The sequence below is a fragment of the Vulpes vulpes genome, chromosome 8 (genome assembly GCF_048418805.1).
Source record: "Vulpes vulpes isolate BD-2025 chromosome 8, VulVul3, whole genome shotgun sequence".
Taxonomy (NCBI): Eukaryota; Metazoa; Chordata; class Mammalia; order Carnivora; family Canidae; genus Vulpes; species Vulpes vulpes.
In genome coordinates this window covers 3076833-3145497 of record NC_132787.1, presented here as the reverse complement: position 1 = coordinate 3145497, position 68665 = coordinate 3076833, and the positions used below count along the sequence as shown (strand labels likewise).

Here is a 68665-nt window from a genome sequence, read left to right as displayed (position 1 = left end):
GGCCACTCCTCTGTGCCTTGGGCCTCCAGGGCGGCCCCTCCGGGTCCCTGCGTGTGTGTGGCGGGGAGTGGGAGTGTTCCTGCCTTTTCAGAGTTTTGGTTCAGATCCAGACACAGAGCCGTTCCCACGACAACTCTTGCTGTCGCCCATTGTCCAAAAGGCCCTGCTGATGTTAAAGAACAAAAGGGAAATAAATAGAGAGAACACAAGTAGAAAAAGACTCAGGTGGCAAAGAACAGGTGTGCGGGTGACCTGCTTCGCCAGGGCCCCGGGTTTCCTGTCTGTTCCTTCTCAACGGCACGTGCCGATGGCCCATCTGCTAAGTTCTGAGAATAGAGATTGAATAGCCCCCCAGTGCTCCCTACACAGCCTGACCTGCGGCGGAGGACAGGGCCGGACAGACGCACTCGCTGGACAGGAGTGGGGGGCGGTGGGGCCACGTGACTGGAGAGCAGAGACTTGGGTTTGAATCCCAGCTCCCCACTTCCCTGCGGCTGCCCTTGGGGGGTCGCTCCTAACCTTCCCTCCGGAGACGGCCCCTCCCCTGTAAAAGCAGGATGATGCGACCTGAGAGGTTGTGGTGGGACTCAGAGAAGATGCGTGGGGGAGCGCCCGGGCAGGGCCAAGGGAGCAGGGCTGTCCCCGGAGGCTCACCGGGGCTGTTTGGTGCTCGGGCTCAGGCTGAGGCCTCAACAGCCCCTCTGCCTCCCCAGAGGGCAGGAGCCAAGCTGGAGAAACTTCTCTGGTGGGCAGTCATGGTACACACTCACACTCACACTCGTGCACGTGCGCACACACACACACACACTTCTGCTACCCAAATAAAACACCTTTTTACAAAAATCGGAACATATGGATAAGCACAACATTTTTTAAAAATCAAATACCCTTAAGGGGCACCTGGGTGGCTCAGTGGTTGAGCGTCTGCCTTGGGCTCAGGGCGTGACCCCGGGGTCCTGGGATCGAGTCCCGCATCGAGCTCCCCGCAGGGAGCCTGCTTCTCCCTCTGCCTGTGTCTCTGCCTCTCTCTCTGTCTCTCAGGAATAAATAAATAAAATCATGAATACATACATAAATACATACATAAAACACCTGAATCCTAGAACCCAGAGATAACCACTGGCAAGCCTCTGGAGTAGTCCAAATATTATTCTAGAGATCAGTATATATAGAGAGAGATCTCTACACTATTTTGTTATCTACTTTTTTTAATAGACAAACATTTTGAATGTCTGTTCCTGACTATAAATACATATATATCCCACATAACTTTTTAAAAATATTTTTTTTTAAGATTTTATTTCTTAGGGACGCCTGGGTAGCTCAGTGGTTGAGTGTCTGCCTTCGGCTCAGGTCATGATCCCGGGGTCTTGGGATCAAGTCCCACACTGGGCTCCCTGCATGGAGCCTGCTTCTCCCTCTGCCTGTGTCCCGGCCTCTCTCTGTCTCTCATGAATAAATAAATAAATCTTTTTTTAAAGAATATTTTCAAAAAATAAAGATTTTGTTTTTTATTTATTTGAGAGAGAGAGAGAGAGAGAGAGAGAGCGAGCACACACAAACAGGAGGAGGAGCAGAGGGAGGGGGATAAGCAAGTTCCTCGATGAGCAGGGTTCCCCTTGCGGGGCTTGATCCCAGTGTCCTGGGATCATGACCTGAGCCAAAGGCAGACACTTAACTAGCTGACCCACCCAGCACCCCTTGAAGTAATCCCTTTGCCCAATGTGGAGCTGAAACAACCCCAAGACACCCATTCCACCAATTGAGCCAGCCAGGTGCCCCTATAACATAAAATTTTTAATGACAGCTTAATATTCCATCATGTGAACATGCAAGAATTGATTTAACAAGTTTCTTTTGTTTTCAGATTGTTTTTCATCAATAAAAGCCAAATAAACAGGCCTGTAGCACCCACCATTGTGCACCTCTGATTAGGATAAACTCCTACTAATGGGAAGCTGGGAATGCATATGTTTAACTTTGAGGAGCCCAGGCCTCTGGGTGGTGCTCTCACACCTCCTCCAGGCAGCCCTCCCAGACTGGCCCTTCAGTGCACCTCACAAGGCCCGTGCCTTTCCTGGCAGCTTCATTCCTCAGTGACCCGGACTGGAAGCCCTGAAAAATGCTCAGAAGGCCTGGCTGGTGACGGCCGGAGGGGCCCCGGGTGGAGAGCACAAAGCAGGCTTGTCTGCGGCCCAGAAGGGGGCCCGCCCCTCGGGGCTGCGGGACGTACATTCCTTCCCCGGACAATGGCCATCTCGGGAATCCAGGGAATGAAGAAGGCCGGTGGTTTGCCCAACGCCTCCTCCAGCCTCCCCTCCCCAACGAGTTGTACCGGTGCCCAGAAAAAGAAGGGGCCCTTTGCATGGGGGCGGGGCCTCTGGGCCTGCAGGGGGGCTGCCTCTCCCTCCCCCCACCCCCCAGCTCCCTGCGGATCCTGGGCACATCCCCTCTCTCTGCAGCCCCTGCTTCCTCCACTGTGAAGTCAGGGGCTTGGGCTTCGCTGGTGGCCCACCGCCCCACACATCCATAAGGCGCCCCACAGATCCATAAGGCCTGGCTAAGGGGAGCACTGGCTTTGGAGCCGCACTGCCTGAGTTCAGATCCCGGTGAACCGAACACCCGGGCCTCGGCCTTTCCCACCTGTGACCAGGGCCCACAGGGGTGACTGAGGAAGGAGGGGAAGAGGCTCCTGACACCAGCGGCTGGCCTGTCCAAGGGCAGGGATCACCATTCAGGCGCAATTCTACCACCAGCTGGATCCCCAAGCCAGTCTAGATCTCAGTCCAGGCTAGATTTGGGCCTCAGGACATTTGCCCAGCAATCGGCCACACCTCTGGAAGGTGAGGTTGTCCCAAGGAAGTAGCCCTCTGGCTACTTCATTTTTCCATGTCTCCCCCACCACCACCGTTTTTTTTTTTTTTTTTAAGATTTTATTTATTTATTCATGAGAGACATAGAAAGAGAGAGAGGCAGAGACACAGGCAGAGGGAGAAGCAGGCTCCATGCAGGGAGCCCGACGTGGAATTCGATCCCGACACCCCGGGGTCACGCCCCAAGCTAAAGGCGAACACTGAACTCCTGAGCCACCCAGGTGCCCCTCCGTGTCCCCTTATATGAGCCCTAAAACTGTAAAACTGTAAAGGCTTTGGGGGGCAGACAAAATTTTAAATATAAGAGAACTCCTGTATCAGATCATATTTCTTCATTTTCATTTGGGAAATGCAGACATTTCCGATGTAGCCAGCAGCTGCCAGGTGCCACGGTGACGCTGGATTCCAGGCCCTTAATAACCCATTCGAGGTTCAGGACTAACACACTCACACAGTAAACAACAGGGGTGTCCTATACATATTTGTAAGCAGTTTGCCACCAACCCTGCTCGGCCTCCATCCAATTCAGATCCTCTGCTCCAAGTACCAGAAAACCCCCCTCACGACGGCTCATACAATAAGGAAAATGCATGAGCGGATCTCATCCCGTTTAGACACCACTGATGCTAACAAGCACTGTTGCTTTATGGACCGGTTGGAAGGAAAAACACGGCCGACTGAACTAACACAAGGATTTCTTATCACTTTGGAATTTTATATTTATGTAGGAAGCTCTTTTAGACTTCCACGAAACTATATATAGATTTTTAAAGATTTATTTATTTACTTACTTATTTATTTACTTATTTATTTATTTGAGAAAGTGAGCAAGAGAGAGAACCTGAGTCGGGGGTATGGTGGGGGGAGCAGAGGAGAAGCCGGCTCCTGCTTGGGATCTTGGGACTCCAGGATCATGACCCGAGCCAAAGGCAGATGCTTAACAACTGAACCACCCAGTCGCCCCAGAAGTATGTATACTATATATATATATGGGGTTTTTTTGCATAAATCACTTTGCACATACATAACAAGGAAAACAGGGGTGAAATACATTGGTGAAGGTTTTCTTTAAATGTCCTCACATTTGGAATCTGATTCTTGGAATCACTTTTCATCTTTGAGCTACCCGTGTCTGTGTTTTTCCACATAGATTCATCATCTGGGCCATTGCAAGTATTGGTGATACAGCATTTCTTCAAAACTGCTCTGCTGATTTAATTATCTCTTTGCTGTGTCAAAAAAAATTACCCCAAATCTTAGCAGCCTGAAGTAACAAGCATTTATCATCTTAGAGGGTCTATAGGCCAGGAACCCGAGAGAGCAGTTTAGCGGCAGGTTCTGGCTGGGTCTCTCCTGAGGGAGCACCCAAGCTGTTGGGGGGGGGGGGGGGTTGCAATCACGGGAGGCTGGAGAATCTACCTCTAAGCTCACTCACCTGACTATTGGCAGACCTGAGCTCCCACCTGAGCTTTGGCTGGATACCTCAGTTCTTCACCACGGAGGCCTCTCCACAGGCTGCCTGACTTCGCCACAGGGCAGCTGGCCTCCCTCACAACAAAGGATCCACGCGAGAGCACAATCAAGCATTCAAGACAGAAGTCACGGTCTTTAACAACCCAGTATCAGAGGAGATGTAGCATGATTCCTGCCCTGTGCTACTGGTCCTAAAGATCCACCCAGAACAACGCAGGGAGAGGCTAGACAAGAGTGTGGCCTGCAGGAGGGGAGGACCCTTGGGGGCCGTTTTGCAACTTGACTCCCACACATACTATCACCCCCTGGGATCTCCTTCCCAGCCCATCCATTCTGGAAGTATTTATTGCTGGCCAATGATCTTGTCAGGCAGCCAATAAGAGTTCCTAGGTCATCACTCAGTACTCAAGAGGCCTTGCGTGGTTCATGGACTGAAACATCATAGGGTGGTCATTGTCCCCTCAGGACACCAAGAAAGTCACCACAGTTTGCACATGTGCTGGAAGGGTTGCCAAGCACAACTGCTGTCTGGCCGAAAGCAGGTTGCGGGGCTATTGATTGTAAGACGTATAAATGGTTTCAGAAATGTTAAAACGTGGCCAAGTGTGCGCTTTAGAATTGATCAAATACGATATTTTACATAACAGTGGGAAATGGCGGCTGCAGAGTTGATTCATCCAGAGACCCGACACCTTCTTCGGGGAGCCAGGTCCTTTCCATGTGCACACGCAACACCTTCAGCATGTGTGCTGTGTCCCCGGACGGGTCCCCTCAAACCACAGAGTGGCCGATTACAGCTCCTCCGATCATCCCATGTGGGCCCAACTATTACCCTTGGGTGTCTCTTTTTAAGAGCAAAGAAACTTTTCTCAGAGGCATCCAGAAGATCTCCCCTCTCGTCTCGTTGACCTGAAATTGTTACCGCCCGTGCTTGGTCAGGAGTAGGTTCGGTTGCAGATGTCAGCGCAACGCAGAGTGATTTAAACAGGACCAAGGTGGGCGCCTGGGTGGCTCAGTAGGTTAAGCATTTGGCTCTTGATTTCAGCTCAGGTCATGGTCTCAGGAAGGTGAGCTCGAGCCCCTCGTTGGGCTCCATGCTCAGCAGGGAGTCTGAGAGTCTTTCTCTCCCACCCCTGTTCTCTCTCTCTTCAATAAATGAATAAATCTTTAAAAAAAAATAAACAAGGTTGACATTTATTCTTTCTCATAAAAGAAGTCTGAAGATAGGCAGTGCTATTGTGCTAGCGCCACAGTTTCGGTGTCCCCAGGAACTCAGGTGCCACCCATCTCGTGTGATTCCATGCTCAGATTTGCCCCGTGTTCCCAAAGGGCTGCTGGCGTGCCAGCCACATCGTAGGTCAGAAGGGGCAAAAGCAGAAGAACGGAAGGTCGTTCCTCAGCAGTGTCACCGCCTTTAGGCAACCGTCTCAGATGTCCCGCAGGACATTTCTACTTATGTCTTATTGGTCCGAAATTGGTCACATGGCCACATCGAGCTGCAAGAAAAGCTAGAAATATTTTTTTCAGCTGGGCACTTTGTCCTCCTAAATAAGATTTGTTATTTTTCGTTACTAAGGAAGTGACAGATTTGTTAAGGAATAAGTAAGGAATTTGTGTCTTTGTTACTAAGGAAGAAGAGAGGAGGATGCATGGTAGGTGGCCACCATCCGAGTCCTCCATGTCTTCATGCTTAAACCAACCTCTGGTCAGGGGGACAGGATTACTAGGATGGAAGTACATTGATGTAGGATTTACTCCCGCGGTGGGCATGGGGTTATATTCCTTGAGAGGTGGATCCCTGAACAAAATCCAAATTCTGTTAACAAGAAAGAAGCAGGTGGAAGCCATCAGTATTAGCTATTCACCAAGAACTATTGCCCTCCTTTCTCGATAACAGAATCTTGATTTTGCCCAAGGACCAGACCGTCCCATTCTTCAGGGGGGGCTGAGCCCCTCCCCAGCCTCAGGGGCCAACCCTCATTAGTCTTAGACACCTGTGGGAATTCCACTCTTTCTGCCAGAGTTTGGTTTAAGGACGGACAAGTAACGTGATTTTGGCCTCTGGCATGTGAGGGTATTTTCGTGGGGAGACTTCCGGAAAGATTTTTCAGAGGCTGAAGGAGAAAAACGGGTTTTCTTGGCCCTGGAATGTCATTGTCTGCATGTGATGTCTGGAACTGCAGCAACCATCTTGTGACTTTAAGAGAAGTCAGGGTACGAGGACAAAAACCAACAGAAGGATGGCACAGGAAAGCGAAAGCAATTCCGTGGGGTACGCACAGCACGGAATCCCACTTCAGCAACAACAATCAACTATTGATACAGACGACAAAATGGGTGAATTTCAAAAGCATTGTCCGAAGCAAAGGGGCCAGAAGACACAAAAGCACCTACCATATGATTCCACACACAGGAAAGTCTAAACATGCAAAACTCACCTGTGGAGGTAGACATCAGCGCCGTGGTTACCTGCGGCAGGTGGTGAGGGAGGGGCTGACCACGTACAGATGGTGGAGAACTTCCTGGCACAATGCCAGCGTTCTCTACCTTGATTGGAATGACAGCTACTGGGTGTCCCTTCATCAAAACTCACCAAGCTGGGGCACCTGGGTGGCTCAGCGGTTGGGCGTCTGCCTTTGGCTCAGGCCATGATCCTGGGGTCTCGGGATCGAGTCCCGCATTAGGCTCCTGGCTTGGAGCCTGCTTCTCCCTCTGCCTGTGTCTCTGCCTCTCTCTCATGCGTAAATAAATAAAATCTTAAAAAAAAAAAAAAACAAACTCATCAAGCTCAACTTCTAAAATGTGTGCTTTCTACCACACGTGAACTATATTTCGATAAAATTAATAAAAGAAGGCAAGAAAGGAAGAAGAAACCAACAGGAAGGAAGGAACCTAGATCTTTGATAACAGTGTTGAGTCACTGAATTAATCGACAGCCTCACCTTGGGACTTCTTGTTTGGCAACGTAATAAACAATCGTCCTTACTCTTTCGGGCATTTTATAGTTGGGTCTTCTGTAACTTGAAGCTCAGGCCTGCTTGTTAAAAGAAGGGAAAGGCACTCAGAGGTCAGGGCACAGATTCAGGCCTGGAAAGTGTGGGCTTCAAGGAACAGCTGAAAAGAGCAAGAGACCTTGATCCAGTGGAGCGTGCTCCCGGCCCCACTGTCAGAGGGAGCCCAGCGGCGGGCCAAGGGTTTCTCCCCACCTCCCCTTGGATGGATCCCCATCCAAGGGGATCTTCCCCACCCCATTTGCAAAATGGGAACCCTTGCCATCAAAGGGCCTACTCTCTGGTGAGGATTCGTTGAGAGAACCTTCAGGAAAGCTCTTGGCACAGTGCCCGGCCTACAGCAAGGGCCTCGGCGAGGCTCCCGTCTTATCTCACCTGGCCTGCACCGTGTGCAGGGGTCAGAGGAGGCGAGGGAGCAGAATTCAGAAACCTTTAGGAACCAGATCTTGAGACTGTAAATGATTGATGACACCAAGGACTCGGGCCTGGGTGACAATGTAGATGGGATTGCTTCTCGAGCTTCTGGCGGAGATTACGAGCAGAATCAGTTCTTAACACCAGGAAGATGCTGGCAAAGGCAGATAAGGCACGCGGGGGGAGGGGGGACTTGGAGAGCGAAATGAAGGGTGTAAGTTGAGTCTGAGGTGGAGTGTGGGCCCGAACAAGGTGCCACCAGCTAGCTGAGTGATCATGGGCAAGTTACTGCCTCGCTCCGAGCCTCAGTGTCCCCATCTGTGAAACGGGAAGTCTGAGAACACGTACCCCATTAGGTTGCTCTAAAGATGAAATGATATGTTTAAAGTGCTTAGCGTGGTGCTGGCGCCTAGTAGGTGCTCATTACCTAGTGCTTCTACTCCTCGTCCCCTGGCGCCCTGCCTCAACTGCCCAGGCAGGCAGCCGCGGGGGACTCCTGCGCTACGGTGCTAACCTCTTAGCCTAGTGTATGGAGCTCCCAGCGCCTAAACTTCACTTTCTCCTGCCCCCAGCAGGGCGTTCCCCACCCGCAGAGGATTTCCTCTCCTTTTCTGTGACCCTGTCCCTCCCTTCCTTCCAGTGTCTACTCTGACCTCCCTCTTCCAGGAAGCCTTCCTTGACTAATGCCTCCCCTTTCCCTGCCAACCTCTCCACTGGCCTCCCTGGAGGGGCCGCCGCCCAGCTGGGAGCTCTATCCAGCTCCCTTCCATCGCCCATCCCTCACCAAAGGCGGGTCCAGCTCAGATAAGGTCTAGCCCCAGGGGGCCGGATGCTTGTCCCCTAAGGGAAGGGTGCCCGCTCTGCACCACACCTCCAGTGGATGAGGGCTCTGAAAGCGGCGGCGCTGGTGAGGAGGCGGCCACCTGCCAGAGTGGCAGCAGACGGGCCAGCTAAATCCTTGACCTACGATTTAAGGGGTCGGGCCTAGTTCAATAGAGCACTCCAGGCTGAATCCCAGCTCATTCACATAGGTCAGGGGGATGAGGGGCAGGGCGGGGAGGGGGGCCCTCTCCTGCAAGAGCCCCTTGGATTCGTTCCCAGCCCTCTGAGGCATGAGGCAGCACCCTGAAAACCTGCCAGCCCCATCGGGTGGGTGCAGAACGCGCCTCCCAGAGGCACCGTGGGGCCGCGCTGGTTTGCATGGAACCCCCGCGCCCGGGGCACACCGCGAGGGCTCCGGAGGGGGGGCCCCCCCGGCTGGATTAACCGCAGAGGCGGAGCCCTATGTAGGTCCTGGGACCCAGCCGCATCGCCCAGGGGTCCCGGGCGGGCCCTAGTCTGCTCCCCTCCTCCTCCTTCGGAACTTCCCCGACCTGGGCTCCCCCGGGATTCGCGGGGAGGCCCTTTGAAGAGCTGGACGGGCCGGCGGACTCCCGCGTGCAAAGCGGGGGGTTTCGCAGCCAGGAACGCCCGGGTCGCGCCCCGAGCGCCCGGACCCACCCACGAGTCCCCTCCCGCCCCGGCCGCCGCCCACGGTTGCCCCTGGGGGGTGCTATGCAAATGAGATGCAAAACAGGCAGAGGCAGCCGTCGGGATTGGCTGGCGCGGGGACCCGTCCGCCCAATCCGGGGCGCTCGGGGCCCGGGCCCGCCCATAAATCAGCTCCGTCAGCGTTAATGGCTCCTGACTAATTGCCTGGACTCGGGCTCCGGGCTCGGGTCGCCCGCATTAAAATTCAATCAGGCCCAGCGCTGAGCTATTAAATATTCATCGGGAGAACTTCCCGAAACCGGGCTGGGGGATGGGGGTGGAGGGACTACCTGCAGCCCAGCCTCAGCCTCAGCCCCCTCTTGGCTCCTGCCCAGCACGCCCACCTCCTGCAGCCGCTGCCTGAGTTCCACTGGGCTGGGCCTGATTTCTCTGAAAGTCCCTCGCCCCCGCCCCCCCCCCCCCCCCCCAGGCTCAGGGGATGGCGCTGGCCCGCAGGCCTGCGGTGCTAAAGGATGCCCAGGGCCGCTCTAGCCCTCCGCCCTGCATCCCTTCTGCACCTGGTGGCCTCGCCCCAGCGACCTCTTCCCATGCCCACCCGGGGCCCCCAGTCAGTGCTGGAGCGGGAGAGCTCCAAGGCAGGGATGGCTTCATCCTCAAGAGAGGCCCCTAGGCCTCTGGCCTGGGCTTTGCCAGGGGTTTGCTGGCATTACTCTAGCCAACTACAGCAGGCTAGAGAGAGCTTGGGGCTGGGCAGCATGGGGTCTGTGCTGGAAGGGAGGAGGGGGGCTCTGTGCCGCCCTCCTCTTCTCTCCCCTTCCCCCAGGAATGCAGTCAGTCCAAGCTCCTGGGCCCCTGGCCTGATGCTGAGCAGGCTGCCTGGAAGTTCTCAAGAGGGGTACCCAGCGGGAGGGGGCTGGGCCTGAGGGCCTGGAGGGGGCCACTGGCAAGGCAAGTGTCTGGGACTTAAGCAGGAAGCACCCCCTCCCCATTCATACACAGTACAGTTGCAGGGCCATATGAAGAGGGGTTTGGCAGGTGTGAAGACAGCCATGGCCCAGAGGCTGGAGTGAACCAGCCAAATAAGGACTGGGACTTTTTGCAGGCCCTCCAGATTGTGCGGAGACATCTTGTAACACAGCTTCATCCCTGGGCCAGGGGGTGTTTGAAGGAGGAGAAGAGAAAATACCAGAAAATATGTTAGGAGAGACCTGTTCCCCTCCCGTGTTTTACAAACAGCAAATCTTCAGGAGCAAAGCACCTGCTCTCAGGGCTCTTCCCTGCCCTTTGGACTGCTCCCTGCTCCTCATGCCTGAGGTCCCGCAGGAAATTAACCCTGCAGGGTATGGATATGGAGGAGGCTCAGACGGTCAGAGCCACGCAGCACCCTACAGACGCTGCAGGGGAAGGACGGAGGCTAAGGGCACCAGGCTTTGCAAAGCCAGAAGCAGCCCGGGGCTCTAGCACCAGTTCAGAGGGTCCTGTTTGGGGAGACACTGGAAGGGACTTCTTGTTCTGCTTATTCTGAGAGGATCAAGCCTTGTAGAATTCTTGTCTGACCACCCCCCCTCCCTCAGAGCATAGGTGTTCTCCTAGCAAAAGATGGGGGACCCAGGCTGGCCCCGGAGCCGGGTACAGGGCAGAATGTGTCTGGCAGCAATTAGGAGGGGAGCTGAGCTGGGAGGCCTCAGACTTCAGCGGGTCAGGAGTGACCTGAGCCAAGTGTCCAATTCCAAAGCCAAACGTCACAGGCAATCCGGGATTCCAGCTCACCCCACGTGTGGTTCCCATTAGGGCTGGCTGGGGTCTTCCTGAAGGCCAGGCGGATTCCTGAGCCCCTCCCCCAGCACGGCCCCTCCCTCTTCAGGCTGTTTGGAATGTCTTACCCAGTCCTTCGGGGTGGCCTGCCACAGCGCAACCTTGGGGATTTTCAGGGGCATCCCACTCCAAATAGGCCTCCCCACCCACTAGATGATGTTTTTGCAATCTCTTAAGGGGGACAAAGGGATAGGAGACTTAAACCCTTAACCCCCCCAGGAAGGGCTAATCCCCGAAGACCCCTACACTGTGTCTGGGAGCCTTCCCTCCTCTCCAGGTCAGCCGCCTTTGTTCAGGCCTCGGCCCCTTTGGTCCAGACACTTGCAACTGTCCCACTTACCAGGCCATTCCTCCATACTGCCCCCGAGTGGGCATCCGAACACCCAAGCCTGTTATTCAGAGCACCTCCCTCTTGACGAAACTTCCAGTGGCTTTCCTGCAACTCTGCAGCAGTTGCACAGATATTCGTGTTTATGTGCGTTTTGGACACACACACACGGTTTTAAAATTTAAAAAATAGTTGCCAATATCTAAAAACCCAGGGGCAATCCATAAAAACCGACATTTCTAATTTTTCTTGTAAATATCTGACAACTCTAAGCTCACACAGCAGCATGACAATAACTGCTTGGAGCTCAGTAACAACTGTGGCCTTCCGAAGGGGTCCCTGGGGCTTACATGTGCACCATAGTCCCCAGAGGATGCGTGAATGGCCTTTTTATCACTGGGCTGGCACTGACCTTTTTATCTCACTTCCTGTCAGCTTTGCTCCTTCTAGCCGTTCATGTTCCTGTCTGTCTCTCTCCGGAGCGGAGCGGACACTTCGGCTTGCCTCGACAAACCCACGTCTAAATCCCTTGGCCTGGGGTATCTGTCATTTCAGCTACCCCTCACACCTCTTCCCTCCTTCAACCCCTCCCCTCCAGCACCCTTGGTCCAAGCCACTCAATCTGCTCGCTCCTCCAGACACATCACGGACTTTCACACCCCCACGTCTTTGTGCATGCTCTTCCTCCTGCCTGGAACAGCATCTCTTCTGCCCCCAGTGAACTTCTTCTTCTCCTTCTTATTTTTTTTTAAGATTTTATTTAGTTATTCATGAGAGACAGGGAGAGAGGCAGAGACACAGGCAGAGGGAGAAGCAGGCTCCATGCGGGACTCCATCCAGGACCCCAGGATCACGCCCTGAGCCGACCTGAGCCAAAGGCAGACGCTCAACCACTGAGCCACCCAGGTGCCCCCGGGCATGAACTTCTGTTGCTCCTTCAAGCCCCACCCCAGAAGCCACTGACTCTGTAGCATCATCCTGAACCCTCCCAAAGGCAGTACCCTGGGTTGTCGATGGTTTCTTAGTTCCTGTGATTCCAAAATGTCTCATGCCCGGTTCCCTGCCTGTAGGGAGAGCCTCTCCGGGGCTGGGAGTAGGCTGCTTGGCATCCCTGCGGCTCACCTGGGTGGAGGAATGGGCCAGCAGGTTGGTGGTGGGGATGTTTGGGTGGAGGAGTTGCATCTCATCCCCTCTGGAGCTGGCCTTTATGGCTAACACAGGTTTGTGAGCGTTGGCAAGGCAGGAGGAGGGGGAGGCAGCAGGCATTTCGTGACATAGGAGAAGTGTTGTGGCCCTGGCAGGAAGGAGGCCTCCCCACACTCAGGATCATCTGTGCTTCTGCACTCGGGGGACTGTTTAGACCCCTGGGGGAAGGGTGTGAAGATGTGGACGTGTTCAGTAAGGGTCTGGGCACCCAGGCAGAGGAGTAGTCTCCTGGGCCCTTTGAGCACCGCCGTGCCCCAGAGCTGCCATGAGTGCTGGATAAAGGGGTCAAAGGGACACCTTCACCTCCTGAGGCTGATGTTGAGAGATGCCAGGAGATGGGCTTGAAACCAGTGGGGCTGCTCCCACGCTCTGCCCCCTGGACCACCCGACCCCACCCCACCCCTCTTCCTGCCTCCTCTGGGTTCCCAGCTATTTCCGCACCTCCACCTCCAGAAGGACCCAGGGGCTCCTCCGGGCCGGGCACAGCACCCCCCACACCTCCCCAGGAAAAGCAACTGGCCTTCCGTGGCATCACCTGAGAGGTAGGTCCTGGGGATCCTGTTTTTATGGAGGAGGAAATCAACTCAGGCCTCTGAGGCTGAAGGCACCTCCGAGATGCCCCCAGAGCCCCAGAGCGTAGTAGCTGGGAGGCGGTTCAGCCCCGCCCCTGTGACCCAGGGCCAAGTTCTGGCCCCGCCGCCAGCCCCCCACCTCGCCCGCGGGCGCCAGGCTCTGGCCTCGGGTCCCCCCTCCCCGACCACAGTCACATCCGTCCTGTGCAGACAGATCGATGCGTCAATGTCCCAACGGCCGGCGACCGCCACAGACCCGTGGGGACCTTGTGCACTGAGTTGAGGCCGCCCGCCCCCCAGGGCCCTCCGGGGAGCCCGACCCCCAGGACCCTCCGGGGGGGCCCAACACCCCAGGACCCTCCGGGGAGCCCGACCCCCCAGGACCCTCCGCGGGGGGACCCCCAGGACTATCCAGGGAGCCCGACCCCCAGGGCCCTCCGGGGGAGCCCGACCCCCAGGACCCTCCGCGGGGGGACCCCCAGGACTATCCAGGGAGCCCGACCCCCAGGACCCTCCGGGGAGCCCGACCCCCAGGGCCCTCCGGGGGAGCCCGACCCCCAGGACCCTCCGCGGGGGGACCCCCAGGACTATCCAGGGAGCCCGACCCCCAGGGCCCTCCGGGGGAGCCCGACCCCCAGGACCCTCCGCGGGGGGACCCCCAGGACTATCCAGGGAGCCCGACCCCCAGGACCCTCCGGGGAGCCTGACCCCCCAGGACCCTCCGGGGAGCCCGACCCCCAGGACCCTCCGGGGGGGCCCAACACCCCAGGACCCTCCGGGGAGCCCGACCCCCCAGGACCCTCCGCGGGGGGACCCCCAGGACTATCCAGGGAGCCCGACCCCCAGGGCCCTCCGGGGGAGCCCGACCCCCAGGACCCTCCGCGGGGGGACCCCCAGGACTATCCAGGGAGCCCGACCCCCAGGACCCTCCGGGGAGCCCGACCCCCAGGGCCCTCCGGGGGAGCCCGACCCCCAGGACCCTCCGCGGGGGGACCCCCAGGACTATCCAGGGAGCCCGACCCCCAGGGCCCTCCGGGGGAGCCCGACCCCCAGGACCCTCCGCGGGGGGACCCCCAGGACTATCCAGGGAGCCCGACCCCCAGGACCCTCCGGGGAGCCCGACCCCCAGGGCCCTCCGGGGGAGCCCGACCCCCAGGACCCTCCGGGGAGCCCGACCCCCAGGGCCCTCCGGGGGAGCCCGACCCCCAGGACCCTCCGGGGGAGCCCGACCCCCAGGACCCTCCGCGGGGGGACCCCCAGGACTATCCAGGGAGCCCGACCCCCAGGACCCTCCGGGGAGCCTGACCCCCCAGGACCCTCCGGGGAGCCCGACCCCCAGGACCCTCCGGGGAGCCCGACCCCCAGGGCCCTCCGGGGGAGCCCGACCCCCAGGACCCTCCGCGGGGGGACCCCCAGGACCATCCAGGGAGCCCGACCCCCAGGACCATCCAGGGAGCCCGACCCCCAGGGCCCTCCGGGGAGCCCGACCCCCAGGGCCCTCCGGGGAGCCTGACCCCCAGGACCCTCCATGGAGGCCCGACCCCCGGGGCCAGGCCCTGACGCTGGGGCTCGCTGTCTGCTAAGGCGCCGCCTCCAGCTGCGGGCCCCTCGGCCCCCAAGGGTGGGGGCAGGCGCGCTCTCGGGGACCCCCGCCCTCGCCCCCACCCCGGGCGGGACGCGCGCGACTCCGGGGCGTGGGGCGCGCTCGGCCCCTCCCCCAGGCGGAGCAGATGGCAGCAATTAGGGCCCGAGCCTCCCCGCCCTGCCCCGGCCGGAAGGCCGACTGCGAGCGCTGTGGCTGCCGAGGGGGGGGGGCACTTCCTTCCCGCGGGAACCGGCCGGGAGATTCCCTCAGGAAAGGCCGAGCCCTACCTTCCCGCCCCCGCCCCCGTCCCCGAGTGCTTCCAGGCCCGCGTCCCAACAAGCCAGCAGCGCCTGCAGGTCTCAAGGCTCCGAGGATTTTCGGGTTGGGCCTGTGGTCCAGGCTGGGGAGAGGGGAGCTGTACGGTTGTGCAGGTTGCGACCTAAACAAGGCCGGGTTGGAGGGGTTAAAAGGGGCCTGAAGTCCGAGTCTTGGGCCTTGGCAGGTGCTGCTGTCCCTGGAGGAAGGCAGGGGCCACCTTTTCTCACAAAGGGCCCGAATGAACCAAAGTCGGGGACTGCCCCTGATTTAGGGCTGCTGAGTGTAGATGGATGGGGGGGGGGGGGGGGGGGGGGGGCGGTGCAAATGGCTGGAATGGCTTCTGTGGCTCAGAGGCAGGGCCAGAGCAGGAGGGCTCAGGACTCAGGACGGAGACAGTTCCACCGGTCGAGCTTCCCAGGTTCCTTCTTCCTGAATTCTTCTCCCAGCCTGACCCTACTGTCCAATCCATTAGCAAAGTTTGTCCCTCCCATCTCTAAGATATATCTGGGATCAGCCCCTGCCCCCCCCCCCGCCCCCCCCTCCAGCGTCCAACCCCCTCCTCCCTCCTTGCACAACTGCAAAGGCTCCTGTCGGCTCCCCTGGCTCCGGGGGAGTCAATTCACACAGCTTCCAGGGGGGCTGTTAAAATTACCCATCAGGAAAACAAGGCAAAAACCCCCGAGAGCATGTCCCTCCCCGTCTAACAACTTTGCATGGCTTCCCTGGAGGAAGGCCCCAATTTCTAACCCGGGCCCCTGCCTGTGCTGACGTCTTCTAGATCATTGTCCCTTCTGTCCAGCTGCCACTCACCCCGGCTGCCTTTCTGTTCCTTGAACTTGACAAGTTTTTCCCCACTTCTGGCTTTGGGCTTGCCCACCCCTTTGCCTGGAACACGCTGCCCGGATCCTTCACAGGGATGTCGCCTCCCCATCAATCCTGACCACAGCACCGCAGCAGCCTCACACCCAGTTGCCTGATCTATGGTGGCACTTAACCCTGTTTCTTCGGGACTTAACGGCTTTCTGCAATTATCTTCTTTATTCACGTGGTTTGCGGTCTGTCTCTCTTACCAGAATGCCAGGCTGATGAGTGCAGGTGTCTGCCTTGTTCTCTGCTAGAGGTGCCTGGTGCCTGGCACAAACCTGCAGGATGCCCAGCCTACTCTGTGCAGTTAAGGAATGCAGGAGTCCCGGGGAATGAACTGGATACGGGTCCGTTTGGTCATTTCTAAGGGGGCCACTCCTTGGGAGAAGCCAGCTGCAGACCCCTGTCCCCACCGGTGTTTCACTCGGATACCTCATATATGAGCAGGCCTGTGGTTTCCAAAATCAATAAACTTGGCAGCCAAGGCTTATTGAGCATTTACCACATGCCAGGCGTCATTCTGAGTGCTTTACAGGGCTTCACTAATTTAATCTGCACAACAAAGTATACACTGGTATCCTCAGTTTACCAGCAGAGACGCACTAGGACGCACCCAAGAATGCGTGGTCATTCAGCAAACACCTGCAGGCATCGCAGCGCTGCTGTTGGTTATCATCGCCCGACAGATGGGTGAATACAGAGGTGAGCCTGGGGTGTTTAATGACTGCAGGAAGGTGGACAGGACAGGAGGACAGGACATTGGGGAAGGATCAGCATGGGGGGCGCACAGGGCTACTCTGGGCAAGTGGGTAGAAGAGGAAGTGTAGGGCCACAGCCCAAGGCCCTGCTCTGGGCCCGCGGCACTCCGGGGTGCAGAGGTGAGGGCTCTCTGCCGCCCACCAGACGGGTGATCTTGGGCAACCCCTTAGCCACTTGGGGCCACGTTAGCAAAATGCTGGGGAAGGCTTACATCATGCCCAGCTGCCAGAGCCATCACCGGGATTGCATTTAGAAATGCCCATGAAGGGGATCCCTGGGTGGCTCAGCGGTTAAGCGCCTGCCTTCAGCCCAGGGTGTGATCCTGGAGTCCCAGGATCGAGTCCCAGGATCGAGTCCCAGGATAGAGTCCCACGTCGGGCTCCATGCATGGAGCCTGCTTCTTCCTCTGCCTGTCTCTGCCTCTCTCGCTCTCTCTCTCTCTGTGTCTCTCATGAATAAATAAATACAATCTTTAAAAAAAATAAACATTGACTTTAAAAAAAAGAAAAGAAATGCCTATGAAAGCACTTCATCGGCTGCAGAGGGTTGCTGAGGGAAGGAGGTAGGGCAAAGGTTCAGGCTGCCCCCCTGAAAGGCTGGGGTTAGAGCCACACTTTTATGGCCCCTCTTGGGTCCGTCCTCTGCCGCGTACCCTTCCAGGGTGGGCCAGGGTCTACCAGTTGTTCTCCGTTGAACCGGAGTCTACTCCTCGGGTGTTTGTTGAGTGAATATTGTGTGTTTGTTGAGTGAAGGCCCAAGTGAGGGAAGGGCCAGGGGGAGGGTAAGAGGGAGAATAAACACGTGGGTGAAAGATGGAGACGATGAGGAAGGGCCTGCCCCCGAGCCTCAGTTTCTTCATCTGTAAAAGACAGAGGTAAGGCTCTAGTGGGGACCCGATGAGATGTGGCAGGTCCATGGAGGCCACCCCTTGCTGTCTCTGCTGAGCCAAAGTGTCTGGCGCCCCCTCCCCCACATCCCTGTCCCCCGGAATTTATAGATTCCTCATTGTCCTGCACAAAGGCCCTCTTGGGGAGGAGGCGGGGTGGGTGAGGAGGCTGGGGAATTAAAAAGTCAGAGGCTGAGTAACAGCCAGCCACACCCGAGGCCCCATAAATCTTCCTGGGCTCCGGGTAAGAAGGCCTGGTCTGCCCTCACCCGGAGCGGCCTGCAGGGCTCCTGCTCAGTCCCCGGGGCACCCTGGTGGAGGTGTGGAGGCCCCAGGATGGGCCCTGAGGGCAGGGGAGGGGTGCACCCTATTGTTTTATCCCAATGACGTCAGGGAGTCCTTCCTCCCACCCCGCCCCCGCTGCTCCCTGACACAGCCCTGTCACTGCTTGTTGGGATAGAGCCGAAAAAGTAGCTCTCTGTGCACATTCTGAGACCCTGGGTGAGGGGGGCCCAGAGGTCCAGACTCCAGGAAAGCAGCCGCCTCCCCCACCCCCGCCTCTCCGGGAGAGGAGACCTGCCAGATGGTGCAGTGTTAACAGATGACAAGAAAACAGAATTACTCAGCTGCTCTGTCCCTCCTGTTCCTGGAAGGGGATGGCCTTCAAACTGGAAAGAGACAATGATGTCAACTGGGAGGGTTGGGGAGGAGAGGGAGGGAGAGAAGCTTTGGGGCACAGGGGCCTGCAAACCAGCCCATGGCAGACCTGGCTCCGCATCCCATCTCCCCATCTCGGCCGCTCACCAGCTGGGGGATCTCAAGCAGGTCCCTTAACCTCTCAGAGTCTGTGTTTCCTCCTCTATAAAATAGGTCGATGAAAACCCGGCCTTACCTTCTCACTGGCTTTTATGAAGATAATGTGGATTTTCCTCTTTATAGAATGGGCTTTATAACCTGTGAAGGTGTCAAAATATAAGAGGTTACTTATAAACTGTAAGTGCCAGCCTCTTAGAGTTGGCATTTTAAAGACTTTTTAAAAATCATTTTATAAACTTTCTTTTCCTTACAACAAAATGGAATAGGATAGAAAATATCATGCACGTCACAATGTTACCTACAACTTTTGCTTTTACTTATGGGGATGTTCTCGTGTCCTGGGGCCAGAGGTAGATGTATTTGACTGTGGGTGATGGTCCCAAAAGTTTGAAATATTCCAAGTAGAGAAAGTCCTTTAGTGGTATCTCCAGAATGGGAAGGTGGGTGGATGGAAACCAACAACAAGAAAAGCACCAGGAGAAATATATGTAATGGGCCTTGGACTGTGGACCCCGGGGTGGGGAGACCTGGCTCCGAGTAGCTCAGTGTAACTGAGACTGGGGGCAGTGGGTGCTTGCTTAGGACCTACCGGCCTGCCCTCTTGGTGGATAACAAGAATCTCTTTGCTTTGTAGGATGCCTTGAGCCTGAATCATAAGGACACTGTCCCTGAACGCTTACTAGGCCATGGCCACTGCTCCGTCAGCTTGGCCCTGAACTGAGCCAAAGAAAGGGGCTAGTCAGTGAGAACCTGGAACCCCTGTGCTTGGACCTTTTCCCCCAACAAACCCACTAAAAGTGCAACAGGTGTGATGTAGTGGTAGTCAGGACCCTCCTGCCTGAACTTCACCCATGACCCTCATCCCCACCTCCACCCCAGGGGCCTAGTCTGGTGGGGGTGAACTGGTCAGAGGGGGCCCTAAATCAATCCCAGACTTCCCTGGCCGGCATTGAGTTACGAGCTGTGGGTTTTGTGATGTAGATCATGGTAGGGGAGGAGGGGGCATGACCTATGGCAGGTCACAGAGGACCCCCAGAAGGGGCCAGAGCTGGGGTCAGAGGTCACCTCCTCCATTCTCCATCCCACCGTGCTGGGTCCTATCCCATGTCCTTAAGTCCTTAAGCAGGGTGGGCCATTTCCCCACTGATTGCCTGTCCCAGCTGTACCTGCCACCAGGCCTGTAGGGTGGGAGTAGGGAGCTTGTTCTGGAAAAAGAACCTGGAAGGAAGGCAGAGGTTGAGATAACAGTACATTTGGTTCCCTAACGGTGACTGGCCTGTGCTCCAAACTTGACTCAAGAGTTTGCTGAGCTCTTTCTCTGTAGATTCGTTGCTGCCCTTTCCCCGAATCTCCCCCCCACCCACCCACCGCCCCTTCTGACTTAACTGCACAAGTCAAGACTCCTGCCAACCCCAGCCCAAGGCATTAGATGGCTGGAGATACGGCGTGACAATCGGAGTCCAGATAGAGAGAGTCAAGCCGGCTCCAGAAAATGTGTGTTGCCAGGGCTTAAGAGAGAGTTTTAGAGGGATAGAGAGAAGGAAAGGTCCAGACAGTGAGATGAGATCAAAACTGAAAAGATGGAGAAGTGAAGTCAGGCAGACAGAAGGAAGATGGACAGACAGAAGGCAGTGAAGAGATGGAGAGTGAAGGGAGGTTAGGGTGGCGAGAAAAGAGCATTCTGGTTCACTCCCATCAGAGCCCAGGGATCAAAGGGAGGATAACCCTCCCTCTCTGTTTTTGTTTTCAAAGACTTTATTATTTATTTATTCATGAGAGACAGAGAAATGGAGACATAGGCAGAGGGAGAAGCAGGCTCCATGCAGGGAGCCCACCGCCAGGCTGGATCCCAGGACCCCGGGATCAGGAGCCAAGCCAAAGGCGGACGCTCAGCCACTGAGCCACCTGGGTGCCCCCCTTCCTCACTGTTTTGTTTTTTTTTTTTTTAAGATTTTGTTTATTTATTCATGATAGAGAGAGAGAGAGAGAGAGAGAGAGAGAGAGGCAGAGACACAGAGGAAGAAGCAGGCTCCACACCGGGAGCCCGACGCGGGACTCGATCCTGGGTCCCCAGAATCATACCCTGGACTGAAGGCAGCGCTAAACCCCTGAGCCACCCAGGGATCCCCCCTCTTCCTCACTGTTAATCCTTAATCCTTAAGACCGCCAAACTGAGACTCTGAAGGCCCCTGAGATGTACCTGTAATGCCCAGAACGTGATCCAGTATCTTATCCATTAACTAGCGACCCCCAGCCCCTCTCTACCACAGTCATCCCCATCAGCGAAGACAGACACAGGGAGGGTCAAGACCCAGGAAGGCGGGGGGGGCGGGAAGGGACCTGCAAATGGTCTGCCTGAGGGCAGAGGCCTGGACGGGACACCTGGCATGGAGCCTTGCTGCAGGCAGAAGGTAAAAGAAACCTCACAAACCATCTGGGTACCAGCCAGCTTGATTAAAGCTGATCTACACAAACAAAGCCCCCGGCTACCATGCTGTGGGACCAAAACTGGGCCCCATTCACCCTCCTCCTGTGCCCTGCCCTGCCAAGACCTTGCGGGGCAGCCAACCCCAGGACCCTCTGCTGTAGGCTCCTCGCGGTGGGGATGCTCTCCCAATTCCTGCCCAGGGCTGCCACCTGCTGGCTGAGCGTGGCCTGGCTGAACAGGACCCTTGCTGAGGCTGGGAGTGACCTCCGCCTGGGGGGAAACATCACCCAAAAAGCAAAATGTGAAATTCCCTTTTACCCAGTTAGATGTCCTTGGGGCCTCTCGGCACAGATCAAAGTCTCCCATCCCTCTACAGTCGTTGCTGAGTGGTAGTCGGGGGACTCTTCAGGCCAGAGGAGGGACTGTCAGCGAACTTCCCATTTCCTGAGTGGCCAAGACTGGGCTAGATGCAGAAGGAAAACATGACCAAGGTGAGGGAAACAGCCAAGCACAAGATAAATGATAGATAACTCCTGTGAAGAGCCAAAGTACCTGCCCGACACAAGGCACGTTTCGGTTCATAGTAATTGAACAAATGAATGAGTGAGTGAAGTTCAGGGGTACACTGAGAAGTAATGGACTCTTTAAAAAAAAAAAGATTTTATTTATTATTTGAGAGAGAGAGAGAGAGAGAGAGAACAGGAACAGGGAAAGGGGCACTCCCCGCTGAGCAGGGAGCCGGCCATGGGGCTCTATCTCAGGACCCCGGGATCATGACCTGAGTCTAAGGCAGATGCTTAACTGACTGAGCCACCCCAGCGCCCCGAGAAGTGATGAACTCTGTGTACAATGCAGGTTGGGTAGGGGTGCCTGGCTAGCTCAGGCAGTGGAGCATGACCCATGACTCTTGATCTCAGGGTCATGAGTTGAAGCCCCACGTTGGGTGAGGAGCCTCCTTTAATATATATGTTTAAGATTTTATTTATTTATTTGACAGAGGGGGAGAGGGAGAACAAGCAGGGGGAGTGGCAAACAGGGGGAGAGGGAGAAGCAGGCTCCCCACTGAGCAGGGAGCCCAACGTAGGGCTCTGTCTCAGGGCCCAGGATCATGACCCGATCCAAAGGCCAATGTTTAACCAATGGAGCCACCCAGGTGTCCCTGGCAATGCTTTAATATCAGTCATTCTTTACAAAAGTCCTCAGACTTGGCCACACATTAGAATCACATGGGGGGGATTTTATTTTATTTATTTTATTTATTTTTTAAAGATTTTATTTATTTATTCATGAGAGACAGAGAGAGAGAGAGAGAGAGAGAGAGGCAGAGACACAGGCAGAGGGAGAAGCAGGCTCCATGCAGGGAGCCAGACGTGGCACTTGATTCCAGGTCTCCAGGATCACACCCTGGGTGGAAGGCAGCACTAATCCGCTGAGCCACCTGGGCTTCCCAGATTTTATTTTCTTTATTTCGATTTTTAATTTTTACTTATTTTAAGTAATCTCTACACCCAACGTGGAGCTCAGACTCACAACCTTGAGATCACAAGTCACATGCTCTACCAACTGAGCCAGCCAGACGCCCCTACTATTTTTTTTTGTTTGTTTGCTTGGCTTTGTTTTATTTATTTTTTATTTTTTAAATTTCTTTTTTTTTTTTTAAAGGATTTTATTTATTTATGCATGAGAGATACAGAGAGAGAGGTAGAGACATAGGCAGAGGGAGAAGCAGGCTCCTCGCAGGGAGCCCGATATGGGACTCGATCCTGGACCCTGGGATCACGACCTGAGCCAAAGGCAGACACTCACCCCTGAGCCCCCAGGCGTCCCTAAATTTATTTTTCTAACAAGTTTGAGAGCTCATCTATTTCTCTGTCACCCAGGGCTCTGGCTGTGTTTTTTTTTTTTTTTTTTTTTTTTTTTTTAAGATTTTACTTATTTATTCATGAGAGACAGGGAGGGAGAGAGAGGCAGAGACACAGGCAGAGGGAGAGGGATGTGGGACTCTATCCAGCATTTCGGGATCACGACCTGAGCTGAAGCCAGACGCTCAACTGCTGAGCCACCCAGGCGTCCCTTTTTAAGAAGATTTATTTATTTATTTGAGAGAGAGAGAGAGCGAGCGAGCTGGGCCAGGGGCAGAGGGAGAGGGAGAGAGAATCCACCAGCAGACTCCCCGCTGAGCGCCCCACGAGATCATGACCTGAGCTGACAGGAGGCAGATGCTTAACTGACTGAGCCACCCAGGTGCCCCGCTACTATTTTTTTTTTTAAGTGATTAAGTGATTACACGGTGCGGCCAATGTCAACAACTACTGTTCTAGTCCTTTCTATGCATTTACGTACATGTAAGTTAGCCCATCACACACACACACATCATATATATACAGCTTGTTTCTCTCCAATTAACATGTCTCAGAGATATTTTCCAAGGAGGCCATATGGATCTATCTCATTATTTTTTAATGGAGGCACAATCTTATGTGCATGCTTTTTTCAAGCCCTTCCTCTATTGACGGACATTTAAGTCATTTCTAAATTTCTTTTTTTTTTTAATAATTACAATGCTGCAAAGCATATACAATATATCTTTCTTCACATATGCAAGTACTTTTTGGGGAAAGATTTCTAAAAGCTGAATTTTTGGGTTCTTGTGTATGTACATTTGTTATTTTGATAGATACTGTCAAAATGCTTTCCAAAAATACTTCCCTAATTTACATTTCCCCAACAGTGTAAGCACTTAATATTATTAATGTTTCATTTTAGCTAAGCTGATGGGCCAAAAGCAATGTTTCATTATTGTTTTAATTTGCCTTTTCCTGCTTACTTGTGAGATTAAGCATCTTTTCATATGTTTATTGGCCATTTGTATTTCTTCTATGAATTAATTACCATGTCTTTTCCCCATATTACTATTTGGTTGTTTTTTAATTAATTAGGATTAGAGGAAATTCTATTTCCAATAACATGAGTGGCTGGACTCTGGACTGATATTACCAAGTAAAACAGTAAAAATACTAGTTAAAATAGAAAATTCAAATTATTTGAAAAGCATAGAAGAGTGGCCACATAGCAGGGCGCCTGGGTGGGTGGTTCAGTCAGTTGAGTGTCCGACTCCTGGTTTCCACTCAGGTGGTGATCTTAGGGTCGTGGGAGCGAGCTCTGCATCAGGCTGCATGCTCAGCACGGAGTCTGCTTGAGTTTTTTTCTCCCTCTTCCTCTGTCCTTCCCCTTTTCCTCCACATGCCTGCGCTTTCTCGCTTGCTCTCTCTAAAATGAACAAATAAATCTTATTTTTAAAAGATTTTATTTATTCATGAGACACACACTGATTTTTTTTTTTAAGATTTTTTTTTTTTTTATCTATCCATGAAAGACAGAGAGAGAGGCAGAGACACAAGCAGGCTCCATTCAGGGAGCCCGATGCAGGACTCCATCCCGGGTCTCCAGGGTCACACCCCAGGCTGCAGGTGGCATCAAACGGCTGCACCACTAGGGCTGCCCCCACACACTAATTTTTATTCTTTCATACAAAATTGCAAACAAGGGGATCCCTGGGTGGCGCAGTGGTTTAGCGCCTGCCTTTGGCCCAGGGCACGATCCTGGAGACCGGAGATCGAGTCCCACGTCGGGCTCCCGGTGCATGGAGCCTGCTTCTCCCTCTGCCTGTGTCTCTGCCTCTCTCTCTCTCTCTGTGTGACTATCATAAATAAATAAAAATTTAAAAAAAAGCTTTAAAAACAAAAAAACAAAACCACCAAAATTGCAAACAAGTGTATTTTCCTTTAAAACTTCTCTCTCAAAAAAATAAAAAATAATAAAACTTCTCTCTCTGTGTGTGTCTCTAATGAATAAATAGATAAAATCTTTTTTAAAAAAAGCTTGTCTTTTTTTCTTTTGCTACCTTTAAAATCTACTTGTGGTAATGTAAAGTTTTACTTTTTTTTTTTTTTTGAAGATTTTATTTATTGATTCATGAGAGAAGCAAAGACATAGGCAGAGGGAAAAGCAGGCTCCATGCAGGGAGCCCAATGTGGGACTCGATCCTGGGACTCCAGGATCATGCCCTGGACTGAAGGCAGGCACTAAACCACTGAGCCACCCAGGGATCCCCCCAAGTTTTACTCTTTTTTTTTTTTTAAAGATTTTGTTTATTTATTCATGAGAGACAGAGAGAGAGAGAGAGAGGCAGAGACACAGGCAGAGGGAGAAGCAGGCTCCATGCAGGGAGCCTGATGTGGGACTCGATCCTGGGACTCCAGGATCACGCCCTGGGCCGAAGGCAGACACTAAACCTCTGAGCCACCCAGGGATCCCCCCAAGTTTTACTCTTGAAAAAAAAAAAGAAATAAAAATTAAAAAAATAAAGTTATACTTTTGTGTGTAGGTATGGATTTCTTACTGTTTATCTTTCTTTGGATTTTTTAAAATCTATCCTGCTTTTGGATCTATAAATTTTTGTCTTTCATTGGTGCTGGAAAATTCTGGAAATCTCCTATTAAATTTACTTTGGTTCAAAAATAAATAAATAAATTTACTTTGGTTCTGTCAAAGATGAAGACTATGGATATTGTGGGACACCTGGCTGGCTCAGTCAGAGGAGCATGAAAGCCCTTGATCTCAAGGTCATGAGCTCAAGCCCCAAGTTGAGTGTACAGATTACTTAAATAAAAGTTAAAAAAAAAAAAAAAAAAGACTGGAAATTGAAGCTGAAGTTTGCCTAATTCAACAAATATTTTCAAACGAAAGCAGATTCCTTGATTTGTTTTTTCTTTTTTTTTTTTTTTTTTTTTAAGGATTTTATTTATTTATTCATGAGAGAGAGAGAGAGAGAGAGAGAGGGGCAGAGACACAGGCAGAGGGAGAAGCAGGAGCCCAATGCGGGACTCGATCCTGGGACTCCAGGATCATGCCCTGGGCCAAAGGCAGTGCTAAACTGCTGAGCCACCTAGGCTGCCCCCTTGATTTGTTTTCTTGTCTGAGATCCTGCCCTCCCTTAGATTTTAACCTAATAAATTATTATTTTTTAAAGATCTATTTAGGGACACCTTGGTGGGTCAGTGGTTGAGCGTCTGCCTTTGGCTCAGGTCATGATCCCCCAGGGGGCCAGGTCTTGGGATCAAGTCCCACATGGTGCTCCCTTCAGGAGAGGGTGGAGGGTGGGGGAGAGAAATAGAAAGGGAGAGATAGCAGGAAGGAGCTCTGGTGTCTCTTCCTTTTCTGGAAAGGACAGCAATCCTGTTGGATTTGGGTCCACTCCATGACCTCATTTAATTTTAAGTTTGTCCACAAAGGCTCCAACTCCAAATAAAATTACACTGAGGGTTAGGGTTTCAACGTATGAATTTTAGGGGGACACAATTCAGTCCATAACAGATCCCTTCTTCACGCTATATATGAGTAAATTTCAGATGTTCATACAGAATTATTAAAATTAAAACTGCAAAATTAATAAAAGAAATGAAGATCTTTGTGATCTTGGAGTGAGAAGTGCTTCTCAAACAAGACCCAAAGGCACAAAGCATAAGGAGAAATTTTGATGAGTTTAATCACATCAAACTTCTGGATTTCTTTCAGCGAAGCTCACCACAGTTCAACCTAAAAGAAATGCACATACAACAGTGGCAACATCTAAAACGTACTAGACACTGGGTTTATTATCTAGAATATTAGAAGGAATTCTTGAAAAAGCAATGAGAAAAAGATAGGAAAGCTCAAAAGGACATGGGAGGAAGGCTATGAGCAGGCGATTTGCAGGAGGAGCCGCGAGAATGGCTCTTAGGTGTTCGGAAAGATGCTTACCGTGTTGATAATCAGAAAAATCCAGTGTAAACTAGTGATATTACCTTACAGTTCTGTCCCATCAGATTAGAGAAAAATTAAAAGGCTGAATAATTACCAGATTGGCCAAGGGTGTGGGGAGGCTTACATGCACTGCTGGTGGGCACACTGCCAATTGGAGAGCAGCCTGGTCAGTAAGGGTGCGTGTGCCCTCTGACCCAACAGTCTCAGAACCACCCTGTCGCAGGTCTGGCTGCTAGACACGTACGAGGATGTCCACTGCAGCATTATTTGCAGCGGCAGAGAGTTGGAGGCAAGTTAGTATGCAACACCGGAAGAACAGATTAGAAAAATCTGATAGATGAACAGTACAGAACTTTATGCAGCGGGAGGAAGTTAGGAGAAAGAAAGAGATAAAAAGCTATGCCCCTTATCTTTTATCAAGAGAGCAAAGATTTTTCCAGAAGCCTCACCCATTAGACTACTGCTTGCATTTCATTGGCCACGATTGTGGCCAATGGTCACACTTAACTAAAAAGTGACTAGAGAGAAGGGGGGTGTGGTTTACAGATAGGGATTGTGTCATCTGATTAGTGCTATCTAACACCTAATCGAGTAGATTTCTTCTATTTGCTGCATAGAGCTGCAGAGTGTGCGTTCACCAGACTTGACCGTGATGGCTAGAGGTGCAGTAGCCATCTCGTGACCATGAGGAAAAGTTAACAGACTCCCAGAGAAGGCCCTGCCACCATCAGTTTATATCAACACCAACAGCTTATCCCTGGACTTCTTAATCTTGTGTGAAGAATAAACCCCGATTTGGTTAAGCCACTTGTGGCAGTTGGGTTCGACAGCAGAGAGCAGAAATAGATCTGGCTCGGTTAGACATAAAGGAGTGGAGAAACAGGTTCTAGGCTCAGAAACAGCTCCCGGCTTTGCCAAGCACATGACCTTTGCCTGTGATCGGAAGCATCAGTCACTATACTACAGGAAGCTGATGAATCAGGAAGCTGCTCACCAGAGCCCCACTACATCTGTCCTGATCCGTGACAGCAAAACAGATGTCCCATGGCATTTAGCTCTGTTCCAAATTTATGTCTTGCACAAGAGCAGAACCTAAATCACAGATTTCTAGCCCAGGGGAATTGAGGAAATGTCCTTTTGGTTTTCCAGCTTCTGTAGTTCACAAGAAATACTCAAAGGAGTTTTGGATCGATGTTGGCAGCCACCACACCGCAGAGGCCAGCTTTTGGTTGCTCACCACCAAAGACACTCCTAGCAGATACACTGCACCGAACGCAACGAGGGGAGATCTCCAGAACAGGACGGAGTGGAAAAAACAGAACGAGCTCTGTCACTCAGTCCTACGGTGCTGGTTAAAACATACATAAACCAGGTAGGAGGAGAGGGGAAGATAAGAGGAAATCAGAGACAGAGACAAACCATAAGAGACTTATCTCTAGGGAACAAACTGAGGGCTGCTGGAGGGGAGGTGGGTGGGGATGGGGTAACTGGGTGATGAGCATTAAACAGGGCAATTGAGGTTATGAGCACTGGATGTTATATGGAAGTGATGTCTTGCTAAACCCTGCTTCTGAAATTAATTTAAATTTTTAAAAATATTTTATTTATTTATTCATGAGAGACACAGAGAGAGGCAGAGACACAGGCAGAGGGGGAAGCAAGCCCCATGCAGGGAGCCCAACGTGGGACTCGATCCCGGGTCCCCAGGATCACGCTCTGGGCCGAAAGCAGACGCTCAACCACTGAGCCACCCAGGCGTCCCCTGAAATTAATTTTAAAAACCATAGTAAACCAACACTACCTTTTTTTAATGCAATGTGCATTTTCAAGGATATGTAAGTGCCGATTGGTAAAGGGAGGGAGGAGAAGAATGGGCTTTGGGTATCAGGGATGAAAGAGATCAAGCAAATAAAGTAAAATAAAACCAGATCTCCTACCTGCTGATGGTGGGAATGATATAAACAGAAGAACAAGGTTGACTCCGTTTTCTACACCTGAGGTCCAAAACTGACCCGTTAAATTTAATACTTAGTATTAATTTAATTTAAAGCATGGTTTCATTATCATTCTAAAAATTATAAATAAAAAAATAAAAAGAATTAAAAAAAAATAAAATAAAAATTATAAATAGGGGCAACCCGAGTGGCTCAGCGGTTTGGCGCTGCCTTGGGCCCAGGGCGTGATCCTGGAGACCCCGGGGTCGAGTCCCACGTCCGGCTCCCTGCATGCAGCCTGCCCCTCCCTCTGCCTGTGTCTCTGTGCCTCTCTCTCTCTCTCTGCGTCTCTCATGAATAAATAAATAAAATCTTTAAAAAATAATAATAATAAATAAATAAATAAATAAATAATAAAAATTATAAATAATTTGATTGTTCTAACATCAACGCAATTTAAATATCCCGTACTTAGTTTACCATACCAGAACTAGTCCATGCGGTTTACTAGATCGTAATTTCTGCACCCCTGATTAGGCAATTCTGTATCTTAATTTCCCCAGAATCTCAAAAAAAAATAAAAAAATAAAAAAGATCCAGGTTATCCGTGGAGCCCCACCTCCCCCAGTCCCCCCAGTTCAAAGAGATGTCTGCGCTCGCACCCCCTCCTTCCACCTCCCCCTCCTCCATCCGCAAAGGGAAAGGGGCTGCGGGCTTTCCCGGTGGGGCCGGGACCCCTCACGACCTCCCCCCCTGCAGGGTGTCCCTAGGGGCACGCTTCTGGGGCGGATGGGGGGGCCCAGGTGAGCGGGGGCCGGAGGGGGCGGGGCCTCACCCTAGACACACCCCGTGGGGGAGGAGCCTCCTGGTCTGGCCCCGCCCACTGGGGGCGTGGTCTAGGGAGGGTCAGGTGTCCTCGAGAGGGGAGCCCCCCCTGCACCCGCGGCTCACCCAGCCTGATCCAGCTCAGCCCCGGGTGTTTGCAGCAGCTCCCTCCCTAAGTCCAGCCATCTGTTACCTGCCTCGCTTCCTGGGGAGAGAGAGCACCCTGGGGCCGCCCCGGGGGACCCGCCAGTGTGCCCCAGGAGTGCGGGGGATGCTGGAGCTCCCGGTGACTGCCTCCTAGGGAGCCCCCACTCGCGGGTAAGGCCCCGAGGGAGAGAGGAGACCCCCCCCCCGGCTGCTGGACTCTTACTGGGGTCCCCCCCCACCAACTACTTCTGCCTCTTAGGGTTCCCGCCCACAGCTTGTCCTGCCCTAAGGTGGATGGGGAGCTGGGGCGCTGCCCTGGGGTCCAGGGAGACCCCGTTCCCTTCTATTCTGTGTTGTAGATGCCAGCTGCGTGAGGAGGAGGGACGGGCCTTCTGTCCTCTTGTCTCCCCTCCCCGCCCCCAGCCTCCCACCCCTGCGCTGGAAGCGGAGGAGCAGCCCGTTGCACAGCATCCCCCACCCCATGTCTGAGGCGTCGTCCTGCCCCGACCCGGAGACCCCTGCCTCGGGCTGCAGCCTGGGGGCCTTGTACTGGGCCTGTGTCCGCAATGACCCTGTCCAGCTCCAAGCCGCGTTGGACGGTGGGGTCTCCCCGGAAGAGGCTGCCCAGGTGGATGGCAATGGGAGGGTGAGCGACCCCAGGTGTTTCCCAGGGCAGCTTGGGCATCTCTGTGTCCCCGCCACACGACACTCATCCGGTTCCTGGATCCTTGGGAGGAAAGGAGGCGGTGAGGGTGGGTCTGAACAGAGGCCGGGGCATCTCGGGTGAGGTGTGGGTTGAGAGGGCACAGGCCCCCAAAGGGATCCTGGAGGAGCGCGCTGGGGCTGAGCTGCCCCTCCCCCAGACAGGCCTCATGGTCGCCTGCTACCGCGGCTTCGGCAGTGTGGTGGCCCTGCTCAGCCGCTGCCCCTTCCTCGATGTGAACCAGCAGGATAAAGAAGGGGACACAGCCCTCATGCTGGCTGCCCAAGCAGGTGAGACACGGTTGGCCTTACCTCCCACCACGTCCCCCCCTTCACACAGGGTCACAATCCCCTACTTTTTGTGTAACTCCCTCCCACCCAAAACACTGTTGTGTTTGGTGGACGGGGGTCTGGGGCTTCATCACCCTCTTTTGGGGGAGAGCTAAGCCCCATCCTTGGTGCCCTGCAGGCCATGTGCCTCTGGTGAGTCTCCTGCTCAACTACTACCCGGGCCTGGACCTGGAGCGCCGGGACCAGCGGGGGCTAACAGCGCTGATGAAGGCCGCCATGCGGGACCGTTCGGAATGCGTGGCTGCCCTCCTCATGGCAGGTGCATGGGGCCTGGACCGGGATTTGTGACCTCCAGTCCCTCCGCAAGCCTTCCAGCCTGATGCTAAGTCAGCTGGATAGTTGTCAGGTGGAGATGGAGGATCAACCTAGGCTGACTTCCTGGAGGAGGGGAGTGTGCATGAGCCTCTCACAACCAGCAAAACCCAGCTACTGACAGCTCTATTTACACTGTGAATCTTGGTCTCAGAAAAGAAAGCTTGGGAGGATAATCTAGACCCGCTGGAAAAAAACAAAAAACCCTGATATCCGGAACCAGACCCTTGGGTTCTACTCCTGGCTCTGCCGCCAGCTGAGTGACCCTGGGCAGATGGCTTCCCTCTCTGGGCCTTACCAGTATAATGAGGGTGTTGGCTTTCTCTGGGATGACTTCCATCTCTGACAAGCCAGGGTCCAAGGGACACGATGATATGTCGTCGAGGCATGTGGCCGTGTGGAGTCTTTCTGGGGTGAAGTCCACACTGCTCATGCAGCCTTGGGCCTGCACCATTCCCTGAGGTGGGCTTGCCGTCTGTTGGTCACCCCGGGGAACCCCAGCCTCCAACTCTTCCTTTCCCTATCCCATCTGACTGTGTTGGGGTGAGGAGGGAGGAAACTTTCACCTCTCCTTTATCCCAAAGTGGCTGCTATTTCCCCACGCCAGATTAAAGGGGTGTGGTGATGAAGAGAAGGGGGTGGGGCCAGCAGGACCCCCCTCTACCTGTCCAGCAGGTACAGCTCAGGCCTCCGCCAACCTGCCCACCATCCCTTCCTTGCCTCAGGAGGTCCCTATTCTGCTCCAGGTTTGGAGACCGCCCCCTCCAACCAGGTCTCTCTGACGCCTTTTCTACTCTCTGGACTTTAATTTTATTGTATATTAATAAAGTGGCCCCAGGCTGTGGCCACTGACGGCTCCCAGATTCCAGCTGCAACAGGATGGGACTCTGTGGTCCTTAATCTAACCCAAATCAGTCCCGCTGCTAAAGAATCTGCCCTTCTGCAAGCCACCGATCCCTGTCCCCACCCCATGTCACTCCCGTGCCCCCTCCCAGGCGCTGACCTGACCGCGGTGGACCCTGTTCGGGGCAAGACGGCCCTGGAGTGGGCAGTGCTGACGGACAGCTTCGACACCGTGCAGAGGATCCGGAAGCTGCTGCGGCGCCCGCGCATAGAGCAGCTCAGCCAGCAGTACCAGCCCGAGTGGCCAGCCTTGCCCGGGCTTGTGGCCCAGGCCCAGGCCCAGGCTGCCCCATCTCTCCTAGAGCGACTGCAGGCCACCCTGAGCCTCCCCTTTGCCCAACCTCCGCAGGAGGGGGGGGTCCTAGACCATCTTGTGACCATCACGACCAGCCTGGCCAGTCCCTTCCTCACCACAGCCTGCCACACTCTGTGCCCGGACTGCCCACCTACGCTGGGCACCCGGAGCAAGTCTGTGCCAGAGCTGCTGGGCACTGCCCCACCCCCGCCCCCAGCCCCGCAGCCCCCCCAGGTAGTCCCTGGCTCCCGGGTCCTCATCCCCTACCAGAGCCGTCAGGGCATGTTGAGTGTGTGCCCTCAGTGGCTACAGCCCAGAGACAGTAGCACCCCGAGGCCCCAGGCCCCCAAGATCCACCTGTCCAAGGCATCCTCACCTCCCAGACAGTTCAAGCTAGAGTTTAGGCCTCGAGAGACTCAGAAGCTAGCCCTTCCTGTGTGGAGATACCAGGAGCTCAGGCTGGAGAGGAGGAGGCAGGAGGAGGAGGCTAGGTGGGCACAGAATCAGGGGAAGATGGGCTAGGCCAGGCTGGGAGCAGGGGATTGGGCCCTCCCTAAGGCTCCTCGGCCCTCTAGAGCCCCTTCTGCTTACCCACCCACCTCCGTGCAAATGATTCTACTCTAACCTACCTAGGACGTTATTTATACAGCGTTGTTTGCGATCATAAGAGTGGAAACAACCTAAGTGTCCATCACCTGAGCTAGAGGACTAGCTACATTGATCCTGGGCTTAATTACCACACATCCCTGTGCGGTCTTCCACACAGCGGTAAAACAGGATAGGGAAGCTCTTTTTTTTTTTTTTTTTTTTTAAAGATTTTATTTATTTATTCATGAGACACAGAGGTGGGGGCGCAGAGACACAGGCAGAGGGAGAAGCAGGCTCCATGCAGGGAGCCCAACGCGGGACTTGATCCTGGGACTCCAGGATCATGCCCTGGGCTGGAGGCAGGCGCTAAACCGCTGAGCCACCCGGGGATCCCAGGGAAGCTTTTTATGTTCTGATGGAAAACTACCTTCAGGATGCATTAAGTGCAAATAGTCGGGGGGTGGAGCAGCGGGTACGGCATGCGACTTTTAATTTGTCAAAGTAAAATTTGCACCAAGATAAACTTGACTAATACAAGCATATAGTGAGTGCCAGGATGTGTTGAACTATTAGTGAATGAGGGATCGAAGGAGGGAAAGAAAGAACCACTACCGACAGTGGAGGGGAGAATGCTTGAATAAGATTGGAAAGGTATGTAAAAGAATTTTTCAAAAAAAAAAAAAATTGGAAAGGCAGGTACAAAAAAAGTTAACTCCTACATGGCAAAACCATCACTTTTTGGTTTTGCCAGACAAAAATAATTTGCTATTTATCAATCTTCTACAGCTTAACCGCTTAACTTTATATATAATCGAGTCTGGGCCCCAATCAAGAGTAAATAGTAAGTCAAACAAAATTACTTCCCCTAGATGACCCATAGGTGGGGTTATTAGCCAATGATCTAAAATTTCTTGAAAAGGCACTTAGTAATTTTGTGTGTGTGCCTTATTTACAATTTTTTTTGACTCAGGGTTTTTTTTTTTTTTTTTTTTTTTTTTTTTTTTTTAAGATTCTATTTTTAAGTAATGGCCACACCCAACCCGGGGCTCAGACTCACAACCCTGGGATTAAGAGTTGCGTGCTCCACTGACTGAGCCAGCCAGGCGCCCCTGGGTATTTGTTTTTCTTTTTTCCTTTTTTTTTTTTTTAAGATTTTATTTTTATTTATGAGAGAGACAGAGAAAGAGAGTGGGGGAAGGAGCAGGACAAGCAGACTCCGAGCTGAGCTGAGAGCTCGACACAGGGCTCAACTCCATGATCTTGGGACCATGATCCCTCAGACTGTCAACCCCCAGTCACCCAGGCACCCCCACCCCCACCCTGGGTATTTTTTTTTAACACATTTGCTCCATAAATACATTTGTTTGCTTATTTGTAATAATAAAAGCAACCGTTTATAAGGTGCTTACTATATATATTAGTGCATTTAACACTCCCAATAATCCTAGGAGGATTTTATCCTCGAGGACACGGGACACAGAAGAGGTAAGGAATTGCTGGGGTCACACACTAGAAACTGACAGAGACCACGGCTGAGAGGCAGCCAGCGAGGGGTGGAGGCCAGGCCCTGCCTCGCGGAACCTCCCCGGGAAGAAACACGGCCCTTTGCTCAGGAAGATGACTGAGCAACTGACCTCTAAGAGCAGAAGGGAAACTTTTCACCGAGTATTTTTTTGAGACTTTTGACTTTTCAAAAAATCAGCTCTATTTTTTAGAACAGTTTTAGATTTACAGAAGAGTTGTGGAGATGGTGCAGAGTTCCCATATGCCCTCCACTAGTGACGTCTATTGTTGACCCGAGTATAGTATATTTGTTACAGTTGATGAACCAGGGGACGCCTGGGTGGCTCAGCTTGTGACCCTGGGATCTGGGATCGAGTCCCACATCGGGCTCCTGCAAAGAGCCTGCTTTTCCCTCTGCCTGTGTCTCTGCCTCTCTCTCTCTCTCTCTCTCTCTCTCTGTCTCTCATGGATAAATAAATGAATCTTAAGAAAAAAACAGCCGATGAACCAACATTAATACATCATTGTTACTGAAGTCTAACCTTTATTCAGATTTCCTTAGATTTTCCCTAATGTCCCTTTTCTGTCCGGAATTCCAACCACGATACATTACATTTAGTTGTCATGTTGCTGTAGATTCCTCTTGATGGTGACGGATTCTCAGATATTCCTTGTTTCGGATGACCTTGACAATTTTGAGGCATACTTATCAGGTATTTAGCAGAAAAATCCCTCAGTTGGGATTTGTCTGATGTTTTTCTCATGATGAGACTGGGGTTATGAGCTTTCAGGAGGAAGACCACAGGGGTGACGTGCCATTCTCATCACATCACAGGAAGGGCACGTGCTATGAACGTCACGGTGAGGGAGCCTTGGTCACCTGCCTGAAGCCGTGTTTGTCAGGTTTCTCCCCGTGATGTCACTCTTCCTTCCCCCTTTGTACAGCGTGCCTCTTGGAAGGAAGTCATTACGTGAAGCCCACACTGAAGGAGTGGGGAGTTATGTCCCATCTTCCTGGAGGTGGAGCATCTACATAAATTACTTGGGGATTATTCTGCACAGAACGTTTTGACTTTTTAGTCATGTGTTACTAAATTTTGAAAAATTAAAAAATGAAAAATAAACCTGTTCTTTGAATAGGGGAAAGCACGCAGACACATTGAAGTGACAACGACTTGTTTGGGTTAGATAGTGCGTGATTTCTCCCAGAGGGTTCTTTTTTTTTTTTTTTTAAGATTGATTTATTTGAGAGAGAAAGCCCAAGTGGGGAGGAGGGAGAGAAAGGAGCAGACTCCTGCTAAGCATGGAGCCCGACATTGTACTTGATCTCATGACCTTGAAATCATGATCTGAGCTGAAACCAAGAGTCAGCCGCTCAGTCTACTGAGCCACCCAGGTGCCCCTTTGCTGGAGGCTTCTGAAGGCAAGTATGGTGGACTGGGCCACTCCAGTCCATTAGTCTAGTTCAAGGCTAATTGATCATTTCCTCCCTGTGTGAATACGGCACTTAAGTTCCCTTCGCCCCTGTTTTCTCGTCTGTTAATGGGAGGAGACAGGGTTTGGGGAGAGATCCGTTGGATAACATGGTGAAGACATACTGTAAACTGTAAAATGCTTCCAAGATTTGAGGTGCCGTGGAAGGGCCGTGGGGAACTAAGTTGGATCGAGCTGATTCCAGGCCTCTGGGATGGAGTTCGAGTCCCTTCCTCCCATGGAAGCCAGGGAAAGAAGCTACATCTGCGGGCTTGGAACAGCACGGTGGTTGCACGCTCAGCCTAGGAGCTGGCCGGCGACCTTGGGCAAGTCACTGAGCCTCTCTGAGCCTCCGCCTCTCCCACCTCGAGCGGAGGTAACGAAAGCACGTTCCACGGGGCCGCTGGGAGTGTTCAGTGAGCGTGGAGCACTTTGCATTGTCCCCCACTTAGCATCACCACTGTCCTCTCTCAGCCTCTCCCTGCCATGTCCCACAGGCCTGAGTTGTCCTAGGGCGCAGGGGCAGCCTGGGCATCTTCAGGACCGGAGAAGTAGTCCCCCGTGGCTCTCTCCCTCCCTCCCGCTAGTGTGGGCTGCATCTGGGCTGGATCTGGGCTCGGGGCGGGGGTGGGGGTCAATTTTCCAGCAGAGGCAAGCCTCTCCACCTTGGAGACCACCGTCTGGCCCTGGCCAGCCTGGGCCGCTCCAGTTACAGGCCTGCAGTCCCGCAAGCGCTCCTCCCAGGCCAAGCCATTTACCTCTAATCCTCTCACAGCTGCCAGCCTTTCAGGCCCCAGGGAGGAAAGAAGCCGACGTCAGCCTCTCCACCAGCATCCCCGCTGCTCCCCGCCAGCCCGGCTCCTGCAGCTTTCACATGTCAGCAGAGGCCGAGGGCCTCAGGCCCAGGCCCCTGGCTGGGCTTGGCCAAGGGCAGCTCCCGGGCTTGGATCCTGGCCCCACCTCTGACTGTCTCTGTGACCAGGGACTGCTCCCAGCCTCGGTCTCTTTGTTTGTTTTTTTGTTTTGTTTAAAGGTTTTATTTATTTATTCATGAGAGACACACAGAGAGAGGCAGAGACACAGGCAGAGGAGAAGGAAAAGCAGGCTCCACGCAGGGAGCCCGATGCAGGACTCGATCCCAGGACCCCGGGATCACGCCCTGAGCCGAAGGCAGATGCTCAACCACTGAGCCACCCAGGCGATCCTCAGTCTCCTCATCTGTAACCTCAAGTGGTGATAATATGGAATCCCTGCTTCCCCGGGTCCTCCTGCAGCCCAAACAGGAGAGGTGTGCTGGGCACTGTGCGTGGCCCGGGCCAGCAGTCAGTGCCCAGCAGATGATAGGTTCTGTGTCTGTGCTGATGGGCCAGGGTGTGGCCAAGGGGGCAGCTCCATGGGGGAGGCCAGTGGACCCATCCTTGGAACCCTGTGGCCTTCCTGGTGGTTCCAGGATGCTGATCTGGTGGGCCCTGAAGGGGAAACGCATGCTTTTTCCAGACAGCCTTCCCAGACCAGCTCCTGTGAGCTCTGCGCCCCGCTGCACTGATGGCTGCCCAGCCTGCCCCCTGAATGCCCCTGGCCACCCTCACTCTGCCCCATGGGGGGGATCCTACAGAAGGGACTGAGAAGTTGGCCTTCTGGACACCCTGGGATGTCAGCCGGGCCTGTGAGGACTCCTGGGACACCCTCCCCTACTCCTGCATGGGCAGAAGCTGAGTTTGTCTCCCTAGTCCCTGGCTTTGAGCCCAGCCTGTCCAGGTTTAATAAACGTGTATAGAGGAGAGTGGAGTTCAGGTTCCACCAAGGTCTGGTAGGCTCAGAGGGCCCTTTATCATCTCCTTCCTCTTCGTAGGGCCTGTCCTGGTCCAGGAGCCACGGTGTCCCTGCTCATCCCAGGGCATGCCCCAAAAAAGTGCGCTGGGCCCAGAAAGGGCGGGGGAGTGCACGTATGTAGGGAGGACAGAGGGGCAGGTGGGGATCACTGGTTTATGCCCCTTTTTTTTTCCAAACTGCGGCACCCGAACAGGATTCCCTCCCCTCCAGCAGTCGTACTTTCTAAATGGTTGGAAACACCCATGCGTCTTACCACACCAACCACGAGGCCCCGCTTCCCTCCTCACCCCCCCATCCCTCTCCCTGACCTCTGAGGACATTTCCCCCGTCAGATTTCAGCTGGCCTCGCTGACAAACCCCCTGGCCGGGGTTCCTGTAGAGAATCAGAGCTGCACACTTTGCTCCCTTTCCTCAGGGGGACCCTGGGTGAGGAAGGTGCCATGTCTGGAGGGAGGACTTGATGGCAGGGCTTGGCGTGGGAGGGGCCCTGCCACTTGCATCAGTCACATGGGCAACAGCATGGCCAATGCCCCGCCAGCCAGGGTCCCACAGGGGCCTGCAGGTTCCCAGGCACAGAAGTACACACAGGCCGGCTGCCCACCCGGCCCCGGCAAAGCACACACGAACCCACCCCATCACACAGGTACACAAGCACACAGACCCACTGACAGAGGGGGAAATAAAGGCAGGTTCTCCCTCCCTGGGGTCCCGTCTGCACCACGCACTGCCCAGGTGACCGTGCTCCGAGTTGTGGTCTGTTCAGCGACTTGCAGTGGGCCTTGGTGGGGGCAGGGGGGCCTCGTTCACCCTTGGACCTCGCTGAAAAGCCATGCTCCTCGGAGGGAAAGGAGAGAGTAGAGCAAGTCAAAACCTAAATCCTGCTTTGTGGCTATTTACTCCAGACCAGCCTTGGATACCTCCCAACCACTATTTCCTACATCCGTGCCCATGATCTGCTTTCGGGGAATTTGGGGCAGAGGACTTCAGATGAGGGGGCCCTAGAATCAAGAACTTGCTGACGGCCCTCCGTACCAGGCTGTCTGGTCCTGCAAGGACAGAGCCTGGGCACGGATGCCGGAGGGGTGGGAAAGGGGCAGGATTTATGGCATTTCCCCTCCAGCTGGAAACAAAGGCAGATTCCTGTGTCCAGTTCCAGCAATCCGGTCCCACCCACCCGAGTGGCTGGAGCCGAAGGAAATCCCGCTGGCCTGTGGCCTCACCCAGCCGCTCAGACCCTCTTTCAAACAATCTCTCCCCGCTGGGGCCATTACCAGCTCTCAAATCCTGGGGAGCCGCTCCTTGTCCAAATACCAATCCCTCCCCATTGGGGATAGTCCCCTGAACCCCACAGACTCTCTCCTTAGGCAGTAAGGGTCCCCTTGGCACCATCCAAGAGTCTACCAGGCCTCCACCCCCTTGCTGGGCAATTCTACCTACCCTCACCCCACAAATTTGGGATCTACTTTTTAGAGTGGGCCAAAGTCTTGATGAACTCTGGTGTCATCCTAAACACTCAGCCAGACCTTCAAGGCACCTCCAAAGATCTTTCAACCAAACATCCCCCAGTAACAAGATGTTCACCTCAACTTAACACGTCTTCCTTCACGGTAGCACAACTGCAGCTCTGGGGAAGGGTGCGGAGTCTTAATTAGCGAAGAGTCACGAGATACTGTGGGACGCCAATAGAATAAGAACTAAAGATGCATTACTTAAACTTATAAAATAATAATATAATGATCAATAATTACAAGGGAAAGGGATCCCTGGGTGGTGCAGCGGTTTGGCGCCTGCCTTTGGCCCAGGGCGCGATCCTGGAGACCCGGGATCGAATCCCACGTCGGGCTCCCGGTGCATGGAGCCTGCTTCTCCCTCTGCTTCTCCCTCTGCCTGTGTCTCTGCCTCTCTCTATCTCTCTGTGACTATCATAAATAAATAAAAATTAAAAAAAAAATTTAAAAAAAAAATAATTACAAGGGAAAGAAAAGGAAGAGAATCTAAGTGGCCTAAATTTTGAAAAAAAAAAAAAAAAAGAGAGAAGAAGAAAATAAACAAAACAAAACAAAAACAAATAAATGGCCTAAATCCTGAAGCTTTAAAATAATGGCTGAGGGACACCTGAGTGGCTCAGCGGTTGAGCGCCTCCCTTTAGCCCAGGGCATGACCCCGGGGTCCTGAGATCGAGTCCCATGTCGGGCTCCCTGCATGGAGCCTGCTTCTCCCTCTGCCTGCGTCTCTGCCTCTCTCTGTGTGTCTCATGAATAAATAAATAAAATCTTTTAAAAAGAAATAATGGCTGAGGGCTCCTGGCTGGCTCAGTCGGTAGAGCAGGTGACTCTTGGTCTCAGGGTCATGAGTTCTAGCCGCATGTTGGGTGTAGAGATTACTTAAAGATAAAACCTTTAAAAATATATAATGCCTGAAGCTTTCAAAGGTAGGAGCAGCAGAAAGACAAACACTGCACGGTGTCACTTATATGTTAAATCCAAAACCAAGGCAAACTCATAAAACAGAGAGTAGAAAAGTGGTTGCTGGGGCTGAGGGGTGGGGGATGTAGGGAGAGGTTGGTGAAAAGGTACAAACTATCAGCTAGAAGATGAAGAAGGTCTGAGGATCTAATGCATAATACGGTGGCTGTAGTGGATAACCCCATGTTGTATAATTGACGTTAGCTAAGAATGCAGAACTTCAATTCCACTCACCAAAAAACTTCTCAATAAGAACAACAACAAAAAGATAAATATGGGGGTGATGGATGTGTTATTTTGATGGGAAGAATGCACCATGCATCAAATTGTTATGATACACACTTCAGAGATCTTTTTTTTTTAAGATTTTATTTATTTATTCATGAGAGACACAGAGAGAGGCAAATACACAGGAAGAGGGAGAAGCAGGCTCCATGCAGGGAGCCCGATGTGGGACTCGATCCAGGGTCTCCAGGGTCACGCCCTGGGCTGAAGGCGGCGCTAAACCGCTGAGCCACCCGGGCTGCCCCACACTTCAGATATCTTACATTTTTATTTGTCAATTGGACCTCAACAAAGCTGAAAAAAAAAAAAAAAAGATGGAGAGACTATTTAGAGTCAGCAAAGTAAATGTCAGAGAAAGGAATAGCTGAGACTTTGGGAAGAGGGTTGGCTGTAGCAAGAGGGTCGGGGTGGACACAGCTGCTTCTCGTTATAAAGTTTCTTTTTCTTTTTTAGAGATTTGATTTATTTATTTGAGAGAGAGTTACAGAGAGAGAGCACGAGCAGGGTAGAGGGGTACAGGGAGAGAAAGAAGCAGGCTCCCCGATGAAAAGGGAGCCTGATGAGGGACTCAATCGGGGGACCCTGGGACCATGACCTGAGCGGAAGGCAGACACCTAACCGACTGAGCCACCCAGGTGCCCCTCAGTATTAGGTTTCTCTGCAGTATCTTGTTTCTTTATTTCACCCTGTGTTTATTTGGGATTTCTCAATTTTTTTTTTCCAGAACGGTCCCTTCATCCTTCAAAGTCCTCTGCAGTGGCTATACCTTCATCTGGGTAACAAGCCCTCAGGTAAGTACCTCTCAGGAGAAGAGGCACTAGTACTCACCTTTGAACAGGTAAGGAAACCGAGGCCCCCGTGGCACAGCGGAGCCTCCGGTCTCCTCACTCCTGGTTCGCGCTCTTTCTCCTACCCTACGGCCCGGCCTCCCTCTCTTGCACAACCGGGACATCTGCGCGGGTCTTACGGCTGGTAGGGGACTCTTCCCGGGTGTGGTACAGAAGGAACTGTCAGTGCCGGGCGCAGGTGTGGGGACAAAGGTTCACACGCAGGGACTCCAAGTCCAAGCCCCACTCTGGCCCGCAGTGGTGGGGCCGGTTTGGTGGCGGAGTCAGAGCCTCAGGAGGCTGAGCAGGGTGGCGGGGCTGGGGCAGTGCAGGGGTCGCTGGCCTGCCCCGGAGCGGGTGGTGCGGAGCAGCTTCTCAGCAGAGCCCAGGCCGCGTGCCAACTCCCCCTGAGGCATTGTGTGGGCACCGCCTCCTCTCAGACGGCTGCCCTGACATGCCATCCCTTCCTTAAGAGGTTCCATCCTGAGATGAGTCATCCTGAGGGTTCAGGGGTAGGCAAGGAGCGGATGAACCCGTCCAGGGGACATCCTGGAGGAGCTGGAGAGGAAGAGGAGGGTGACTTGGTGGCTCCAAGTCGGGCAATCTGGCGAGCTCTGGCTCCCCACCCTCTCCAAACCCCAGCACCCAACACACTGCTTTCTTACTTGAGCTGTGACCCCCGGGCATGGGACCAGGCCATTTTCTGAATCTTAGAGCCAAACAAGATAATAGAAGGCCGGGCACGACCTCTGGAAGTATCCGGGTTAAACCCCTCCGTGTAAAGAGGAGGAAAGTGAGGCCCAGAGGGGTGATCCAGGCCTGAAACCCGGGCCCCACGACCCCTGGTTTACGCTGTGTTCAGGACATGATGGTGCTTGCGCTGAGAGCTGAAGGAGACCCAGAGAGATCACTCTTCCCTCCACCTCGGGGCAAAACTCAGGCTGCGTCCAGCCCACAAAGCTCACTCTGTCCTCTGTGTTGAATAGACGGACAAACGGAATTCATGGGTACCTGCCCCACTTCTCTCCTAAAGGAGACCCGCAGTTCTTTCTCCTCCTCAGGTAGTAGGACCCCGTTCCACTGCTTCCGTGTCTCTTACATTTGAAAAAATCCCGAGCTTGGCTGATCTAAATCTCCCACACTGCAATTTAAATGAAGCAAAGGCCAGCTCACCCTCTGCTAACTACCACCCCCCACCCGCCCTTGCTTTTGCTTCCTACTCATCCTGGTGCAGAACCAGCTACATCATTTGTGGGGCCCAGAGCAAAATGAAAAGGCTGGGCCCTTTGTTCAAACATCATTAAGAACTTCAAGACGGCAACAGCAGAGCCATAAGCCACGCCGGGGGGCCCGTGCATCTGCAGGGGTCGATACCCATGACGTTGGCTCTGCTCCGGTGTCAAGAGCGATGCTCGAACCCAATACTCACAGCTGGTTCTGAAAGCTCAAGTTGTCCAGTCTCCTGCCTCCATGCCGGACTCCACGTCACCTGCCTTCCTTCCACAGGTCAGAACGCCCTGGAGGCTCATCCCACGAACCCTTCCTAGGATCTCCAGGCCTCTGCTTCACACACCATAGGGAAATCCTTCTCAATATCTAAATTCAAATCTTAGCCCTTTCACCCTGTTTCCTCTTGTTCTGTCCTCACTGAATATTGGGAACAGCTGGTCCTTCTGAGTAATTAATTTTGTGCACTTGGACACAGTTTGTAATTCCTTTTCCCTTTCCTCATTGGGCTGAGTCTCCAGGGCTTTCTCCAATGCCGCATCCCCCCTCCGAAGCCATCCCCAGGTTCTCTGTGTGCTACAGAATGCACGGGGGTCACCAGAAGCCCTAGGGAGCCCCAGCCAGTGTCCAGAGGGCTCAGCACTCCGGCGAGGGGGGGGTCTCCATCCGACCCTGTCTCCCTGCTCCAAACCCGACCCTGCTTTGATCTGTTTCATGACTCCCTCCCGGATAAAGTCCCCCGTCCCCACTGACTCTCGCCAGCGACTCAGCGCTAGCCGCGTCACTGTTGCAGTTCTCACTGCATGTCTCACACTGAATGCTTCCCTTGGGGAAGCCCCCACTTCCACCCCGCAGGACAGAGATCCATGGGCTGGGATTGGGAGAGGTTTATCAGAAGCCAGAGCCGGGCGGGGGGGAGAGCGGGTATGAAAGATGGACAGGAGGCCACACTGCGAAGTGGCCGCTATAATCTGAAAGAGCAGATACCGTAATCCCATAGTACTTCCTATTGGCTGCAGGACACAGCTCTGTCCTGACACTGAATTTTGGGTGTGCCTTGGTTCTGGAATTCACAAGGCTCCCTAGTTGTGAAGCAGCTGTGGGGTGGGGGCTGGGGAGGGTTTCAGCAGAGGAAGTGAGGTCAGTCAGCAATTGATGGCTGGCGGAACCTTCGTCTGATGTCTCCCCCACCTCTAGTCCCAGCACAGGGTGGGGGGCCCCGGCCCATTTTACACCATCTTCATAGAAGAAGACACCTCAGCGGTCCACTTCTGCTTCCAATACCTACTCTTCCCACTTGGCTCTGAGGTGACCACCGCTCCACCTTTTTCATTTATTAGTGTCCCATGTTCATGGAGGGCCTACCCCGTGGCGGGCACAGCCAGCCAGTGTTTCACTCTGAGCTGAGATAACCATCCGTGCTTTCGGTCCCACACTGGCCCTATGAGGCTGGCACTGCTGATTGTGCCCATTTAGCAGATGAGAGAGTGAGGCATGGAGAGGGGTCACTTGTCTAAGGTTATGCAACCAGTCTGGAGTCCCAGATTTCGGGGTCATTGTGCATAACCAGGAGGCCAGAAACGAGTCCTGCCTTCAGGGAGCACACAGTGGTTGGAGCCAAGCAAGACAATGATGTCGGCGTTCGGAGCCTGGCAAGGGAATCAGGAGGAAGAGCCATTGTGCTCCCCTCCCCAAGGCCTTGTCTGCCTTGCCCCGTGGGTGCCCCCACAGAGGTTCCAGTGGGTCTCCATTTGGGGGGGTAAGGAGCCCGCCTGGAAGGGAGCAGTCCCTGCCTCTCCCTGCATCTGGCCAAGCGTGTGGGGCGAGGCGTCCTTGTCCCTGAGCTGCGGGGCTGGTGGAGAGGCTCTGCTGTTCTCACCACTGACCCGGAGCAGCCCCATCTGGGCCTGTTTACCCAGCGCTGAGCTGAGAGAGGCTGCGGAAGAGAGGAGTGAACAAGAGGGGCGAAGGGGCAGGAGGGAGGAGGCTGCAGGATTTGGACGAGTGGGGCGTCCTCGAGGGCGGGGGTAGGGGTGGAGGGGGCGGGGCTAACACATTTGGGACCCCGCCAGCCCCAAACCCTGCCTCGGTGGCTCTGAGCCTGCGAGGTCCAGGACCAGGGGCTGAGAAGGTGGGAGGACAGGTAAGTCCCCTTCCCCCTCTCCGCGGTCCTTCCCTCGCTGCCCCCCCCCCCCCAGTCCCAGACTCCAGGTCGCCCCTCTGCGGCTGGGAGCCGGAGGGGGCGCCTCCCTGGCCTCCCTGTCCATCCCCTCCCCGGCCAGTCCTCAGACCGCGCCTCCGCCTCGGCTCCCGGCCCCAGGGCTCCGGGCCTGGCTCCCACGGGACCCCCCGCGGCCCGAGTCCAAGGCCCGCCCCCTCGGGGAGGCGGATGTGGGAGGCTCGGGGCGGGGGCGCCGCCGCGATGCGGGGCGGGGGGCAGCCGAGGGTGGCCGTGCCCTGGGGTCCGGGGTCGGGAGCGGCGCGGGGGAAGCTCCGGGCCCGCGGCCCCAGCGAGGGGCGAGCGGGCGGCCCGTCAGCTAGCTGGGCAATAGGAAACGGTTTATTAGGAGGGAGTGGTGGAGCCGGGCCAGGCAGGAAGACGCTGGAATAAGGAACGTTTTTGCTCCAGCCCCTTTCCCAGTCCCGGGAGGCCGCTGCGCCGTCCGCGCCGAGCGAGCCCCTCCCGGGCCCCAGCGCCGCCCGGGGCCGCCGCGCACCCCCGCGCCCGCCGTCCAGCGCCGGCCGGTGCTGCCGTGGCCGCCGCCGGGGAGGGGAGGCGCCCAGAGGTGAGTGCGGGTCCGCGGGCGGCCTGACCCCCGCCGCAGCCCACGCCCCCCCCCACCCCTCGGGCAGATCCCCGAGAGCCCCTCAGAGGGGTCGCCGTAGGGTCAGTCCCCCCTCCTCGCGTAGCGCGCCGAGCCTTCCCAGCGCCTCGGCCTCGGACCCCATCTGAGAGATGGGAGCGGGCTGGGCCGAACCTGGGCTGCGAATCAGAAAACGGCTGGCTCCTGGGGCCGGTCACTTACTTCTCCGTTCTAGCCTCATCTGTAAAATGGGCAGAAGGGAGTCCTGCTCTTCTTCACAAAGAAGGGGTCACGTGTCCCTCCAGGTCGCTGCCCTAACCTGGGAGTGAGTGTCGACTTCCAACCCTGTTGAGCCTCCCCTTGAAGCCCACCTTTCTGGGACCAGCCTTTGCAGTTCTTGCTTAAGGAATCTGATGCTGTAATGCCACCCTATAAACCTCACCTCCAACCCCGCATGGTCAGACAATGCCCATGCAGTGGCCTTCCCTGGGGATCCAGGCCAGAGGGTTTCCCAATCTCCCTGAAGGCTGGGACCCCAGGTTTTCAGCCAGCCCTAGAGGTCAGTGCTGTCTAGAGCATCTCCGGGCTGGCCACCCACCCCCTTTTCTTCTGGAAGGACAGGGGCATAGTGAACTATAGCACCACCCTCTCTATAGAGGTAGCTTCTGGCTGAGTCAAGATCTACCCTCTCTGATCCCTCACTGCCCCACTTGCATGTCTTCCCATCTCATTGGGAAGTAAAAATAGATTATCACTTACTGAGTACTTACTATGTTTTCTTAGATATAACTTACCTATATTTTTCTTGTGTAATCCTGGCCACAATTTAGCAGGAGAGATATATTACGCCCCTTCTATTGAATGGAAAAGAGTTTTAGACCTGAGTCACTCGTCCAAAGCCCCATGGGTGGTGTAAATGGTGCTGTTGGGTTTTTGGTAGCACTTGTTAGGTGCTTACTGTGTGCCACTTAGTGTTCTACTAAATAATTTTTCTATATCGTCTCCCTGAAATGAGCACTATTGTTATTCTAATTTTTAAAAAGATTTTGATTTGTTTATTAATGAGAGACACAGAGAGAGAGGCAGAACCACAGGCAGAGGGAGAAGTAGGCTCCTGGAAGGGAGCCCGATGTGGGACATGATCCCAGGCCTTGAGGACCATGCCCTGAGCCAAAGGCAGAGGCTCAACCACTGAGCCACCCCGGCGTCCTGTTATCCTCTTTTTTGGGGGGGTGGGAGGGTGGGGGGAAGCCTAAGCCTCAGAAAGTTTAAGTAACTTGTCCCAAATCTCAAAGCTCTAAGTGGCAGAGGCAGGATTTGAACCCAGGTATCCATGATCCTGACCCCTGTGCCATATGGTGCTGCCTGCGCCTTCTGTATGACCCAAAAATCCAGGCTTGATGCTACATCCCACCGCCCTGAGGGGCCAGGGCCGTGATTCCCATGAAAGTGTTACGTGTAAGGTAAGGGGAAGCCTGGGTTTAGTAGCTCAGTCTAACCCTCTGCTGTTCAGCTAAGACCTACTGACACACCAAGCGAGGCTCTTCCAGCCCTGGGACAATCCTCAGGTGTGCTGTGGAGAAGGGGATTGACCGCCACCTTCCGAGCGCCCCCCCTACTCTGGTTCTCCCACTTAGGACTAAGCCTACAGTGAGCAGATGATTTCTGTCTTCACATCCACACAAACCCGCATCGGGCACCCGGTGATGACAGCAGCTGTGTGCAATCTGTTACTGTCCACAAAACCCACTTGCTCTTTTTCCTCCTTTGAGGGACTCACTGAGCACCAAAGAATTGGAGGAATAAAGTATTCAAGTGAGGATTTATTACCAGCAATTTAAGTTGATCGGGACACACGTGGCGATTATAGGCAAGAAAATTAACATCCCTGAGCCTCAGTTTCCCCCATTGGATTGTTGGAAGGATTAATGAGATTAACGGTCAAGACTGAGTCCTTAGCACATAAGTAGTATTCAGAGAAGGTTAAATTCTTTTTCTTTTTAAATATTTAATTTATTTATTCATGAGAGATAGAGAGAGAGAGAGGCAGAGACACAGGCCGGGGGAGAAGCAGGCTCCATGCAGGGAGCCTGATGCGGGACTCGATCCCAGGAACCCCAGGATCAAGACCTGAGCCAAAGGCAGATGCTCAACCACTGAGCCCGCCAGGCACCCCCAGAGAAGGTTAATTCTTATTATTAAAGATTTCACAGTAGCAAGTTAATGTTTGAAATTCTGTTTGGCATTTGTGATTTCTGGCCAAGGGCAGTGATGCTTTTTTTTTTTTTTTTAAAGATTTTATTTATTATTTATGCATGATAGACATAGAGAGAGAGAGAGAGAGAGGCAGAGACACAGGCAGAGGGAGAAGCAGGCTCCATGCTGGGAGCCCAACGCAGGACTCGATCCCAGGACCCCAGGATCACACCCTGGGCCAAAGGCAGGCGCTGAACCGCTGAGCCACCCAGGGATCCCGGCAGTGAGGCTTCTGTCAGCAGGAGATCTTTCAGGAAGTTTTGCTTAGAAGTGAAGGGATGCCACCCAGGCCTCTGTGCTGGAGTCGGGTGTCTGGGCTAATCATTCAGGGACGCTCTTGAGTTTGGACTAGTCAGGACTCAGCAGCCTCCTGTACTTGACTTTGTGCTGGGCCCATTTAAAAGCTGGAGAGTCACAATTTTCCTCCCATTTTCCCAAGATTAGACCAGAGTCGGATTCTGCAAATCCTGTCTGCGCCGCCGCCCCCCCCACCCCTGCGTGGTGGCCCAGTCTAGGGAAGCTTGAGAGCAAAGCTGTCACACCAGCCCCCCTGCAGGGTCTCCAGGTCCCTGGCTTCCAGGTTTAGCCCGTCTGTCCCTTCTCTGCCCACGGAGGCGGGGTGTTGGGGGGGTGCAGAGGTGCCCAGGTGGGAGGGAGAGTCTCTGCCCTCTGCACCCTGCTCCCTTCACCCAACAGGCCCCTGCACATTTCACTGGACCAGACTTAGCACCGTGTAGGACACATTTCTCAAGCGGTGGGACCCTTGCAAACTGATGAGAATTACCTGGAGAACTTTTTAAAAGGCATGATTCTTGCTGGTCCCAGGTGGACTGAAATGAGAATTTGGAAGGAGGGGTGAGACCAAAGAATGTGCATGTTTAACCAAGTGCTTCAGGGGCTCCTGATGCATTATGAAGTAGGTAAGAGGGTACACTGGGGTACGGTCGGAGAGGTGGAAGCGTGGGTAGAGGATCCGAAAAGGATGCCCGCTTCCATCCTTACTGTTAGCCACCCTTTCCTTCCTGCCCGGTGCTTTCTCCTGGCTTCCACAGATGGCTTCCCGCCTACCCCCTGGGGGCAAATCCGCCTTGCCTGGGGCTCCTTCCCCAGCCACCCGCCCCACTGCTGAGTGTCTGCGGAGTCCTCACCGCCTGGCCTGCCGGGAGGGGCAAGAGGCAGGAGGTCAAGCAGAGGCTGGGGACACAGCTGCAGCAGCCCAGGGCTCCGTTTCCTCCCCCGGCCCTGGGCCTCTGGGGCAGAGGAAGCCCAGGCAGGAAGGCCAGAGCTGCCACCAGCCAGGGAGGCCCGGGAACGCCACCCCCCAACAACCATCCTGCCCTCAGAGCTGCAGCCCTGTGCATCTCCATTTGGTACCATTCTTAGAGTGTGGGTCTGCTGCAGCGCCGGGCCACCAGCCAGCCCTCCCGGGCTCACGGTTAGGCCAGAAGACGCTCCCCCTCCCTCACGTGAGCCGCCCCTGCCTGGGGATCGGGGCCCAGGGACACACCTGCACACTCCCCACCATTCAGAAAGTCCTTCTTGCTGCAGCATCAGACCTTATCTTCTTGTTGGAAACCTTTGAGAAATGAAGAAGGATGTGGCTTCTGGAGCACTAGACGGCTTGGGACCTGGGTTGGGGACTATCACAGATCAGAATTACTTCCCTAACACTCTCCGCCAAACTTCTGGAAAAGTTCAACCTTAGCCAGCCATGGAAGGTCAAACAGTGTCTAAGTCTCTTTCACTTCCCCTCCCGCATCACCGGCCCTCCCCCAGCCCTTCCCAGGTCAGCAACGAGGGAGAGGGAAGGGGGCCCGGGAATGGCTGGCAGGGGGCCTCTTGCACTCTGCTGAGGTCTAGAGGGGTCTCCTCATGCCTGGCACGAGCCAGCGCTGTTCAGGGTTTGTATGGTCGTTACAACCTGAGGGCTCAGACCCAGGCTGCCCCCGGGATTGGGGGCAGATTGGAGAAAGCCCTGGCCTGGCAGCCGGGACACCTGGGGCGTACTCCTGGTACTGCCACCGAATCCTGCTGACCTCAGAGGAGTCTCCTGCCCTGTCTAAGCCTTGATCTCCATCTTCTCTAGGATAAGGGGTTGGCCTTTGTGGTTCCCAAGGTGTCCCCCTAGAATTCTCTCATGGGGTGTCGCAGCCCCAGGTGGCTCCCCCAGAGCCTGCAGCGCCCCCGCCTGCCCTGAGAGTACACGCTGAGCTCTCTGCTGTGCGTGACTCCTGCCCGTTCTATCCGGACCCCGATCTAAACAATCTTGATTCCTGTTCCCAGCTTGGCGGGACCCTGAATGGCAGGAAGTGAAGACAGGAGCCTGTTTATGTTTGAGGCAGCCAGTGCTAGGGGGTGGGGGCCCTGGGGGAGGGGGCGCGGGGAGAGGGGTGGGCAAGAGCCAGAGGACACAGGGTGCAGGGGACTGCTGAAGACATGTGCCTTCCACCCCAGCCCGTGCCCTCTGTGTCCTCCAGTCTGAACCCAGGAGCAGGGGTAAATAGCTGGGAGTCCCCCAAGCTCTCTGTCACTCAAACATGGCTCCCCCACCCTTTACCCCTTACAGGATGGTTTCCATGGGGAAGTGAACCAGGACTTCCCCTGCAGGCCCCGCCCCAAAGCCAGACACAGGGAGTAGGGAGGAGGCCTCCCTGCCTCCCCCCCAAAACTCCCAGTGATTTCCTCTGGGTGGGAGGAACCCACAGTCGGTGGCTAAAAACACCAAGGGGAACACATTTCACGGATCTTACGGTACCCCCCTCTCCTCTCCAGGGACCATGACCTTGGACCCGCCCAGGAGAGGCCTTCTGATGCTACTGATGGCCTGGGGCCTGACCCAGGGTAAGTACTAGGGAAGCAGGTGGGGGACACGGACCTGGATGGAGGAAGGGCTGGCTGGGGTCAGCTCTTGCTGGGGCTGAATTTGAGGAGCTGGGGAGGGGGGTGGGTACTCAGGAGCTTGGCTGGAGAGTGGGAGGCAGGCTCAGCTGCCCCAGCCCTCAATGTTCTGATCTGAACCCACAGACTGGTGCCCTACTGGCCTCCAGGGCGGGAACCTGTATCTGGGGGGTGCAGAGAATGGGGATGTTGGCAGGGAGGGCCTAGGAGAGCCCTCAGGGTTGGGGCAGGGGCCAGGGCCAGGCCTAGAACCAGGAGGGAAGGTCCTCGGATCTGGGAGGGGACGAAGCCTGGTTCTCATCTCATCGTGTCAGAGGGTAAGGTTCTGGAAGGATCATCCAAGGCTGGGACTAAAGGCCCACGGCCTCAGGGGTATGTCTGAGAGGTCAGAGGGAAGGGCAATGGGTCAGACATGGGTGTTGGGCCCCGCCCAGGAGTTCAGCCCACAGCGCTGAGCTTCCAGTGTGTCTCCCAGGCAACCCGGTGAAGCCCTCTCGGGGCCCGCTGCTGACCTGCACGTGTGAGAGCCCACACTGCAGGGGGCCTACCTGCCAGGGGACCTGGTGCACGGTCGTGCTGGTGCGGGAGGAGGGCCGACACCCCCAGGAGCAACGGGGCTGCGGGAACCTGCACGAGGAGCTGTGCCGGGGGCGCCCCACCGAGTTCGTGAACCACTACTGCTGCTACAGCCCCCTCTGCAACCACAACGTGTCCCTGGTGCTGGAGGGTACGTGCAGGTCCCCACAGGCCCTCCCCATCTTCTCAGACCCTTCCTCCCTGCCCTGCTTCCACCTTGTGCTCTGGCTTGGATGGGGGGTGGGCGCGGCGGGACCCTGGGATCTGAGTCAGGGGAGGGATCCGGCCTGGTGGAAGCTGGGCCTCAATGTCCCCCCTCCACCAGCCACCCAAATTCCTCCGGAGCAGCCGAAAGTAGATGGCCAGCTGCCTCTGATCCTGGGCCCTGTGCTGGCCGTGGTGGCCCTGGTGGCCCTGGGTGCCCTGGGCCTGTGGCATGTCCGGCGGAGGCAGGAGAAGCAGCGGGGCCTACGCAGCGAGCTGGGCGAGTCCAGCCTCATCCTGAAGTCGTCGGAGCAGGGGGACAGCATGCTGGGGGTATGGGCCTGGGGGAACCTGGGACACGGGCAGGGGAGGGGCTAGGCAGGAGCCACAGAATCAGAGGGGGTGCCGAGTGACAGGCAGCCAAGAAAGGCACAATCACAAACACTTGGAGATCTGAGTGGGGGCCGGGGGTGGGCGCTGGGCAAGTTTGGAGCAGGTAGGGACACAGCAGTGGGGCCCAGCTTTAGGAGGAAGAAACGGGCTGGGCCAGGTGGAGGCCTCTCAGCGGCCTCTCCGGGCCCCCTAGGATCTCCTGGACAGCGACTGTACCACGGGCAGTGGCTCAGGACTCCCCTTCCTGGTGCAGAGGACAGTGGCACGGCAGGTGGCCCTGGTGGAATGTGTAGGTGAGCAGTGGGGGAGCCCCGGGGGGATGAGACCAGGGCCTCCCATGGGCTCGCAGGAGTGAGTGAGCTCTTGGTCTTGGAGTCCCGGGCAGGCCCGGCCCGAATGGGAACGCTGCTGGGTAGGCAGTGGCCTGGAGAGGGTCTGGCTAGATGGTTCTGCAGCGGCTGGGGGTAGCAAGGCAAGTGGGGGCGGGCCTGGAGCCGGTGAAACCTCATCGAGGGTTCTGCAGCTGCGGTCAGGACAGCATCAAGGCGGTGGGGGGCTCCTTTGGGGATGCCCTGCCCAGGGGCTGCGTGTGCCCAGCGTGTGACCCCTCCCACCCTCCCGCCACCGGATCAGGCAAGGGCCGCTACGGCGAGGTGTGGCGCGGCCTGTGGCACGGCGAGAGCGTGGCCGTCAAGATCTTCTCTTCGAGGGACGAACAGTCCTGGTTCCGGGAGACCGAGATCTACAATACGGTGCTGCTCAGACACGACAACATCCTAGGCACGTGGGGAGCGCTCGGGGCTGGGGTCCTCAGGGCTCCCCCGGGGCCCCCAGCTCCGGCCTCGACTCCAGCTTCCTCTCTGGCCTAAGCCGGACCAGCGTCCACCGTGGCCCCGGCTTTGCCCTGATCCTCTACCCTCTGTCCCCAGCCCCGACCCTGACCCCCATCAGCCCAGCCTCCCTGGCCCCTGGCCCCTCGCCCCTCGGCCGAGCCGCCCGACCCTCTGCCCGCAGGCTTCATCGCCTCGGACATGACGTCCCGCAACTCGAGCACGCAGCTGTGGCTCATCACGCACTACCACGAGCACGGCTCGCTCTACGACTTCCTGCAGAGGCAGACGCTGGAGCCCCAGCTGGCCCTGAAGCTGGCTGTGTCCGCCGCCTGCGGCCTGGCCCACCTGCACGTGGAGATCTTCGGCACCCAGGGCAAGCCGGCCATCGCCCACCGGGACCTCAAAAGCCGCAACGTGCTGGTCAAGAGCAACCTGCAGTGCTGCATCGCCGACCTGGGTGAGTGCGGGGTGCGCGGGCGGCGGCCGGCGGGCTTTGAGCGCCCCTCCTCGCTGGCATGTGCTGGCTTGTGCCCCCGCCCATTGGCCTCACAGGTTGCCTTGCGGCTCTGCAGGCCCGACTCCTCCGGCACAGCACCCTGGCTCTGGGAGTTGGGAGCATGGGGCGGGGCGCCGGGAGCCTGGGGTTTCACCCTGGCTTCGCTGGCTGCGCTGCGCCCCTCAGCAGGCCTCAGGGGTCCGCCCGGGAAACAGGCATGACGACGCCGGCCTTGCCTACGCCCGTGTCTCTGGGTCCTCGGGCGCTTGGGGGAGCGCTTCCGGGACAGGCGTCCTCAGGGGCTGCGGTCCCCGGCCCGCCCCAGGACAGGTGTCCCTCTGCCTGCTGCTCTCTGCCCCACCACCTCTCTCCATCCCCACCTTGCCTCCTGCACCCCAGCCTCCAGGGCCACCCTGTCTGTGGGCTCGGGCGAGCGGCAGGAGTGACAGGCCCGGTGCCCACAGGCCTGGCTGTGATGCACTCCCAGGGCAGTGATTACCTGGACATCGGCAACAACCCGCGAGTGGGCACCAAGCGGTACATGGCCCCCGAGGTGCTGGAAGAGCAGATCCGCACCGATTGCTTCGAGTCCTACAAGTGGACGGACATCTGGGCCTTTGGTCTGGTGCTGTGGGAGATTGCCCGTCGGACCATTGTCAACGGTGAGGGCCTGCCCTGCACGGGGAGGGAAGGAGGAGCGGGGCGGACGTGTGGACAGGCAGACGGGCAGGAGACAGGGGCCTTCCTGCCACGGCTGGCGCCCGTGGCCTGAGGGCTCAACTGAGTGACCCTTGAGGTGTGACTCTGAATCCGTGAGCCTGGCTGTGACGGGAGGCTGGCTGTGAAATCTTGGATAAGTAGTAATAACAGAAATATCAGTAGCAACTAAGCTTTCTTGAGCCTAAACGTGTGCCAGATGTCATGCTGTGTCCGCGTAGTATCTTAGCTCGACATCCCGTGCTGGCAAAGCTGGCATCGGCCTGTGGTCAAGAGCGTGCGCTGGGAATCAGACCGCCTGGATTCCGTTCCCGGTTTTGCCCCCCGACCACAGGCAGGTTACTTAACCTCCCTGTGCCTCAATTTCACCTGAAAACGAGAATGAAGATGGTTCTAGTTGTCGAGATGATCCTCGGGCGGGATCTGGAGCTACTCTGGGGCTCAGTAAATATCAGTGGCAGTTTATCGTAATAATGCGAGACCAGCCCCTTCCCAGGTGAGTGTGCCGAGGTAGAGAATTGCAGCTGGCTCAGGGCAGCCCCGGGGTCCGAAACCAGGCGGTGTGACGCGGAGGCCACGGGTTCTTTGCTACAGAAATGCAGGCGCTGAGAGTGTCCGCGCTGCCTGCTTATCGCTGCCTCCTTGGGACTTTGGCTGCCGTTGGAGGGGCCGGGAGCAGGTGGGGGGACCTCAGTCCTGCTGGCCAGTTCGGGGGCAGCCCTGTGGCCCGTGCCCTCCTGGCCCGGGGTTGGGGGGGGTGCGTGTATGGATGACGGGTGGTATTCTGGACCAGGTGGAGAGACTCGTCAGGCTGTGTGGCGGCTGTCCCTGGGGAGGGCTTGCTGGAGGTCCTGACAGGTCGGGAACGACCTCAAGATATGACTGGAGCACTCTGTTCCTTGAGGACAGGGACATTCTCATTTCCTGAGCATCTGCTGGGAGCCAGCCCCATGCCAGGCCTCATTTACCCTCAGCATCAACAGGTGGAGGCCAGGGGGGTCACCAGTCCCTGTGGGAGACTCTCCAGGGGCTCAGATTCCTGGCCCTTCAGATGTGAACTCCCTGCATAGGCTCTGAAGACTGGGGCTGCAGAAGGGGACACCTGGAGGGACCGGTGCGGGCAGGAAGGGAAGGCTGGGCCGGCCAGGGCCAACGGGAAGGCTGACTGCAGGCTCCTGGGGCGGAGGGAAGCTCTGAAAGCCCCACACAGATCCGTGGCGCATTATAAACACTGTAATCTGGTGTCAGCCCCGGCGCTGATTAAAGGCCCATTAGACACGCTCAGGCCTCTGTGCAGCGCTGATTAGGGCCGGAGCGGCACAGGGGCCGGCCTGGAAGCCCGCCACGGGGAGAACAGCTGGCGGAGGCTCTACTGAGGTTGCGGCTGCGTGGCCACGGCCCCCAGCCTCAGGCCGGGAGCAGGAGGGTGCCCGGGGCACCTTCTCTGGGCCTGGCCTCTCCTGCCTGAGCTGTGGGCGGCTCCCCAGGCAGCATTCTGAGAAGGCTCCGCTAAGGGATGGCGAGGGGACGCAGCGAGGCCTGTGCCATCTCTGGGACGGGGTGGCTGTTACGTGGACCTGGGTAAAAGTCCCTTTCTCCTCGCGCCACCTCGTCCCCCAGCAGCAGGCCAGCTCCCCTCCCTTCGGCACTGCTCCCAGGTCAAGAATGTGCAGACCATCTGGGCTTAAATCTTAGCTCAGTCACGCGCTACCTGTGTGCGTTTAGACGAGTTTCCTCACCCCTCTGGCCTTAGTTGCACTGTCCATAGAGTGGAGCCGGTAGTGCGACTTACGGGGTTGCTGTGAGGATTTAATGCAGTGCAGTCGGGACAGTGCCTGGCACAGCGTACGTGCCCAGTCCGTGTTTTTATCGGGCATCTGTGATAGTTGGGGCCTGGGAGCGGTGCCCAGGCCCGGGGTGGGAGGTAGCGTGGAGAGACCGGAACAGGGTCCGGCCTAGGAATCGACGAGAGGAGTTCAGGCCTTGACTCTGCCCTTCCTGGCTGTGTAACCTTGGGCTCCACTTCCTTGAGCATCAGTCTCTTCATCTGGAAAATAGAGGTTACGGTGATACCCGTGGGGTTGTCGCAAAGACGAACGAGATAAAGCATGAAAGTGTTCATAGCACAATGCCTGGCACCTGGTGAGCGCAAAATCAACAGCCGTAATCCTTATTCTTTGAAAATATATTGATGATGTTATCGTGGCCCTCTCGGGGGTGACACGGGTAAGACAACTGGTTTTCTGCACCCTGGGACAGAAGGTGGGGCAAGGCTCTCCTCGGGATGGAATGGGGTCTTCTTGGGGTGCCGAGTGACTGTCCGTCCCCCCCGCCATCCTCAGGCATCGTGGAGGACTACAGGCCACCCTTCTATGACGTGGTGCCCAATGATCCCAGCTTCGAGGACATGAAGAAGGTGGTGTGTGTTGATCAGCAGACTCCCACCATCCCCAACCGGCTGGCCGCAGACCCGGTGAGGCCTCCGTGGGGGGGCTGGGGATGCCATGGGGTAGGGGCTCACAGCTGGGAGTTCTGGCCCCGGGAACACGTACGTGAGGTCTCTGCTTCACCTGCATGGATTCCGGAGGAGAGATGCCAGGGTACCTCCCTGGGTCCTCCCTCCCACATCCCTGGCCTGCGGACCCCCCGAGATTTGGGTTACTCGGAGATATTTCAGAACCTTCTATCTCGCGGCGAAGAGTCAGCCTCTCTGCCGCATTTCTTGCTCTGAACTTGCTGCTGTTTTCGGTTTTTTCTCAAAACGCTCCACATGCACATAAGACATACACACGTGGACGTGGACGCATAAAGGCGGGCACCGCTTCTGCACGAACACGTCCTCACAGATGCACAGGCATGCGCACCCATGCCAGACTCGGCCCTCTGAAGACGAAGAACGTGTCTCCCTTGCCTCCTTATATCCCTGTTATCTGTCCCTGGGCTGGCACACAAATGAGTGCTCAACCAGTGTTTCTGGAAGGAAGGAATGTACATGTATGTACGCACATGTGCATAGACACACGCGTGTTTCTGTACAACATGCTTATCCACAAGCAGCCCCATATATGCGCTGCTAGGCACACACACGTACACTCAGGCCAGCTTGAGTTTGGGGATGGAGGAGAGGATGGCTCACTCTGGGGCCACTGAGCTTCCTGGGATGGCTTCGTCCTGGACACTCCTCCAGGGGGCCCAGGCCGGGCTGGGGGAGGCCCTGGGAGAGTCCTCGCCCTCCACTCCGGGTCCGGTCCGACATCAGAGGGGAGCCCCCGGGCTTGCACATCTCCCAATCCTCAGATCTTGGGGGAGGTGGGTGGGGTGGGTGTAAGGTGTTCCACAGACACTCCTCACCAAAGGGGGCCCGGGTGCGCCCGAAGAGCTGAGTTCCAGCTCTCCTCCTGCCCTGCCTGCTGCCTTCCCCCGTCCCCACCGCCTTCATCTTCCATCTTTGGGTCTCTCCTCTCATCCTTGCCTCCATTCCCCCCCCTCACCTCGCAGGCTTTCCTCTTCCCATCCTCAACACTCCCATCTCCCTCTTCCTGTCCTTTCTGTCCTGCTTATGTCTCTCTGTCCTGGGGCACCCTCCGTGTCACTGCCTGCTCAGCTTCCCTGACCCGCGTCTCCCCTTCCTCTCCTCTGCGTCTCTCTCGGCCCTGCAGGTCCTCTCCGGCCTGGCTCAGATGATGCGGGAGTGCTGGTACCCCAACCCCTCCGCCCGCCTCACTGCGCTGCGGATCAAGAAGACACTACAGAAACTGAGCAACGGTCTCGAGAAGCCCAAAGTGATTCACTAGCCCCAGGCCTAAAGCCAGACTCCCCTCTGCCTGCAGAGCGCACGTGGGGTGGGCGGCAGACGTGGCCTATCTGGGTAGAGGTAGTGTGAGGTGTGAGTATGTGTGCTGGGGAGGAGGGTGCCCCTCTTTGGGCGGCCCTGCCTGCCCGCTGGCTCATCCAGCCAAAAATACAGCTGGGCTGAAACCCGATCCCCCGCCGTCTGGCCTGCTCAAAGCAGCAGGCTCCCTGACGCCTGGCTCCCTCCCCACCCTCATGCCCTGGGCACAGCCCCTACCACCCCCAGGACAGGATGCAAAAGAGGCCCCCCGGAGCCAGGGTGGCCGGGCCAGGGAATCCCAGTCCTGGGCCCAGAGCCCGGGCCTGCACTTTACCCCCTGCCCTTGGTCAACCTCACGGCCCCACCGGAGCTGCCAGGGTGACACAGGGCCCTGTCTAGCCTTCGGTGGACAGCCTGCCTCTGGCATAAGCCCTACACCCAGGGCCTATCATTTTCTCTCTGTGAATTTGTATCTCAGCTCCATGAGGCCTAGGGCCTGTCTTCTGGGTGAGCTGAGTGCCAGCTGCCTGGGAGAGCTGGGGCCTGATCCTGGGCCCCTTCCCCACCCCTGTGCTAGCTCACTTATTACAGCATTAAGCCCAAGGAGTCCTGCTGCAGGTGTGGCAGGGTCAGAGGGCAGTGGGGCAGGTAGTAGGTCAGATGGAGGAGGCCCAGGACTTTCAGAACCAGAGAGATGTTGAAGCGGAGCAGACCTGGGGAATGGCTCCGCTGGGAGTCAGGAGACCCAGGTCCTGGTCCTGGGCAATTGCCCTAGGTGACAAGAAAGAGGCCTTCACTCTCGAGGACCTTTGTTTCCTCATCTACATATTGAGATCCAGTCCTGATGCCCTTTGAGGTTTTTTCCAGCTCTAATTGTCTTTGAAATTTCAGCCCACGTCAGATCCGTCAGATCCGTTCATCTGGCCCTTGGGCTCCTTTTGCCCCAGCCCCTGGCAATTTGCCCCAAGGTGGGGATTTGAAAGTAACTTTATCTGAGGCCAGGAGTGCCTGAAAGGCCTCGTAGACAGATTCTACAAGCTCCAGTTCCTGCCTTAGTTCAAACCAGCAGCCATCCGTGGATTCAGACAGCCCTGGGCCTTTTGGCAGGCCAACCAGCCACTCACCCCGCTCCGTGCCTTAGCGTTCTCCATCCAGGACCCAGGAGGGCTAAGGGCCTCCCTTCCCACAGGGCCTCCAAGGCTCAGAAGAAATTTGGCTCCAGCCAGCAAGCCTCCAGCGCCCAGGTTCCTGCTCTCCACTGGCCCCTGGCCCAGGCCCAGGCCCACAGCCTTGGCCAGGCCCCAGACAGTGCGTGTCTAGGAAGAACCTGGTGGCGGTGAAGAAACACATGGGAAGTTCAGCATTTGGCAATGTCAAGGGTGTATGTCCATGCAATGAAGACGTTACCCCAAACCCTGGGCGGGTAGATGGACTGGAGGTCGGTGGATCGGAGGTCGAGCCTGAGGGTTGGGGGACGGGGAGGCTCAGGCCAGGGACACGGACAGTCAGTCCCAAGCTCTGGAAGACCTGGCATGGCAGCCCTTGGGGCAGGGTTGGAGAAGGACCCTCAGTTCTCCCCCCGGAGGTGACACACACAGCCTCCTCCCCTCCTGCGTAAATGACCCAGCACAGCCTCCCAGGCGGCTGGCTTGCTTGCCCCGCTTCCGCCCCCAGGGGCACTTTCCCAGGCCTATCTCCCCTGGTTGTGCAAGGCGCCCAGGAGAACCAGGAAGTGAAACTGGGTGAAAACAAAAAAGTGAGAGGGGCCTGCTGGGTCCTCAGATGAGCTGGGGTGGGGGGGGCGCTTTCACATCCTCCCGACACTGGAACCCACCCAGCCCAGGAGCCAGAAACCCCCTCTCCCCACCTCCACCCGCCCCCCACCCTCGTGCCAGATTTTCTCTGCCAAAGCTCTCCTGGGAGGACTCCACAGCCAGAATCTGAAGGCCGTGGAGGCTGGAAAATCCCCGAGGGGGAGAAGGTCTGAGGTCAGGGGCCGCAGCGCTGGGTGAGCCTGGCTGGTGGCTCTGGTGGCTCTAGTGGCTCGGGAGGGGAGGAAGCCCCTGGAGCTCCTGTGTGGGCGCAGGCAGGTGTGCCCCGCCCGAATGCAGCCTCTTACCTGGAGGTACTGGCCGTGGGCGCGCTTAGCTCGTGCTTAGCACCTAGTAGGTCCTCAATAAAGCACGGTTGCATCTCGAGCTCCCGCGGAGTCTTGTGGGGCCGCCGCCTCTGCAGCGGCTCGGCGCGGGGCAACGCGGAGCGGGGCCGGCCTCGGGCCTCCCTCCCGGGCGGTCACGTTGGCGCAGCCCCGACCCCGGGGCGCGCAGGCCGCGGTCGGTCCCGGCCGGGAGCAGCCTGGGGGCAGCGCCCTCTGCTGGCTGCCGGCGGCCCCGCGCCCGCCCCGCCCGCCCCGCCCCTGCGCGGGGACCCGCGGGCCCTCCCGGGCGGGAGCATCAGCGGCGGCGGCGCGCGCTGCGCCCGGGCCTCGGTTGGCAGGAACTGTCCCCGGAGAGCCGCCGAGCCAGGAGCTTTCCGCGGCTTTGCGCGGAGGCTGCGTGGACCCGGCAGCCTCAAGTCTCTGTTCTCGGCTCCCGCCCCCAGGGGGGCCCCCACCTTGCCTGGAGTCAGCGCTCGGGCCCCTAGAATGGGAAGGAGCGCGCAGGCCTTGGGTCACATTTGGCATCCTGGGCTTCCAAGGATGACCCCCCCACCTGTCCCCCCCACCTGTCCCACCCCCACCTGTCCCACCCCCACCTGTCCCCCCCACCTGTCCCCCCACCTGTCCCCCCCACCTGTCCCACCCCACCTGTCCCACCCCCACCTGTCCCACCCCCACCTGTCCCCCCCACCTGTCCCCCCACCTGTCCCCCTCACCTGTCCCACCCCACCTGTCCCACCCCACCCATCCCACCCCCCATCCCAGCCCCGCTCCTGCCCCTAGGGGCAAGGAAGAACCTGGGGGAGAAAGGTACTGAAAGAGGGGACTCATCCATCCGACTTCCCAGCCTAGAAAAATCTGCGTCTTTGTATTAGAGGCCCTCCTAGGGAACCGCAGAAGGGGTACCCTAATTCTTCCTACCACCGAAGGCCCACCCTGCTCCCCGCAGACCCCCAGGCGGCCTCATGCCTGGAGCCTGCTAAGGCCTCCCAGTGCCTGTGTCCATGGATCGCGCAGCCCACCCCCTCCCGAACCCCTACACCCCTGCCCCAACCAGGTGGTGACCTTCTTCCCAGAGGACCTCGTAGACCAGCTTTGGGGAAATGAGAGCGGTCCTGGCATCCTACAAAGGCAGCCTTTCCCCTCCCTGTGTGCTTGCAGACCCGGTCTGTACATTCCCGCCCTGATGTCCTCTCTGTGCTTGCGCATGGCCCAGGGTCAGAGAAAGGAGAATTGGCCCATTGCCCTCCAGGGTTAGAAGAGTCCTTGGGAGATCACCGTGTCCTAGCCGCGGTCCCCCACGTAGGGCCTAGAGAACCCGTCTGCCTGTGGAGGAAGAAATCCCACTGACTGCTTTGCAGGTTTTGCCCTACTTTCCTGGGGGACCCCAGACTCCTAATTCCCTTACCTGTACAAAGAGAGAGAGGATCATCTGTGTAATAAGAAACCTCCCTATATAAACAATAGTGAAAGGGAATAGAAGGGAAGGGAGAAGAAATGGGTAGGAAATATCAGAAAGGGAGACAGAACATAAAGACTCCTAACTCTGGGAAACGAACTAGGGGTGGTGCAAGGGGAGGTGGGCAGGGGGTGGGGGTGACTGGGTGACGGGCCCTGAGGGGGGCATTTGATGGGATGAGCACTGGGTGTTATTCTGTATGTTGGCAAATTGAACACCAATAAAAATGAATTTATTATTAAAATAATAAAAAAAAGAAAGAAACATCCCTAAGGGATGACGAATTCTGTAACATGCCCACGTGTATGGGGGGGGGGGCAGGTGAAGGTGGTCTAGAGCGTGAGCGTCCAAGCTGAGGACCATCCCTTCCCCTGCCCAGGCCTCAAGGTAGTCAGGCCCTCAAGGTCAGTTCCCTTCCTCCGTCCGGGTCATCAGTCTCCCTCAGTCCCACCCCACATCAGCCTTCAAGGAGGGTGCTCTGCTTCCCCCGAATCCTCCCTTGCGTCAAGACTGACGGACCAAGGCACACAGTCCCCCTGTGTCAAAGGCCCAGCCCTGGGGGTAGAGCGGAGGGGTGCACATCCTGGGTCCAGTCTCCCAGGGCGGCGACTGATGCTATCTGCGCCGGCGTCACTCTAGGTGGGCGACTCTTGGAAGGAGCTGCTTCCACCAGGGCCACATTCAGTTTGCTAGAAATAGAGACAGAGGGCTTCTTGACTTTGCATATAATTTGCATAATGTCATAGACACACAGTCTATTTTCGGGCAGATTCCAGGTTAAAGTGTTATCACTGCTGCCCTGCGGGGTGTCACGTCTGGATGAGTCTCTTCTCTGTTCTTTCTCACCCACCCACTCTTACTGACCTAGATCCCAACTGCAGGAGCAAGTGATGAGGTGAGGGGGAAGCGTGGGGTTGTCCAGGGAGACACGAGGACAGGGCAAGAGGCGCACTGGAATTTCCTTTATCCCGGCCACCACCAAAAGCAGAGCGTGGCGGCCGGAGAGCAGCTGGTAGGCCGAGGGCAGAGGAGCGGGGAGCGAGGTAGCCCAGGCTCTGTGCTACGGAAACCTTCTTGCCTCCTAACCAGGAGGACAGCCAGTTCTCATACTCTGGATTCAGGCTTCTGGCAGTTTGAAGAAAGACGTCTAGATAAACCTGTTCCTCTGAGCCACCCATAGAGGCCAGCTTGGCCCAGATATCCCTCTTGGGCGTTTATTTTCAGCACTAAGATGTGATCTTCGCCTCCTGTGAAATCTGACCCTCAGTCCGTCCCCCTGCTGGGAGCCCCATGTGGGAGCCCCCGTCCTGGTCTGGTGATCAGTGTTTTTAAAGCACCTGGCACGTAGTAGGAGGTCAATCAGTGCTAGAGGGCCGCTCCTCCCCTTGGTCTGGTAGTCTCTGCCAAGCACTAATGGTCCCAGCCCTGGATGCCCAGCACAAGTGCCATCCTCTGAAGGCTCGAGGCAAACACACTAGAAGGGCCAATTGGGGTGACTGTCACTAAGTTGCCTGTGACCTTGGCAGGTCGCTTGGCCTCTGCTTGGCTAGAAAGGAGGGGATTTGGTGGGTTTTAGGGCCAAGGGCAAACCTCATTTCATAGCTTGAGCTGTTTGGTGACTTGCCCTCGGTCACAGAGGGTAGGGATGGAGCCCCCCCGCCCCCCCCCCACACTGTCCTGCAGACCTTTTGGCCTCGGGGCCTGTCTGGTGTGCGGTCTCACTACACAGACCTAAGGATTCACCGGATACCAAGGCAAAGAGCCTTACTGGGTCCTGGGGATCATGAGGCCACTTGGTGAGGCTGGACAGCAGCAGTGCACTACCCAGAATTCCCAGTCCCTGGCGTCCAGTCCTCCTGGACCTGCCTCGTCCCCTTAGGCAGGCGTTTCCTGTTGATAAGAAGCTCAGTCGCAAACACTGATAAAGAGATGAAAAAAGGAAATTGACGGGCTTGGGTATAATGGGCATTTTGTCTGCCTTTTCTACCTTCTTCCTTCTCCCAGCATCCCTCCCCCACTGCTTCCCAGAACTGAGGGGAAAACAGGCCCCCACCTCCACTGTGGGCCCTATTTTGTAGTTTCCAGGAATTTGGCCCTACAGAGCCCTTAGGAGCAGGGCCTAGTCTGACCTGGTGGGGGTGGAGGTGCAGGGTCAGAGCTCAGGGGCAGGAAGCGCTGGGTGCTGTGAGGCCCCCAAGCCCAGGGAGCAGGGCAGTGGCAGCAGGAAGGAAGGACGGTCCGGCACAGGTTGCATCCATGACCTTCCCTCTTTTCCTCCCCACAGAGGCCTGGCTCCAAGTGCTGGTTAGGTGGCTGCATAGTCTATAATTAGTGGATTTTCCATAATTTTAGTCGTAGGCTCATTACTGGGAGATCTCATTAATTTTTGACTACTCCTTTGGAATCTATGATCCTTCAGGACAAGAAGCTGGACTGATCTTTAGAAAAATAAACAAAGCAAACAAGTTTGCAAAGCCTGCTGGGCTGCCCTTCTTGGGTTTGGATTTGTAAACTCAGCTGGACAAAGGCAGTTTTCCTCAGCCCCCAACCTTCTGCAGTTAAGATAACCTGCCACCAGGTGGGTGACAAGGTTTTACCCAACACTTAGGCATCAAGTAGCCGTTGCTCCTGGCAGAGGTGTTCTATAAAGATCTCTCTATTCAATACTTCTTTTTCCTTCTTCCCCAGAGATGCAATTCCTTAATAAAACTGTTAGGCAAACATAAAGGAGTGGAATAGATTGGTTCTCTGAATGGCCAGTGTTTAAAAGGAAAACAACGGCCATTTACCACGTGGTGACTTTTTCTCCTGAATTCTTAACTGTTTCCAGCCCTGGTACCCACCTGACCAGGGTCTCCTGGCTTCGGTACCTTGTCTCTTTCTTTGCACTTATGATACTTGGGGAAGGAGCAGAGCAGCGAAGAGCAAGGGTTTTTATCCTAGTCAAGATTCCAGCTGGATTTTTCTTTTTAGTAATTCGACAAATTTATTCTTACTTTTATATGGCAAAACAGAAATGTAGCTAAAGAGCTACATCAATTTTTCTCTTATTTTAGGTGACTTTTTGAATGGTTTATACAGTCACATGATTCAGAACCAAAAGTGCCAAAAGTCTCTCTTCCATCCTTGTCTCCTGTCTGCTCAAGTTCCCTGACCTCCAAAGAAATCACCAAGTCTTAGTTTCTTATGCTTCTGTCCCTTCAGAGTTTATATATAGAAAACATATTTCTTTATATTTATGTATTTACATAAATATATATGTAAATTTAATATGGATCATATCCTGCCCAGCCTTTTATACAGAAGTAACATTTTTTAAAAAATATTTTATTTATTTATTTATTTATTTATTTAGAGAGCACATGAGCAAGGGAAGTGCAGGCAGAGGCAGAGGGAGAAGCAGATTCCCTATTGAGCAGGGAGCCTGACTTGGGTTCAATCCCAGGACCCTGGGGTCATGACTTGAGCTGAAGGCAGACACTTAACCAACTGGGCCACTCAGGTGCCCCCAAAGTAGCATATTATATACACTATTCTACACCTTACTTTTTTTCACTTAATAATATACCTTGAGGGTGCCTGCATGGCTCACTTGGGTAAGCGTTCAATTCTTGGTTTCAGCTGGGGTCATGATCTCAGGGTTGTGGGACTGAGCCCTGCATGGGATTCCATGCTCAGGGCCAAGTCAGCTTATCCCTCTCCTCCCTCCCCCTCTGCTCCTCCTCCCGCTTGTGTGCTCTCTCTCTCTCTCAAGTAAATAAATACATAAGATCTTAGAGAAGAAAGGCTAGGTTGTCTAGATACTGTGGGGAATGCTAGATCATGGTTTTGAGAGAAAATTTAGTTGGGTCTCTACTTCTACATCCACATAAAGATGGCCTCCAAGTGGATTAAGGACCAAAATACGAAAGGCAAAACTGTAAAGCCAATAAAGGAAATGGAAGAGGACTGACTCCTTGTGTCCTGAGAGTGGGGCAAGACTTAAATAAGACCCTAAGACACCAACTGCAAAACAGATAAATAATATAGATATGATGATATTAGTTCACTTTTCAACTAGAAACCATAAATAAAATTAACATAAATAAATTAATAAAATTAAAAATAGATGGAGATATTTGTAATCCCTAAAACTTTAAGGCTTTAATATCTACAATATGCAAGAAATTCCTGCACGTCAACAAGACCCAATGAAAAATGGGCAAAGATGCAAAGAGTCAATTCACTAAAAAGAAGCCCAAAAGATCAATAATACAGAAAGGAATGTTCACATTCACTAGTGATCCAAGAAATGCACACTTAGATGGCATAACAATCAACATCCATTAAATTGGCAAAATTTGAAAAGTGAATAATGCCAAGTGTTGGCAAGGATGTGGGGAAATAGAAACTCTTGCGCAATTCTTGTGCAAATGTAAATTGGCGTAGTCTTTTTAGTATTATTTAGTGAGAGTGAGTGTGCCCATCCCATTGGACCTCGTGTGCGATACCATTTCTGTGTCCATATCTCGGCAAAGTTCTCAGACAAGTCCACAAGGGGACATGAGTGAGGGAGTTCAACACAGGGCTGCTTGTGGCAGCAGGGAGGGAGCCAGCCTTGGTGTCCATCAATGGGGAAATAGCTAGGTAAAATGTTATAAACGAGTATTTCAGAATATTATGTCATCCAATGAACCAGATGTACATACAGCAACGTGGATAGATCTTAAAAATACAGAACTGATTGGCAAAAAGAGAATGAGATTTATAGCACAGTACCTTTTATATAAATTTAGAATGCATAAGAGAACTACCATATGATCCAGCAATCTCACTTCTGGGTATATATCCAAAGGAATTAAAATCAGGCTCCAAAGAGATATCTGCACTCTCATGTTCATTGCAGCATTATTTATGATGGGCAAGACATGGAAGCAACCTAAAGGTCCATTGACAGACAGATGAATAAAGGAACTGTGGTATTTTGGGGCACCCCGGCTGGCTCAGTTGGTGGAGCACACGACTCTTGATCTTGGGGTTGTTATTTCCAGCCCTACGTTGGGTGTAGAGATTACTTAAAAATAAAATCTCTCAGGGGTGCCTACAGGCTCAGTCTGTTAGCATCCAGCTCTTGATTTTGGCCCAGGTCATGATCTCAGAGTCATGAGATTGAGCCCTGCATTGGACTCCACACTGGGCATGGTGCCTGCTTAAGATTCTCTGTCTCCCTCTCCCTCTCCCTCTGCCCCTTCCCACCTGCTCAGGCGCACACCTCTCTCTCTTTCCCTCTAAGTAAATAAAAAAGAAAATGTGATATATATATGATGGAATATTATTCATGCATTAATTAATATTAATGTTAATATTTTAAAAAGGAGGACATCCTGCCATTTGCAAGAATACAGATGAACCTAGAGGACATAATGCTAAGTGAAATAAGTGAAATTATAGTAGGACGAGTACTACAGGATATCACTTTTTTTTTTTAAGATTTTATTTATTTATTCATGAGAGACACAGAGAGAGAGAGAGAGAGAGAGAGAGAGAGAGGCAGAGACACAAGCAAAGGGAGAAGCAGGCTCCATGCAGGGAGCCCGACGTGGGATTTGATCCTGGGTCTCCAGGGTCACACCCTGGGCTGAAGGCAGACGCTCAACCGCTGAGCCACCCAGGCGTCCCCAAGATATCACTTATACAAGGGATCTAAAATAGTCAAACTCATAGAAGCAGAGGGCAGAATGGTGGTTATCAGGGTTGGCGTGGGGGGGTGGAAATAGGGTGTTAGTAGTCAAAGGTGCAAAGTTTCATTTATACAGGATAAGATGAGTCCTAGAGCCCTATGCAGTGTACAGCCTATTGTTAACAATACTGTATTTTATACTTAAAAATAAGAGTGTAGACCTTATGTCAAGTGTTCTTACCTCCCCCCGCAATAATAATAGAATGCATGCATATTCAAAACAATGTCACATTCTTCTCAAGGGTATGCATGCATTTAAAGACATTAGCAAAGGGGCACCTGGGTGACGCTCAGTCAGTTAAGCATCAGACTCTTGATTTTTTTCTCAGACTCTTGATTTCAGCTCAGGTCAGGATCTCAGGGTCATGAGATGGAGCCCCAGAGGGCTCCACACTCAGCGGGGAGTCTGCTTGAGATTCTCTCCTTCTCCCTCTGCCCTACTCCCTGCCCCCCAATTCGGTTGTCTCTTTGCCTCTTCCAAATAAATAAATAAATCTTTTTTAAAAATTCAGGGGAGAGGGGCAGAAGGAGAGGGAGAAGCAGACTCCCTGCTGAGCGAGGAGCCCGATGTGAGGCTCCATTGCAGGACCCTGGAATCATGACCTGAGCCAAAGGCAGATGTTTAACCGGCTAAGCCACCCAGGCACCCAAATAAATAAATCTTTAAAAAAAAAATAGACATGAGCAAGTTCACCAGAATGCCTGTGGGGATGGAGATTGTAAAGGGGATTGGAGAATGAGGTACACAGTAAAATCCAAGAGGCGCCTGGCTGCCTTGCCCAGGCCAGAGATGCTAATGTGCAACCGCACGCCTAAGCTGAGGCCCATCATGGGGAGTGGTGAAAAAATAAAACCCACAACCGCGGAGTTTTGGGGTCCTGACAGCCCTTCATGGGCCTGTGATCCTGAGCACAACTCAGCACAGAATACTCAGCTTCCCCATCTTGAAATGGGGATAATACATAAGGGGGTTGTGAGCATATCGGATGAAGGCCCGGCCAGCGTTGCTGTTCAATAAATAATCACACCACTGCCCGCGGTAGTACGCTGTCCCCACTGATGCACTGACGGCTCCGGTTCTGGGGCGCTACTGGCTTGGTGTCAGCGCTTCTAGCTTTGTTCCTCTCTCAAGTGAGAAGAGAGCAAGGCAGGCCCTCGCCCAGCCCCTGGCTCTCTAACCTCCCTGGCCTCCCTATCTGGGCCGCAGCTAAAAAGGAGAGACTTGCGGGCCAAGGTGAGAGCCTAAGGTCGCAGGCGCACGTCGGCCCGCTCCGTCCACATGTGTGTTCATTTCAATTAGAAAAAGGCTTCTCACCCTGTACTCACTGGCTGATCCCTTTGGATCAATACTTTAGTGAGGTCTTTTGTGAAATGAAATTTATATTCACGCTCCACTGTTCCCTTAGTAACAATCTCCGGCAATCAGATCTGCTCTCTGGTGGAAATGGCCTTTGGAAAGTGCCTGTGCGGTGCACAGTTGCACGGTCTTACCTTTGCCAGAAACAGTTTTCTGATGTAGCCGGTATCTTTTCCAGAAAAAAAAAAAAAAAAAAGAAAAGAAAGAAATTAACTACATTTAAGCAGACTTAACAAGGTCTTAAAATAGATATAAAGTGGTTTCACCCCACAAGGGGAATTCTTAAAATACTAAAGTACTGTTTTTAAGCCTAGTCAAGTACTTCAGAAAAACTAATTTACATTCCAAACAATTTCTATGCTAATTACAAATGATTCTTCCCCAACCACTAGGTAATATTTTGTGTTACTGTATGTACCTGAAATGAATAAAATTATCTTTTTCTTTCTTTTTTTTTAAAGATTTTATTTATTTATTTATTCATGAGAGACAGAGAGAGAGAGGTGGGGGGGAGACAGAAACAGGCAGAGGGAGAAGCAGGCTCCCCGCGGGGAGCCCAATGCAGGACTCGATCCCAGGACCCGGGGATCACGCCCTGAGCCAAAGGCAGACGCTCAACCACTGGGCCACACCCAAGTGCCCCTGTTTC

At 54.8% G+C, this 68665-nt stretch overlaps 2 protein-coding genes and 1 long non-coding RNA gene across 10 annotated transcripts; 2 read left to right on the top strand and 1 right to left on the bottom strand.

The window, feature by feature from the left end:
* Positions 1 to 29915: 29915 nt before the first annotated feature.
* ANKRD33 (ankyrin repeat domain 33) lies at positions 29916 to 34037 on the top strand. Of its 2 annotated transcripts, none has more exons than XM_026000024.2 (5): positions 29916 to 30196; positions 30414 to 30543; positions 30722 to 30829; positions 31226 to 31228; positions 31911 to 34037. In XM_026000024.2, the coding sequence occupies exons 1-5, from the start codon at positions 30032 to 30034 to the stop codon at positions 32633 to 32635; spliced, it is 1131 nt and encodes a 376-aa protein (XP_025855809.1). In that variant the 5' UTR covers positions 29916 to 30031; the 3' UTR covers positions 32636 to 34037. The 2 variants fall into 2 exon arrangements, with proteins under 2 accessions (XP_025855809.1, XP_025855810.1); XM_026000025.2 differs by lacking the exon at positions 31226 to 31228 and adding an exon at positions 31769 to 31804 and having other exon boundaries at positions 30722 to 30883.
* Positions 34038 to 40424: 6387 nt separating this feature from the next.
* Positions 40425 to 42720, bottom strand: LOC140599868 (uncharacterized). The gene is made up of 3 exons (XR_012002858.1): positions 42517 to 42720; positions 41089 to 41645; positions 40425 to 40554 (listed from the first exon to the last, which is right to left on the bottom strand). It is a non-coding gene; the product is annotated as an uncharacterized lncRNA (long non-coding RNA).
* On the top strand, positions 40511 to 59521 carry ACVRL1 (activin A receptor like type 1). 7 transcript variants are annotated; one of them, XM_072765252.1, is made up of 11 exons: positions 40511 to 40895; positions 40985 to 41051; positions 50147 to 50215; positions 50748 to 50999; positions 51174 to 51385; positions 51639 to 51738; positions 52079 to 52225; positions 52460 to 52735; positions 53239 to 53436; positions 55834 to 55964; positions 57151 to 59521. In XM_072765252.1, the coding sequence occupies exons 3-11, from the start codon at positions 50152 to 50154 to the stop codon at positions 57283 to 57285; spliced, it is 1515 nt and encodes a 504-aa protein (XP_072621353.1). In that variant the 5' UTR covers positions 40511 to 40895; positions 40985 to 41051; positions 50147 to 50151; the 3' UTR covers positions 57286 to 59521. The 7 variants fall into 7 exon arrangements, with proteins under 7 accessions (XP_072621353.1, XP_072621351.1, XP_072621348.1 ...); XM_072765250.1 differs by lacking the exons at positions 40511 to 40895; positions 40985 to 41051 and adding an exon at positions 44198 to 44457; XM_072765248.1 differs by lacking the exons at positions 40511 to 40895; positions 40985 to 41051 and adding an exon at positions 44757 to 45100.
* Positions 59522 to 68665: the final 9144 nt, after the last annotated feature.

What these genes read in the sequence shown, in the direction of transcription:
- ANKRD33 (XM_026000025.2), top strand. Translation starts at nt 30,032, where the DNA reads ATGTCTGAGGCGTCGTCCTGCCCCGACCCGGAGACCCCTGCCTCGGGC. An exon ending in AGGTGGATGGCAATGGGAGG is followed by an intron (nt 30,197 to 30,413) that starts GTGAGCGACCCC and finishes CCCCTCCCCCAG; the next exon opens with ACAGGCCTCATGGTCGCCTG. An exon ending in CATGCTGGCTGCCCAAGCAG is followed by an intron (nt 30,544 to 30,721) that starts GTGAGACACGGT and finishes GGTGCCCTGCAG; the next exon opens with GCCATGTGCCTCTGGTGAGT.
- ACVRL1 (XM_072765247.1), top strand. Translation starts at nt 50,152, where the DNA reads ATGACCTTGGACCCGCCCAGGAGAGGCCTTCTGATGCTACTGATGGCC. An exon ending in AGGGGGACAGCATGCTGGGG is followed by an intron (nt 51,386 to 51,638) that starts GTATGGGCCTGG and finishes CGGGCCCCCTAG; the next exon opens with GATCTCCTGGACAGCGACTG. An exon ending in GGCCCTGGTGGAATGTGTAG is followed by an intron (nt 51,739 to 52,078) that starts GTGAGCAGTGGG and finishes CCACCGGATCAG; the next exon opens with GCAAGGGCCGCTACGGCGAG.